Consider the following 71,937-nt stretch of genomic DNA (forward strand, 5'->3'; position numbering starts at 1 on the left):
TTATTTACATAAGTATTCAGACCCTTTGCTATGAGAATCGAACTTGAGCTCAGGTGCATCCTTTTTCCATTGATCATCCTAGAGATGTTTTTACAACTTGATTGGATTACACCTGTGGTAAATTCAATTGATTGGACATTATTTGTAAAGGCACACACCTGTCTATATAAGGTCTCACAGTTGACAGTGCATGTTGGAGCAAAAACCAAGCCTTGAGGTCGAAGGAATTGTCTCTAGAGCTCCAAGACAGGATTGTGTCGAGGCACAGATCTGGGGAAGGGTACCAAAAAATGTCTGCAGCATTGAAGATCCCCAAGAACACAGGAGCCATCATTCTTAAATGGGAGAATGTTGGAACCACCAAGACTCTTCCTAGAGCTGGCCACCTACCCAAACTGAGCAATTGGGGAAGAAGGGCCTTGTTCAGGAAGGTGACCAAGAACCCGATGGTCCTTCTGACAGAGCTCTAGAGTTCCTCTGTGGAGATGGGAGAACCTTCCAGAAGGACAACCATCTCTGCGGCACTCCACCAATCCAATCAGGCCTTTACGGTAGAATGGCCAGATGGAAGCCACTCCTCAGTAAAAGAAACATGACAGCCAACTTTGAATTTGCCAAAAGGCAGCTAAAGACAACTAAGACCCTGAGAAACAAGATTCTCTGGTCTGATGAAACCAACATTGAAATCTTTGGCCTGAATTCCAACCGTTACGTCTGGAGGTAACCTGCCACCATCCCTATGGAACATTTCTGGGATCGTTTATTTCAGCTCATAAAACATGTTACGTTTATATGTTTGTTCAGTGTAGTTCAGCTGCAGAAACAATGATGTCAATCTTTCTTGTACACTTTTCAATTTGTGCAGTGCCATTTATCACCATTGCTATAAAAGCGACAAAGTCCACTTTCTTCAGCGTTGATTCTAACAGACTAGGCGGGTCTTGATACTCTCGTGCCACCCGAGGCCTAGAACCTCCTCCTTCCCGCTAATGACAGTAGTTTGCTAGCTAGTTTAAAACTGGGCACTCCCCCAAATTCATCCTGCTTGTGGCTACATAAGCTACTACTATGTGTGAGCTATGGTCATTCGACTAAATGGCCTGAAATGTAGGCACCACGGCTTGCCAGTGATCATCAATGAATACTGCAACCTCACATAAACACTAAAGTTACAGTCCAAGTTAAGAGAAATACCGTAGCAGGTTAGGATAATTGAGGTAGCAGGTTAGGAGAATAAAATTAAGGTTAGGAAACGGGTTAAGGTTAGGCTTAGCTAAAATTATACAGTTAAACAATAAACTGGTTTTGCATCCCAATCAGCCACGCAAAACGGTCTTGAGTGGCAAGAAATCTCCCCAATTAGATGATCCGCTTTCAATACACCCACTTCTGTTGACAAGCCCACTTTCATACACACTCCAAGAATGCAGATAGAATAATGAGCTAGATATTCCACCAGATGTATAACTTTGAAGCAACCGGTTGGCGGTTGGCCAAATATGGTGATGATAGGAATCCCAATGGCAGGCAGTTGGGGAAGATGAAGCTGACATTCTGCAAATGTTCTTATCGATTAAACAGGTTTCTGTTTCCAAAACTAGAAACGGAAACAAACAGAGTAGACTGTGTTTTGTAGACTTCACCCTTTGCCAACGTTTTATAAAATTGTGAGAAGGAGTGCAAGGGAATATTGCGTTATTGCATACGGGATAGGCGTTCCATAAAGGAAATATGCAAATAAATGCTAGAACGCGCCAATAGGAGCTCACTAGCTCGTGCTTGGCTCTGCCCACCTGCTTTCTTGTTCTGCCCACTATGACGCGACCGGATTTGGTCTATCTTGGGTTAGTTATAATAATCTTTGGCCAAATATTTGGTGCTGTCCCTGCCATACTATTAGACTACTGTCCTGTCCACTGCTGCTCCAGAAAAACACGAAGACCCGGTGTAAACCATTTGATGATGAAAAAGTAAGCAAGACCACCCCCTTCAGGTGAAAATTAAATGTAGGCAGAGTTTTAGAATGCATAATGTTCCGTAATCTATATATCATGACACGTTCGTGATAAAAGAAGAGAAAATCACACAAGACAACAATGACAAAACGGGACAAAACATACCAAGAATTTGAGTAAACATTCTACAGGGAAAGTTCAATCGCTTTTGGTTCAAGGAACAGTGGACTTGAGGCCTCACTTTTATCATAAGGGGGGCCTCTAGCCACTTCGTAGGTCGCAGGCCAGGCCAACTGTCTCTCTAGGCTACGCCTTGCCCACAAATTTGTAGTTTTTTTTTTCAATATGGCCCATGCGGTGATTGAGTTTGACACCCCTGCTTTAGAAAGTTGGGTTGCCTCCAATGATTTATATATACATTAGAACAGGGGTTCCCAAACTTTTTAATTTGGGGTCCCCCTTCCAGCATTGGGGAACATCCCGTACCCCGCCTGCGCGCTCCACGTCTATATCTACGGGCACAAGCACTGTTCATGACACAAACTGTAAACAGCCCTCGTTGGTGGAGAGAATTTTGAAGGTTTAATGTTTAATTCCTACAATACTACACATTTTGTCATGGTGTGCAAAGAAAATGTTGCAACTGTGAAGCACATTTTCTTGCAATTCTATACCATGTCTAATTTGTATTCATTTGATAGCGGAACAACCTAAATAAAAAACCGTTTGCTGACATGGGCTAGTTGATGACAAGTTATAAATAGCTCTCTAAGGTCTGCAATGACTAACATGACAAGAGGAACTGATGGTGCACTACCCAATTTAGAAATAGCACCTTGTGCGTTCTCAAGTATGTGTACTTAGTCCCCTCCTGTACTCCCTGTTCACTCATGACTGCGTGGCCAAGCACGACTCCAACACCATCATTAAGTTTGCTGACAACACAACAGTGATAAGCCTGATCACCAACAACAATGAGACAGCCTATAGGTAGGAGGTCAGAGACCTGGCTGTGTGGTGCCAGGACAACAACCTCTCCCTCAATGTGATCAAGACAAAGGAGCTGATCGTGGACTAGAGGAAAAGGAGGGCTGAGTACATCCCCATTCTCATCAAAAAGGCTATAGTGGATCAGGTTGAGAGCTTCAAGTTCCTTGGGGTCCACATCACCAACAAACTATCATAGTCCAAACACACCATGACAGTTGTGAAGAGGGCACCACAATGCCTGTTTCCCCTTAGGAGACTGAAATTATTTGTCATGGGTCCTCAGATCCTCAAAAAGTTTGACAGCTGCACCATTGACAGCATCCTGAGTGGTTGCATCCCTGCCTGGTATGGCAACTGCTCGGCATCCAACCGCAAGGAGCAACAGGCCATCATTGTAAATAAGAATTTGTTCTTAACTGACTTGCCTAGTTAAATAAAAGGTTCAATTAAAAATATATTAAAAAGTACAGAGGGTAGTGCGTGCGGCCCAGTACATCACTGGGGCCAAGCTTCCTGCCATCAGGACCTCTATACCAGATGGTGTCAGGCCTAAAAATGGCCAAAGTCTCCAGCCAACCTAGACTGTTCCCTCTGCTACCACATGGCAAGCAGTACCAGAAACGCCAAGTCTAGGTCCAAAAGGCATCTTAACAGCTTCTACCCCCAAGCCATAAGACTGCTGAACAGCTAATCAAATGGCTACCTGAACTATTTGCATTGACCCCGCCCCCATATTTTTTACTCTTCTGCTACTCACTGTTTATTAACTATGGATAGTCACTTTACCCCTACCTACATGTACTGTACCAGTCAAAAGCTTGGACACACCTACACATTCAATGGGTTTTCTTTATTTAAAAATATTTTCTACATTGTAGAATAATAGTGAAGACATCAACACTATGAAATACTACATAATTCAATATGTGTTAACCCAAAAAGTGTTAAACAAATAAAAAAATATTTTAAATTTGAGATTCTTCAAAGTAGCCACCCTTTGCCTTGATCACAGCTTTGCACGCTCTTGGTATTCTCTCAACCAGCATCACCTGGAATGCTTTCCCAACAGACTTAAAGGAGTTCCCCACATATGCTGAGCACTTGTTGACTGCTTTTCCTTCACTCTGTGGTCCAACTCATCCCAAACCATGTCAATTGGGTTGAGATCGGGTGATTGTGGATTCCAGGTCATCTGATGCATCACTCCACCACTCTCCTTCTTGGTCAAATAGCCCTTACACAGCCTGGAGGTGTGTTGGGTCATTGTCCTGTTGAAAAACAAATGATAGTCGCACTGAGCGCGAACCAGATGGGATGGAGTATCGCTGCAGAATGCTGTGGCAACCAAGCTGGTCAAGTGTGCCTTTAATTCTAAATAAATCACAGACCATCACACCCCCACACCATCACACCACGTCCTCCGTGCTTCACAGTGGGAATCACACATGTGGAGATCATCCGTTCACCTACTCTGCGTCTCACAGAGAGACCGCCGTTGGAACCAAAAATCTCAAATTTGGACTCATCAGACCAAAGGACAGATTTCCACCGGTCTAATATCCATTACTCGTGTTTCTTGGCCCAAGCAAGTCTCTTCTTATTATTGGTGTCCTTTAGTAATGGTTTCTTTGCCACAATTTGACTATGAAGGCCGATTCACGCAGTCTCCTCTGAACAGTTGATGTTGAGATGTGTCTGTTACTTGAACTCTGTGAAGCATTGATTTGGGCTGCAATTTCTTAGGCTGGTAACTGTAATGAACTGCAGCAGAGGTAACTCTGGGTCTTCCTTTTATGTTGCGGACCTCATGAGAGCCAGTTTCATCATAGTGCTTGATGGTTTTTTTGCTACTGCACTTGAAGAATTGTTCAAAGTTCTTGAAATTTTCTGTATTGACTGACCTTCATGTCTTAAAGTAATGATGGACTGTTGTTTCTCTTTGCTTATTTGAGCTGTTCTTGCCATTATATGGACTTGCACTTTTACCAAATAGGGCCACCTTGTCACAACACAATTGGCATGTTCAAACGAAGACCCAGAGTTACCTCTGCTGTAGAGGAACTCCTTCTTGATGTCATCAGACCAGAGACTCTTGTTTCTCATGGTCTTAGTCTTTAGGTGCCTTTTGGCAAATTCCAAGCGGGCTGTCATGTGCCTTATTACTGAGGAGTGGCTTCTGTCTGTCCACACTACCATAAAAGGCCTGATTGGTGGAGTGCTGCAGAGATGGTTGTTCTTCTGTTTCTCCCATCTCCACAGAGGAACTCTAGAGATCTGTCAGAGTGACCATCGGGTTCTTGGTCACCTGCCTGAACAAGGCCCTTTGTGGTTCCAAACATCTTCAATTTAAGAATGATGGAGGCCACTGTGTTTTGCTCTGACATGCACTGTTAACTGTGAGACCTTATATAGACAGGTGTGTGCCTTTCCAAATCATGTCCAATCAATTGAATTTACCACAGGTGTACTCCAATCAAGTTGTAAAAGCATCTTAAGGATGATCAATGGAAACAGGATGCACCTGTGCTCAATTTCGATTCTCAAAGCAAAGGGTCTGAATACTTACGTAAAAAAGGTATTTCAGTTTTTTATTTTTAAAACATTTGCAAAAGTAAAACATGTTTTTGCTTTGTCGTTATGGGGTATTGTGCATAGATTTCTAAGGATTTTTTATTTATTTAATCACCCTACCACTGAGGGGATTATAGATTAAGATGGCCCTGCTGCCCGTGTGGGCGGAGTTTGCACCGGGTGGACAAAAAAATAAACGCATCATGTAAAGTGTTGGTCCCATGTTTCATGAGCTGAAATAAAAGATCCCAGAAATGTTCTATATGTACGAAAAGCTTATTTCTCTCAAATTTTGTGCACACATTTGTTTAACTCCTTAATGAGCATTTTTCCTTTGCCAAGATAATACATTCACCTGACAGGTGTGGCATATCAAGAAGCTGATTAAATAGCATGATCATTACACAGGTGCACCTTGTGCTGGGGACAATAAAAGGCCACTCTAAAATGTGCAGTTTTGTCACACAACGCAATGCCACAGATGTCTCTGGTTTTGAGGGAGTGTGCAATTGGCATGCTGACTGTAGGAATGTCCACCAGAGCTGTTGCCAAATAATTTAATGTTAATTTATTTACCTTAAACCATATCCAACGTCATTTTATGGAATTTAGCAGTATGTCCAACCCGCCTCACAACCGCAAACCACATGTATGGTGTCATGTGGGCAAGCAGTTTGCTGATGTCAATGTTGTGAACAGAGTGCCCCATGGTGGCGATGGGGTTATGGTATGGGCAGGCATAAGCTACGGACAACAAACACAATTGCACAGATATACCGTGACGAGATCTTGAGGCCCAATGCAAGGCCCATTTTTAAGCTATCTGTGACCAACAGATGCATATCTGTATTCCCAGTCATGTGAAATCCATAGATTAAGGCCTAATGTATTAATTTCAATTGACTGATTTCCTCATATGAACTGTAACTCAGTAAAATTTTTGAAATTGTTTCATGTTACATTTATATTTTTGTTCAGAATATTTTATGGAAAATAGATATTAACAGTATTACCGTGCGGCTCAGATTACTGTTAGATTTAAACTGGGAAGGCCTCCCTCACCGGTTTTGTCCCCTTACGTTACGGGCCATAGCCCGGTACAACACAGGCTAGCTCAGCAGAATCCCCTCAGTGCCTCAGAATCAGTTGAGGCCACCCCCTCTATCTTACTGCCCTAACAAGCAGTTCATGAGGCGGACAGTCCATCTGCCTGTTTGCCACGCTGTACATGGGCCCCCCAACGTACAGCTGCAGGGTCCGCTCCATGCCCAGCCCCTCACACCACCTATCTAGGACCATGACCGAGAGATAGAGGGAGAGAGAGAAAGTAAAAATAAAAATAAAAAGTCTAATAAGATTTACCTAGCATAGGTCTAGACCTATCCAAGGAGAATGCCCACTGGCTTCATAACCAAACCGAGGAATTATGTCAGGTATCAAACATCTGACTCAATTTTCTTTTTAAGGAAATGAATTAATTTTTACCATCCTCTTGGTGATTGCAACCCTAAAATTGGTTCTCAAACACTTTAGGCCTATCTGGTGAAACAGTTCTAGGCTACACAAAATAACACACTTAGGTAAAAAGGCTAGTAAATTAATTGTAACGTAAACCGACTTTCTGTACATTATGGTATGTCGTCGGGAACACGCCTTTGGGATTAAAGCGTAGCGATGACAGCCGTGAACGCGCATCGCGGGCTTGACGTCACTGAAGCGCCCAGGCTCTCCAGAGCGAGAGCCGCTGGTTGTGTTGGCAAAAAATATGGGAAAATTAGATAGAGGTATGCTGAGGAAATAAGGGAAAATGTCCGTATATGTGCCGTATTCCATTTGACGCAGGATACAACAAACTGACTTGACTGACCCCCATCAGACAGAGCTACAGCACGGTAGGCTAGTTCACTCTATAAGTGATTTTCGTCATCATTGTGTTCATTTCTAAGGATTCTGCTTGACCATATCATATTTATGAATATGTATGCATCCGAATATTATGACATTTTTGGAAAGTAAATAACGGCATTATTGTTAGTCTTTTTAGGGGGGAGCAAATTTCTTTAAATGAAAGAAAACCCCGTAAATGATGTTCAGCCCTACAGCAATGGAGGAGGAAAAGAATGGATATTTGAGAGGGTGCGATTGGGTGGCTCCTGTATTTAACGATTATTTTTTTTAGATGTTGTCCATTACTAAAGATTTTAGACGTCTTGCCATCCAAGTTGACAATCGTATTACCTTCAGACCATTTATCAGTTTTGTTAGCAGTTTATCTTGCATCCATGAGGTTTTTATTCCCCAATGTTTAAATGGCCAGCCCTTTCAGTCATAGCTAACGTAGCGAACAAGAAACAATGTAGCACGCTACCGTGCGCCATATAGGCTAGTGCAAGATCCATCTACATTAATTTCGGAACAGTGTTACATTGCAATAAAAAAAATCGATATTGCAGAAAAACGTTACATTGTAACGCTTGATAAGTCACATTAGCGTCATTTTTGCTCTTAGCTAGGCTGCCATTTGAAACTCCTACTAGCTATGGATACGTTTATGAGGAGTCTACAATCGAAATGGTCCGTGGTGTAATGTATCACGGATAAAGATAGTATTTGGGTTTTCTTAGGAAATTATGTACTATCGGTCGCATTTTTGGGCCCACAACTCGCAGTCATTGGATACAATTGAAAAGGGGCGCTCCTCCCTACATTAGCCAGGTGACGTGACACATACTGTACCATAACGTACCAGCGTCCCTACTTGAAATTCTCTTTGACGCTGAACGTAAGGGGGGCCGGGGGGGGGGTCGAAATGATCTATTCAAAACGGTCTTTGCAGAGTCTTCTATTGAACTGTAGGTGTAGCGGATTTCACATATGTATTGATACAACTGTATCAGTTGCAGGTGGTTCTCAAAAAATCTGAGAATATTCAGAAAGATAGTCAAATTCATATTTTTCCACAAAGTAAGGAGTTCCCTCCTTTAATCTGCAGGACATCTTACATTTCCCAAAATATTTTCAGGAACAAATCAGCGAGAAGTCAGAGCAAAACAGGAAAAATAACATACTTGCTTTATGAAACATAATACACAACATCCGGGACTAGCATTAGCCACTGTAGCATGGTGGGGGAAAAGTGTTATGCAGGTGAATGAGGACCCAAAAGCGACTTGGCGAGAACAGAGTCTTTATTCCAGCAAAGGAAAAAGGCAATACTCCTAGACAAATCAGAGCAGAAAACAAAACATAAAACTAATTCCACTCGTAGTGACGAGGACAGACTGGAGACTCGACCATAAACTGTAGGTTGCCTCGGGAAGGCACCGACCGTGGCAGACTCTGATACCTGCTCACACGCAGCATCTGAGGGAAACAAGACACAGCACGGCGAACAATATACAAGGATCCGACAGGACAGAAACGGAAGACAAGGGGAGAAATAGGGACTCTAATCAGAGGGCAAGATACGGAACAGGTGTGAAAAGATTAGATGATTGATTAGGGGAATAGGAACAGCTGGGAGCAGGAACGGAACGATAGAGAGAGGAGAGAGAGGGAGGGGGAGAGAGAGGGATAGAAAAAAGGGAACGAACCTAATAAGACCAGCAGGGGGAAACAACAGAAGGGAAAGCATAATGACAAGACAATATAAGACAAAACATGACAGTACCCCCCCACTCACCGAGCGCCTCCTGGCGCTCTCGAGGAGGAACACTGGCGGCAACGGAGGAAATCATAGATCACAAACGGTCCAGCACGTCCCGAGAAAGAACCCAACTCCTCTCCTCAGGACCGTAACGGAAAACGATAAAAAGGGAAACTAGGGTACTACTCTAAAAAAAAAAAATGAGACACGGGTAGAGAACTGAAAGCTTTAGAGCAAACAGGACCAAACAGGCCAGGAGAGTAACAACTAGGGACAGACTGAGACACAGCAAGGGCAGGAACAAGAACAGGAGAGATGCGATGGCAGGGAACAGACTGAGACCCAGCAAGACCAGGAGCAGAAGCAGAAAAAAAATTACCAGACTTATTCTGCGCGCAGTCCGAACACGCAGCCACGAAACGGCGCGTGTCACGCTCCTGAGTAGGCCACCAAAACCGCTGGCGAATAGAAGCAAGCGTGGCCCCGAACGCCGGGGTGGCCAGCTAACTTGGCAGAGTGCGCCCACTGAAGAACAGCCAGACGAGTAGAGACAGGAACGAAAAGAAGGTTACTAGGACAAGCGCAGCGGCGCAGTGTGCGTGAGTGCTTGCTTAACCTGTCTCTCAATTCCCCAGACAGTCAACCCGACAACACGCCCAACAGGAAGGATCCCCTCGGGAACAGTAGAAGCCACAGAAGAACTAAAGAGACGGGATAAAGCATGAGGCTTGGTGTTCTTAGTACCCGGGCAATAAGAAATAACGAACTCGAAACGAGCGAAAAACAACGCCCAACGAGCATGACGCGCATTCAGTCGTTTGGCAGAACGGATGTACTCAAGGTTCCTTTGGTCAGTCCAAACGACAAAAGGAACGGTCGCCCCCTCCAACCACTGTCGCCATTTGCCTAGGGCTAAACGGATGGCGAGCAGTTCACGGTTAGCCACATCATAGTTACGTTCCGACGGTGACAGGCGATGAGAAAATACGCGCAAGGGTGGACCCCATCGTCAGTATCGGAGCGCTGGGACAGAATGGCTCCCACGCCCACCCCGACGCGTCAACCTCGACAATAAACTGTTTAGTGACGTCAGGTGCAACAAGGATAGGAGCGGATGCAAAACGCTTCTTGAGGAGATCAGAACAACAATCATACGACCGGTGAGGAGGAAGGGAGTTGGTTCTGGACCGACTGAAGACCGTGCGCAGACCATGATATTCCTCCGGCACTCCTGTCAAATCACCAGGTTCCTCCTGTGAAGAGGGAGCAGAACAAACAGGAGAAATAGCAGACATTAAACACTTCACATGACAAGAAATGTTCCAGGAAAGGATAGAATTACTAGACCAATCAAAAGAAGGATTATGACACACAAGCCAGGGATGACCCAAAACAACAGGTGTAAAAGGTGAACAAAAAATCAAAAAGAAATGGTCTCACTATGGTTACCAGATACAGTGAGGGTTAAAGGTAGTGTTTCACATAATATACTGGGGAGAGGACTACCATCCAAGGCAAACATGACCGTGGGCTCCCTAACTGTCTGAGAGGAATGTCATGTTCCCGAGCCCAGGCTTCGTCCATAAAACAGCCCTCCGCCCCAGAGTCTATTAATGCACTGCAGGAAGCTGCCGATCCGGTCCAGCGTAGATGGACCGGTAAGGTAGTACAGGTACTTGACGGAGAGGACCGTCTAGTAGCGCTTATCAGTCGCCCTCCGCTTACTGATGAGCTCTGGCCTTTAACTGGACATGAAATGACAAAATGACCACGGAACCGCAATAGAGACAGAGGCGGTTGGTGATTCTCCGTTCCCTCTCCTTAGTCGAAATGCGAATACCCCCAGCTGCATGGGCTCAACACCTGAGTCAGTGGGGAAAGAAGGTAGTGTCGGAGAGAGGGGAGACACAGTTAACGCGAGCTCTCTTCTATGAGCTCGGTGACGAAGATCTACCCGTCGTTCAATGCGAATAGCGAGTTCAATCAAAGAATCCACGCTGGATGGAACCTCCCGAGAGAGAATCTCATCCTTAACCTTAGCGTGGAGTCCCTCCAGAAAACGAGCGAGCAACGCCTGCTCGTTCCAGTTACTGGAGGCAGCAAGAGTGCGAAACTCTATAGAGTAATCCGTTATGGATCGATTACCTTGACATAGGGAAGACAGGGACCAGGAAGCTTCTTTCCCAAAAACTGAACGATCAAAAACCCTTATTATCTCCTCTTTAAAGTTCAGATAATTGTTAGTACACTCAGCGCTTGCCTCCCAGATAGCTGTGCCCCACTGCCGAGCCCGACCAGTAAGGAGTGATATGACGTAGGCAATCCGAGCTCTCTCTCTTGAGTATGTGTTGGGTTGGAGAGAGAACACTATATCACACTGGGTGAGAAAGGAGCGGCACTCAGTGGGCTGCCCAGAATAACATGGTGGGTTATTAACCCTAGGTTCCGGAGGCTCGGAAGACCCGGAAGTAGCTGGTGGCACGAGACGAAGACTCTGATACTGTCCTGAGAGGTCGGAGACCTGAGCGGCCAGGGTCTCAACGGCATGCCGAGCAGCAGACAATTCCTGCTCGTGTCTGCCGAGCATCGCTCCCTGGAACTCGAGAGTAGAGTAGAGAGAATCCATAGTCGCTGGGTCCATTCTTGGTCGGATCCTTCTGTTATGCTGGTGAATGAGGACCCAAAAGCGACTTGGCGAGAACAGAGTCTTTATTCCAGCAAAGGAAAAAGGCAATACTCCTAGACAAATCAGAGCAGAAAACAAAACATAAAACTAATTCCACTCGTAGTGACGAGGACAGACTGGAGACTCGACCATAAACTGTAGGTTGCCTCGGGAAGGCACCGACCGTAGCAGACTCTGATACCTGCTCACACGCAGCATCTGAGGGAAACAAGACACAGCACGGCGAACAATATACAAGGATCCGACAGGACAGAAACGGAAGACAAGGGGAGAAATAGGGACTCTAATCAGAGGGCAAGATACGGAACAGGTGTGAAAAGATTAGATGATTGATTAGGGGAATAGGAACAGCTGGGAGCAGGAACGGAACGATAGAGAGAGGAGAGAGAGGGAGGGGGAGAGAGAGGGATAGAAAAAAGGGAACGAACCTAATAAGACCAGCAGGGGGAAACGAACAGAAGGGAAAGCATAATGACAAGACAATATAAGACAAAACATGACAAAAAGGGTGTTTCATAAAGAAAGTATGAATATTTTCCCCGTTTCCTTTTGCCATCTCTCCATTAAGTCGAATGAAGGCGAAAACCGACACCTTTGCAGCCTGAATGGACAATGTTTTATGTACGAACCGGTCCACGGGGGATACGAGTGTATTAGCTGTCTGCATACATTCCCTTTGGATGGTAAGATGACATGACTCTATCGACATCGTTTCTATGTGACACAACCTGGGCCATGTGTAGAAGTAGATGACAGTGCAACCAAAACAAGAATCAACACAAATACAAGAGGGGCGCCATAAAGCTCAGGTGTGAGTGCTACGCCACTGCTTATTAATTAGTTCATTTATTTGCCACCTCTAAGATAGTTATGTCCAGTTCAGGGTTCCAGCTATATGTCTCCAGTTCAGGGTTCCAGCTATATGGTTTGCTAACTTTCCATCTAAGTGGCAAGCTTGCTAGATCAAGCGTCTTGGTTACAGCAAATACCTCTTGGATCAAGATCCCTGCTGCCTAAATTAGTTTTGTGTGCACTACTGGTAATATTGTATACCCTGGTATGGTAAAGGAATGGTATGAAAATCTGGATACTGCCCATCCCTATTTCTCACTCCATACAAAATGTGGATCTGACCATTTTTCATTATATTCTCTTGTTTTTGGAGAAACGCCTGCAACTGAGCACAGACAAGATGCATGCTTTGTTCTCAATTCGGTAGAAAAGTGTATCTGCTAAAACAGGTTCATTTGAAAAATTGCTTTAAAATCTTTTTACTAGCCACGGCTACTATGGAAGAATACCTATATCACTGTTTTAATGGATATCTACACCCAGTTGGTGGGCTGTCTATATGGGAATTTCTTACTGGACACGCTCAAAGCATCTGCCAAAATGCATTGGCCCTTTGAAAAACCTTAGGGCAGGTTTTATTGCAAGATTATGCCCATGGTAGGTAGTCTGGTTTCCACTCTGGTTTCTCCTTTAGTCAGCTTGGCTTTGTTGTATTTGGAAAGGCAACAATGTAGTGTTGCTGAATGCAGAAACATGAGTATGACCTCTTCTGGAGTGTACGGTACAGACTCATCTAGAGTCTGTTTCTTCCTAGTTCCTGCCTACTAAGTTCTATTTTATTGCCACTATAACCTCTGCTTGCTCTTTGGGGGTTACGGTCTGCATAGTTGTGACATTTGAGGCACTCATCCTACACTCCTACACGCTGGGTGTAGGGACCCTGGCTGTACTGTCGTGGCCAAAAGTTTTGAGAATGACACAAATATTAATTTTCATAGTCTGCTGCCTCAGTTTGTATGATGGCAATTTGCAAATACTCCAGAATGAAATGAAGAGTGATCAGATGAATTGCAATTAATTGCAAAGTCCCTCTTTGCCATGCAAATGAACTGAATCCCAAAATAACATTTCCACTCAATTTCAGCCATGCCACAAAAGGACCAGCTGACAACATGTCAGCGATTCTCTCGTTAACACAGGTGTGACTGTTGACGAAGACAAGGCTGGAGATCACTCTGTCATGCTGATTGAGTTCGAATAACAGACTGGAAGCTTCAAAAGGAGGGTGGTGCTTGGAATCATTGTTCTCCCTCTTGTCAAGCATGGTTACCTGCAAAGAAACACGTGCCGTCATCATTGCTTTGCACAAAAAGGGCTTCACAGGCAATGATATTGCTGCCAGTAATATTGCACCTAAACCAACCATTTATAGGATCATCAAGATCTTAAAGGAGAGCGGTTCAATTGTTGTGAAGAAAGGTTCAGGGCGACCAAGAAAGTCCAGCAAGCTCCAGGACCGTCTCCTAGAGTTGATTCAGCTGCGGGATCGGGGCACCATCAGAACAGAGCTTGCTCAGGAATGGCAGCAGGCAGGTGTGAGTGCATCTGCATGCACAGTGAGGTGAAGACTTTTGGAGGATGGCCTGGTGTCAAGAAGGGCTGCAAAGAAGCCACTTCTCTCCAGGAAAAACATCAGGGACAGACAGATATTGGGGCAGCAGGGTACCCTAGTGGTTAGAGCGTTGGACTAGTAACCGAAAGGCTGCACGTTCAAATCCCCAAGCTGACAAGGTACAAATCTGTCGTTCTGCCCCTGAACAGGCAGTTAACCCACTGTTCCTAGGCCGTCATTGAAAATAAGAATTTGTTCTTAACTGACTTGCCTAGTTAAATAAAGGAAAAATAAAAACAATTCTGCAAAAGGTACAGGGTTTGGACTGCTGAGGACTGGGGTAAAATCATTTTCTCTGATGAATACCCTTTCTGATTGTTTGGGGCATCTGGAAAAAAGCTTGTGCGGAGAAGTCAAGGTGAGCGCTACCATCAGTCCTGTGTCATGCCAAAAGTAAAGCATCCTGAGACCATTCATGTGTGGGGTTGCTTCTCAGCCAAGGGAGTGGGCTCCCTCAAAATGTTTCCTAAGAACACAGCCATGAGTAAAGAATGGTACCAACACATCCTCCGAGAGCAACTTCTCCCAACCATCCAGGAACAGTTTGGTGACGATCAATGCCTTTTCCAGCAAGATGGAGCACCTTGCCATAAGGCAAAAGTGATCACGAAGTGACTCGGGGAACAAAACAGACCTTAACCCCATTGAGAACTTGTGGTCAATCCTCAAGAGGCGGGTGGACAAACAAAAACCCACAAATTCTGACAAACTCCATGCATTGATTATGCAAGAATGGGCTGCCATCAGTCAGGATGTGGCCCAGAATTAATTGACAGCATGCCAAGGCAGATTGCAGAGGTCTTGAAAGAGAAGGGTCAACACTGCAAATATTGACTCTTTGTATCAACTTCATGTAATTGTCAATAAAAGCCTTTGACACTTATGAAATGCTTGTAATTATACTTCAGTATTCCATAGTAACATCTGACAAAAATGTCTAAATACACTGAAGCAACAAATGTGGAAATTAATATTTGTGTCATTCTCAAAACTTTTGGCCATGGCTGTACAGTACCAGTCAAAAGTTTGGACACCTACTCATTCAAGGGGTTTTCTTCATTTGTACTATTTTCTACACTGTAGAATAATCATAAAGACATCAAAACTATGAAATAATAAAAATGTATTTTATATTTGAGATTCTTCAAAGTAGCCAGCCTGTGCCTTGATGACAGCTTTGTACACTCTTGGCATTATCTCAACTAGCTTCATGAGGTCGTCACCTGGAATTAATTTCAATTAACAGGTATGCCTTGTTAAAAGTTAATTTGTGGAATTTATTTCCTTCTTACTTGCATTTGAGCCAATCAGTTGTGTTGTGACAAGTTATGGGGTTGTATACAGAAGATACCAATTCCATGTTATGGCAAGAACAGCTCAAATAAGCAAAGAGGCAAAAACAACAGTCCATCGTTACTTGAAAACATGAAGGTCAGTCAATACGGAAAATGTCAAGAACTTTGAAGTGCAGTCGCAAAAAAACATCAAGCACTATGATGAAACTGGCTCCCATGAGGACCGCCACAGGAAAGGAAGACCCAGAGTTTCCTCTGCTGCAGAGGACATGTTCATTACAGTTACCAGCCTCAGAAATTGCAGTCCAAATTGCAGTTCTTAGAGTTCAAGTACAGACACATCTCAACATCAACTGTTCAGAGGAGACTGCTTGACTCAGGCCTTCATGGTCGAATTGCTGCAAAGAAACCACTACTAAAGGACACCAATAATAAGAAGAGATTTGCTTGGGCCAAGAAACATGAGCAATGTACATTAGACCAGTGGAAATCTGTCCTTTGGTCTGAGTCCAACTTTGAGATTTTTGGTTCCAACCTCGGTGTCTTTGTGAGACGCAGAGTAGTTGAACGGATGATCTCCGAATGTGTGGTTCCCACCGTGAAGCATGGAGGTGGGGGTGCTTTGCTGGTGACACTGTCTGTAATTTATTTAGCATTTAAGGCACACTTAACCAGCTTGGCTACCACATCATTCTGCAGCGATACACCATCCCATCTGGTTTGCGCTTCCTCCAACTGTCATTTTTTTATCAACAGGACAATTGTGTGCCGTCCTATGGGACTCCCAATCACGGCCCGTTGTGATACAGCCTGGAATCTAACCAGGTTCTGTAGTGATGCCTCTAGCACTGAGTTGCAGTGCCTTAGATCGTTGCGCTACTAGGGAGTGGAGAAAAAGCAGCCAACAAGTCCTCCGCATATGTGGGAACTTCTTCAAGACTGTTGGAAAAGCATTCAAGGTGAAGTTGGTTGAGTGAATGCCAAGAGTGTGCAAAGCTGTCAAGGCGAAGGGTGGCTATTTTGAAGAATCTCAAACATAGAATTTGTTTTGCTTAACACTTTTTTGGGGTTACTACATGATTCCATATGTGTTATTTCATAGTTTTGATGTCTTCACTGTTATTCTACAATGTAGAAAATAAAGATAAACCCTTAGGTGTGTCCAAATGTGTAGGTGTGATATTCAACTTGTTCCTCATTTCATGCATCATGGCTAGATCGATATTACAGTAAAGCAGCGATGGTATGCTTTTGCCTTTCGGTGTACGGACTTTCTCATTTAGCCAACTCTGTTCCTTCCAGATCAGTCTCCTGTGTATCGACCCTCTGAATAGTCGTTATCTAACTCCAAGAGCAGCTGTCACTCAGTCCCTTCTGAGATTGAGAGAGCGCTCAGCTGTTTCGCATGAAACAAGCGCTCACTTACTTCAGTTGAGTCCGTCACACACTAGACAAGGCTACATCTCCACGTTTCGGACACCTCTTCCCACCATCCAGCCGTCCACTCCTCTGCTTCAGCGAACATGTACGGCAGCGCCCGTTCCGTTGGCCGAGCGGATGCCAACCACAGCGGAGGAGGGAGAGACGCTGGGAGGGATGGGGGGAGCAGCCAGGGTTCTGGGCGCTCCCCTCGTCTCCCCCGCTCACCACGGATGGGTCACCGTCGCACCAACAGCACGGGGGGCAGCGGAGGATGTCCAGGCGGGGCGGGGGGTAAGACCCTCTCCATGGAGAACATCCAGTCCCTCAATGCAGCCTACGCCACCTCAGGACCCATGTACCTGAGCGACAACGAGGTCGCAATGTCCGACCGCGTTAACAAAAGCGGTCGGGAGATGACCACAATGGGGCGACAGAGGGTGACATACGGGTCAAGGGCGAGCGCAGGTGGGGGTGGAGGCGTGGCAGCCAGCACACCAAACATCGCCACGTCGGCCCCAGCCAACGCTGTGCTCCCTGGGGGAATGATGGCAGGTGACTCCCTGGCTTTTGGGGATCACCACATGGCCTCTACGGTGCCCCACTCCCTGAGACAAGCCCGGGATAACACCATACTGGACCTGCAGGCCCAGCTCAAAGAGGTCAGTAGCCCCAGTTGCAGCTATCTAATTTACTGATTTGCATATTTTAGTGAGACTGGAAGCTGTGATGTCATAAGGACATTTTGCAATGACACGTTTGACATGTACCGTATTTTGAGCAGCGCATCCAGTTTGACTTTTGCATAGTGTCTGCCATTCCAAGGTTTGTGTGAGAACGTTTTTCCTCAGCAGAGTGTGTGTGAGTGAAAGTCAGACGGTATCTTTGACTGACTGAGTCTCCTTGTCCCTCAGGTTCTGCGTGAGAATGAGTTGCTGTGTCGTGAGGTGGAGGTGAAGGAGAGCAAGCTGAGTTCCTCCATGAACTCCATAAAGACCTTCTGGAGCCCTGAGCTGAAGAAGGAGAGAGCCCTAAGGAAGGACGAGGTGTCCAAGATCACTGTCTGGAAGGAACAATACCGTGTGGTGCAAGACGAGACACAGGTTAGTGTGGGTGATATTTTACATCCATGAAATTGTTAAAGAAAGAATTGGGGGCAATTTACTACCTCGAGCAAAGGGAAGGATAGAGCCTATTGGCTGTGTGTGTGACAGGGGAGAGACGTAGGCTCTAACCTATCCTATAGCTATCGGCAGTGTGTGTCTGAGGGAGGATGTGTAGCTTTAGCAACATCAGCTAATCCTCTTATATGCAGCTATGTGCTCATGCTACAAACTGTAGATGAAAGAGGGGTGTTAGTTTAATGGCTGCATAAGTCTGTACACAACATCCCCCTTTTGTTAAAGGAATGGGAGGGTGTAGTGAGCAGATATGAGAGGAAACCTGTGAAAAATGAGCTTCAGATTGAGCTAGGGGGATGTTTCAACGCTACTGTACCTGCCATAGAGAGAAAATAAATAATGGAAACCGCAGAACAGCCTCTTGGGGATAAGACGTAGAATAAATAGCAGGCTCTTGGGAAAAGCATATAAAAGCAAGCGTTTAGTCCCCCCCCCACCCCTCTTTGTGTGTGTGTGTGAGAGAGAGAGAGCAAGCTTTTAGTTTCCTCACATTGCTGTCTTATGTGGTGACAGCTCACAATTCGGCATACCGAAGACGAACTTGCTAATCAGAGACCAAGGGCTCTATTTTTGGCTGCTGCTACGGCGGTGCGAGTACCGAACACACGGTAGTTTGCATTTTCAGCGTGTAAAAACTGCCCCATGCGCCAGGTTCATGCCTAATATCAGCTCACTTGCGCTGAGGTGGGAGAGATGGCAATGTTTGAGGTGTGTCCTTGAAAACAAGCACAAAATTGAATTTAATGCGGTGCATATCGGGAGATTTAAGACCAATGAAAAGCAGGTAGGTCTTAGCAGTAACGCGGTTGGTAATGGCATGGATTTTGTGAGCGGAAGGGCAACCTAGCTGTGACGCACAGTGCCCTTATGCTCCTCAAACAAGAGAGGGGTTGTGTTTTTTTGTAGGTAGCCTTGTGGTTAGAGCGTTGAAAGGTTGCTGGATCAAATCCCTGAGCTGACAAGGTAAAAATCTGTCGTTCTGCCCCTGAACAAGGCAGTTTACCCACTTCCCCAGTAGGCTGTCATTGTAAATAAGAATTTGTTCTTTAACGGACTTGCCTATTTAAATAAAAATAAAAATAAACCAAGCATATAGCCTCCCCTCAATTAATGCTGCTTTCAAGCTTGAAAAGGTTTGACTCGTGAGAGTCACAACACATGATTTTTTTTTATTTTAAAATTTTACCTTTATTTAACCAGGCAAGTCAGTTAAGAACATATTCTTATTTTCAATGACGGCCTGGGAACAGTGGGTTAACTGCCTGTTCAGGGGCAGAACGACAGATTTGTACCTTGTCAGCTCGGGGGTTTGAACTGGCAACCTTCCGGTTACTAGTCCAACGCTCTAACCACTAGGCTACCCTCTAAAGAACATAGGCTACCCTCACCCTAGAACTATAGCCTGTAACAACACATGATTAAAGAACATAGGCTACCCTCACCCTAGACCTATAGGCTGTAACAACACATGATTAAAGAACATAGGCTACCCTCACCCTAGACCTATAGGCTGTAACAACACATGATTAAAGAACATAGGCTACCCTCACCCTAGACCTATAGGCTGTAACAACACATGATTAAAGAACATAGGCTACCCTCACCCTAGACCTATAGGCTGTAACAACACATGATTAAAGAACATAGGCTACCCTCACCCTAGACCTATAGGCTGTAACAACACATGATTAAAGAACATAGGCTACCCTCACCCTAGACCTATAGGCTGTAACAACACATGATTAAAGAACATAGGCTACCCTCACCCTAGACCTATAGGCTGTAACAACACATGATTAAAGAACATAGGCTACCCTCACCCTAGACCTATAGGCTGTAACAACACATGATTAAAGAACATAGGCTCCCCTCACCCTAGACCTATAGGCTGTAACAACGGCTGGTTCAACAGACGTCCGTCATGTCTCTTTTATCCTGTTGGTTTTATGATATCATGGTTCTGACCCCAAGCTATTTAGAAATATTGTTGTAAAAAAAAGACAGTGATTTTGTTTTAATTTGATTTTAAAAAACAACTTATTAGAATGATTCACCGTCCTAGCTTTGTGATGAGATCGTCCAGCTCGCATGCAATGGAATTTAGGAACCGTCTGTTATTTCTGGAGAAGTGTGAGCAGTATAACGGTTGATGTTCTCTTTATATTGGAGCTTTGTCCAACTTCTGTGAAAAGTTTGATGTGTGTAAAACCTTCCATTGTCTGCATTGCCTTATATTATGCTCATGGGAACAATTTATGGTGCCTGTAACTAGATTTATGTATAGCCTATTTTAAAACAAGTTTTGATTGAAATTTTATTTGAATTTTCACTCTTTTTAGGCCTTGTCAATAGTAAATTCAATCTTGCTTATTGACTACATTTGGCATGTTCTTGGCTCAGACATAATGCAATTTACAGTAGTCTTATCCCCTGATTCAGAGGGGTTGGGTTTATATTATGTATTTATTTATAGACAACCATTTTTGTCACCTCTTCCACACTGACTTTACGAATTCAAAAGTACAATCCTTGTCTTTCATAATTTGGTCCGTTATACTTGGGATGTGTAGTGTCAGCGTTTGTTGCTGGCATGTCATCCCTAAGTTTGCTTATCTTGCCAATGAAAAAGTAATTAAATAGTTTGCAATATCAGTTGGTTTTGTGATGAATGAGCCATCTGATTCAATGAATGAAGGAGCCGAGTTGCCTTTTTCCCAAAAAATTCATTTAAGGTGCCCCAAAGCTTTTACTAGCATTCTTTATATAATTTATCTTTGTTTCATAGTGTAGTTTATTTTTATTTAGTTTAGTCACATGATTTCTTAATTTGGAGTACGTTGGGCTGCCAGACTTAATTGCCATACCTTTTGCCTCATCCCTCTTAACCATACCATTTTTTTCTCATCAATCCAAGGGGATTTATCCGTTTTTACAGTAATGTTCTTAATGGGTGCGTGCTTATTAGTAACTGGAATAAGTAGTTTCATAAATGTGTCAAGTGCAGCGTCTGGTTGCTCCTCATTACACACCACAGACCAGGAAATATTCTTTACATCATATGAACATATGAATCACAACAAAACCTATTGTATGACCTCTTATACACTATATTAGGCCCAGCCTTTGGAACTTAGGTTTTCCTAGATATGGCTATTATATTGTGATCACTACATCCTATGGATTTGGATACTGCTTTAAAGCAAATATCTGCAGCATTAATAAAGATATGATCAATACATGTTGATGATTTAATGCCTGTGCTTTTTGTAACCACCCTGATAGGTTGACTGACAACCTGAGCCAGGTTGCAGGCAATGATTACAGTTTGAATTTTTTCCCTGAGTGGGCAGCTTGATGACAGCCAGTCAATATTTAAATCACCCAGAAAATATACATCTCTGTTGATATCACATACATTATCAAACATTTCACCCACATTATCCAGATGCTGACTGTTAGCACTTGGTGGTCTATAGCAGCTTTCCACCAGAATGGGCTTTAGGTGAGGCAGATGAACCTGTAGTCATATTACTTCAACAGTATTTAACATTATCCAGATACTGACTGTTAGCACTTGGTGGTCTATAGCAGCTTCCCACCAGAATGGGCTTTAGGTGAGGCAGATGAACCTGTAGTCATATTACTTCAACAGTATTTAACATTATCCAGATACTGACTGTTAGCACTTGGTGGTCTATAGCAGCTTCCCACCAGAATGGGCTTTAGGTGAGGCAGATGAACCTGTAGTCATATTACTTCAACAGTATTTACCATGAGATCGTCTCAAAGCGTTACAGGAATGTGGTTCTGAGTATAGACCACAACACCGCCTCCGTTGGCGTTTGTCTTTTGGGTAGATGTTATAACCATGTATTGCTACCACTGTATCATCAAAGGTATTATCTAAGTGAGTTTCAGATATAGTCAGAATATGAATGTCATCTGTTACAATCAAGTTATTGACTTCATGGACCTTGTTTCTTAGTCTACATATGATAAAACGGGCTATTTTTTGTGATTTTCTGGGTTGTTTGATTGTTTTTAATGATTTACTGGGAAGCTTATCAGAGGTAGACTTCCTCATGTTATTTACATTGGAGCTGATAGTGCAGGGTGAGCTGCATAAAGACGTCTTCCTACTATTGCACACCGCCTCAGTGCTAACATTGTAACTCTGGTTTATAGGCTCATGATTAAATGCGGAAGACACATTTCAGTTGGACAACTGACCAGGTATCCCACTTTCCTTTCCTTATATTAGTAGGAAGGCTATGTTTTAAAAATATATTTCAATATTGAAGCCATCAATTACTTAGAACAATGTGGACTGCAAACTTGTTCAACATATTATGCAAAGATGGGATAGGCCGACATTTTGTTTCTGTAGACTATTTAATAAACTAGGCTATAAAAGACTAACATTCAAATTGGAATTGATGACAACACGGTACAGAAGACTTCAAATACACAAGTTGAATCAACTGCATATTTAGCCAAGGAGCACATTCTGATTGGCTAGTGAGGGGTCATGCCTCCAACTTATTTATTTATCAAAACTCCTACTTTAGCAGTCAATGGCATTTGATTCTTACCCCCTCCTGTCTCCTTGGGTTTGTGCCAAGTTCAATTCCACATCAGGTGTTTTAAACACAGCTACCTGCCTCTCTGTTTCTCCTGCTCTTCAGAGTGAGTGAGAGGAGACGCTGTCTCTGCGTTTAGGATAATGCCCAGCTCAGCACCCATCACTGCGTGTGTATAATGTGTGGATGCTGGCAGGGGGATTTACTGCACTCCAACCTTCTGTCATCGTGTGTGTGTGTGTGTGTGTTTTGTTAACTAGCAATAGCAATCATGGTTTAACAGGAGATTAACTGTATGAGAAATGGGGATCAATTCTGTTTCAGAACTAGTGTATTTAGGAAATCATCTATAATCCAGATGTCTGGAAAACATGGATGATTTCTCACTTCATGTTTTGGACTTCACTAATCAAATGAATGTATTTCCCCTCTGAACACTGGCATCCTGACATAAGGCATGTCTTTAATGATTAATGGCCTGATCTGGATCATTTGGTGTTACTTTTCCTGCCCATTATGCCCTGCTGAGTCACACACACACACACACACACACACACACACACACACACACACACACACACACACACACACACACACACACACACACACACACACACACACACACACACACACACACACACACACACACACACACACACACACACACACACACACACACACACACACACACACACACACACACTATGGGAGAGTGGCTGTGTGAGGGGGCTGACGGTTAGACGGACAGGGTAATTACCCAGATGCCTGTGCAGTGGGGGGCTGACAGTCTGAAAACAGCCATCTATAAATTAGAGCATTAGAAACTAGTGAGGCTACTGTAGGGCTAATCAGCGGGTGCTCTAATTTAAAGATGGCTGTTTTCAGACTGTCAGGCCCCTCACACAGCCACTCTCCTGATGTGTGTGTGTGTGTGTGTGTGTGTGTGTGCGTGTGCGTGTGCATTGGATGCAGCTCTTGTCATCCCAGTAGAAAATAGAAGACATTGATCCCCTTCATCCCCAGTGATAAGTGACTGCTATTAGTCTCAGAATGTGTGGCGAGCGCTGTAAAATGGCTGTCATCTTCCATCTCCTACAATAGTACGACTGATACTCAGCTATTTTTTATATTGCCTGTTACTCACTAAACACCACTCGCCTCGCCACTTACACCATTTGTCATGTTAGAAATGTTAAAAATGCTTAATTGGCTCATATTAAAGTGAATGTATAAGAGATTTGTGGTAAGATGGGGAATGAATACAAATGGGAGGGAGGGATAAATATATAAAGAGAGAGGGAGTGTCAGTGTTGACATGTTAGTGTTTATCGTACGTTTGACCCATATATAGCATTGTACTGCAGTGTGTTGTGCTGCAGAGCTTTGCCTACTGTGTGTGTGTGTTCTGTTTAGATCAGCTTGCTGTATCCAATCTCTTAAACAACTCTCTGTTGTCTCTTCTCATGTGGGAGAGGAATGGAGCGAGGGATCAGTGAGTCAGACTTAGTCACTGGGTCTGGGAGGGGCGAGGAGATATATATATATATATTTTTTTTAACCTTTATTTAACTAGGCAAGTCAGTTAAGAACAAATTCTTATTTTCAATGACGGCCTAGGAACAGCGGGTTAACTGCCTGTTCAGGGGCAGAATGACAGATTTGTACCTTGTCAGCTCGGGGGTTTGAACTTGCAACCTTCCGGTTACTAGTCCAACGCTCTAACCACTAGGCTACCCTGCTGAGGGAACGTGTGACAGAAACGGGAGGGTGAGGAGGGGAGTGAAAGAGAGCGCGAGGGAGCGCGAGGGAGCGGGGGGTACAGACACGGACTTGTCTTTGTGCTGTTGTCTGAAACACCTCCCAGCTGATCCAAAGCAGAGAATAGAGCACAGCATTGTATTTCTGTCACATAGCTACTCTGTCAAAGAACTGTGGCAGTACAGGCTGCAAACAATGAATGCTGGTTAATTGTGCTTTTGCTCTCTGTATTTCACTACATGGGAATGGCAAAATGTCCTGATTGAGTAGGTGGTGTATTTGTTGCTGTACCCACCGATCCTTCTCTTCTCCTCCCTTTCCTCCCCTTTTTGATACATATAACTTCTCCCCCTGTCTCTTGCTCTCTCTCTAGCACCTCCACATGACGGTCCAGGCCTTGCAGGATGAATTGAGGATCCAGAGAGACCTGAACCAGCTGCTCCAGCAGGACCCTGCCAGCCAGGGTCGCGAACTGGCCCTGAACTCTGAACCCACGGAGGAGAACTACCGGCGGCTTCATGGGGACCACGAGCGTCAGGCCAAGGAGCTGTTCCTGCTCAGAAAGACCCTGGAGGAGATGGAGCTGAGGATAGACACCCAGAAACAGACCCTGGGTGCCAGGGATGAGTCCATCAAGAAACTGCTGGAGATGCTGCAGAGCAAAGGTGGGTTACTGGGACACAAACAGCGACCCATATTAGTCATTTTCCAATGTTAACGTATCTTCTAAATGACCATATTGTTGTATTCCAGGGCCGTCGGCTAAGGCCTCAGAGGAAGACCAGGAGAGAACCAGGAGACTGGCTGATGCTGAGATGCACAGACACCATCTAGAGTCCCTACTGGACCAGAGAGACAGGGAGACGACTGCTCTACGAGAGGTGAGGGACACTGGGAGAGATGAGGAGGAGAGAGGGGAGACGGAGGAAGGTAACACATAGAGGGGCTTTAGTTGGGTCACAATATAAACCATTTGTGATTGAGTGTTGTGTAGTAGACAATGTGTATGAGCTGTGACAACCTTGTTCTCTTTAGGAGCTGCATCGTCGATACGAGGGAACCCCAGAGTCCACCAAAACCAAGGCTCTACAGACAGTCATCGACATGAAGGTACCTGTCTCTGTGTGTGGCTGTGTCTGTCAGTGTGTTTGTCTGTGGCATAACCCCTTATCTCTCCGGTGTGTGTCAGGATGCTAAGATCAACTCTCTGGAGCGAGGTCTGAGGGACATGGAGGAGGAGGTGATGATGCTCAAATCCAACGGCCTGCTGAGCTGTGAGGAGAGACAGGAGGATATGAAACAGATGGAGGTCTACCGCAGCCACACCAAGTTCATGAAGAACAAGGTTAGACCAGTTCCCATTGGTCTGAATTCAGTTGCCCTTGGTTCTGATAGGTCAGAATTCAGCTCAATATCAATCTGTTCTATAGTTGTTTTTGTTCTCATTATGTTCTCTTCATAGCATGCACCCCTTCCTCTCCCTCTGCTCATCACCCACTACTTCTCTACATTCCTCTTCTCCCCTCTCCTGCTCTTGTTTTCCCTCCACCTCTCTCTCTCTCTCTCTCTCTCTCTCTCTCTCTCTCTCTCAGATGGACCAAGTAAAGCAGGACATGTCCAGGAAGGACACAGAGCTGCTAGGTTTACAGACCAAGCTGGAGACTCTGACCAACCAGTTCTCTGATAGCAAACAGCACATCGAGGTCCTCAAGGAGTCGCTGACTGCTAAAGAACAACGAGCTGCCATCCTACAGACAGAGGTACATGGCGCTTGTAAACGCCAGGGTAGTGGGTTCGATCCCCGGGACCACCCATACGTAGAATGTATGCACACATGACTGTAAGTCGCTTTGGATAAAAGCGTCTGCTAAATGGCATATATTATTATTATTAGGTACACACACACACACACGCACACACACACAGAGCCAGTATGCTGAGCGGTTCCCCTCTGCTGGCCAGGTGGATGCTTTGCGTCTGCGTCTGGAGGAGAAGGAGACCACGCTGAACAAGAAGAGTAAACAGATCCAGGAGATGTCTGAGGAGAAGGGCACGCTCAACGGAGAGATCCACGACCTCAAGGACATGCTGGAGGTCAAGGAGCGCAAGGTCAACGTCCTGCAGAAGAAGGTGGAGCTTGACTATATATCATGCTGTATAATGCAAAAGTCATACTACGTCCTGTTTAGTAAGCGTTTTGTGTATGTTTTTCGTATAGCTCACCTAATTTTGTGTGTGCGTGTCCAGATTGAGAACCTGCAGGAACAGCTGAGAGACAAGGAGAAGCAGATGAGCAGCCTGAAGGAGAGAGTGAAGTCTCTACAGACAGACACCTCTAACACAGACACAGCTCTTAACACACTGGAGGAGTCCCTCGCTGAGAAGGTACACACACACACTACATCCTACATTGGTCAGTTTTATGGAGCCGCGCCTACCACATCAATTCCGATAGCTACCTGACATCAGGACAGGTTGTTCTCCCAAAACCGAGTCACGTGCTTAGAATTGTTCCCGAGAGCCGGTCCATTGGCCAGCAAATTGCATCAATTTATTGTATTGTTTTCATGACTCCAGGCAGTAGGCTAATTCCTTTCCCCTGCTAGAATGAATTTGTCTCCATGTCTATTCAACAGTTGGATAAAAGAAACCATGCGGCACATTGATAACTCAAATAGCTTTGAATGAGAGCCTTCTTACCTGAAGAAAGCTATAGGCTTAGCCTACATAACAAAACATGACCTTTGCATTCAATATTGTTTTGATTTTCAAATAGTTTAATTGAAACTTCAATAAATAATTGCCCGAATTTAATATTGCCCACAAAAATACGTAAACCTTTTCCAGCGTCACCGGTCAAATGCAAATTGTATGGCCAGTGCATGGTGAATGAAAGTCTGAATTGCGAATGCCTCTGCACGTGGACAAATTCAAATTTTTCAGCCCCAATAACGGACAGTTCCCTACTCCACACTCTCACTGTGGCTGGGTCTGACACCGCTCACACAATGGGATTTACACCAATAAAACAGCTCCACACTCTCACTGTGGCTGGGTCTGACACCGCTCACACAATGGGATTTACACCAATAAAACAGCTCCACACTCTCACTGTGGCTGGGTCTGACACCGCTCACACAATGGGATTTACACCAATAAAACAGCTCCACACTCTCACTGTGGCTGGGTCTGACACCGCTCACACAATGGGATTTACACCAATAAAACAGCTCCACACTCTCACTGTGGCTGGGTCTGACACCGCTCACACAATGGGATTTACACCAATAAAACAGCTCCACACTCTCACTGTGGCTGGGTCTGACACCGCTCACACAATGGGATTTACACCAATAAAACAGCTCCACACTCTCACTGTGGCTGGGTCTGACACCGCTCACACAATGGGATTTACACCAATAAAACAGCTCCACACTCTCACTGTGGCTGGGTCTGACACCGCTCACACAATGGGATTTACACCAATAAAACAGCTCCACACTCTCACTGTGGCTGGGTCTGACACCGCTCACACAATGGGATTTACACCAATAAAACAGCTCCACACTCTCACTGTGGCTGGGTCTGACACCGCTCACACAATGGGATTTACACCAATAAAACAGCTCCACACTCTCACTGTGGCTGGGTCTGACACCGCTCACACAATGGGATTTACACCAATAAAACAGCTCCACACTCTCACTGTGGCTGGGTCTGACACCGCTCACACAATGGGATTTACACCAATAAAACAAGCTGCTGGGTTTGTACAAATTGTATAAGCATGATTTAAAACATTTCCGACCCGCAATATAATTGTTCTGAACTGCGAGCCAACCCACGGGTTCAAGGAGTGCTTTCATTCCACCCGCCAGCAGATTTTTTGTTGTTGTTGTGGGTCACCCGTGGGGAACCTTCGGTACCCGATGCAGTGCTCGAACACACACACACACACACACACACACACACACACACACACACACACACACACACACACACACACACACACACACACACACACACACACACACACACACACACACACACACACACACACACACACACACACACACACACACACACACACACACACACACACACACACACACACACACACACTGTCCAACTCCGGCAGAGACTCATGAGCAGTGCTGTTTCTGTCCGGGGTGTTTGTACTCTCATATGGACTCTGAAATGACGCCTCTGTAGGAGCGCATCATCGAGCGTCTGAAGGAGCAGAGAGACAGAGACGACAGGGAGAAGACTGAGGAGATCGACAGCAACAAGAAAGAACTGAAGGATCTGAAGGAGAAAGTCAGTCTGCTGCAGGGAGATCTGTCTGACAGAGAGGTACACACACCCAAAATGTAGTGACACTGTTGACACAGTTAAAAATATATATATATTATTATTTTTTCAAAACGCTATATCAACAAATGTTTCACATTTTGGTTTTCATAAAAAATGATTGCTTATGAGTACCTTCGTGTGTGTAAAATATTACCGATTTATTATTTTTTTAAATTAAAAGATTAATAATAATTTGTGTTGTTGTTGGGAAAAACACAATATATCCATTGTTTAGCTGGAACGGAATGTTCATATCCTGTATATTTGACTGTGATACGTGGTTGTCTCACCTAGCTATCTTAAGATGCATGCACTAACTGTAAGTCTCTCTGGATAAGGGCATCTCCTAAATGACTCATGTCAAATGTAAGTGTTTTACATAGAGGTCATATTACTGTATAGAATTATTATTTTTTAAATGTAAATATTGATATCACAAATGTATAAAAAAAAATGTAATGTAGTTATTTGTTACATTTTACTATGTAAAACCAAGCAGTATTCCCTGAGAGTGAGTCATTTACACTGAGTGTACAAAACATTTCCATGACAGACTGACCAGGTGAATCAAGGTGAAAGCTATGATCCCTTATTGATGTCACTTGTTAAATCCACTTCAATCAGTGTAGATGAAGGGGAGGACACAGGTTAAAGAAGGATTTTTAAGCCTTGAGACAATTGAGACATAGGTTGTGTGTATCAATCAGAGGGTGAATGGGCAAGACAAAAGATTGAAGTGCCTTTTGAACGGGTATGGTAGTAGGTGCCAGGTGCACCTGTTGTAGTGTGTCAGGAACTGCAACGCTGTGGGGGTTTTCACGCTCAACAGTTTCCCGTGTGTATCAAGAAGGGTCCAACACACCCAGCCAACTTGACACAACTGTGGAAAGCATTGGAGTCAACATCCCTGTGGAAAGCTTTTGACACCTTGTAGAGTCCATGCCCCGACAAATTGAGGGCAAAAGGCGGGGGTGCAACTCAATATTAGGAAGGTGTTCTTAATGTTTTGTACACTCAGTGTATGTAGCATTTAGCAACAAAAAAAACATGATTATTTGTCTCTGAAATGAAATCATCAAGTGATAGACATGTATTTGTTTCAAACCTGTCATTGAACAACCAACCCCATGCCATGATTAGTGAAAAAACACATCCATTTCATAATTTCTTTAAACAATAAAAGCTCATTTACCAACATTTCTGAAATGGATTTATAGCATTTTGGAATGAAACTCTTTAATTTAGGAACCCCCTCTCCCTCTCCAGACCAATCTGTTGGACCTAAAGGAGCATGCATCATCCCTGGCCTCCTCGGGGCTGAAGAAGGACTCCAAGCTGAAGAGTATGGAGATCTCTCTGGACCATAAGAAGGAGGAGTGTCTCAAACTGGAGAACCATCTTAAGAGGGTGAGATGTTGCTTCTAGACAATGATCTAAGGCTATGTTTACTTACTTGTCTGATCATAGAAAAAAAATGTGCCTGACTGTGTGTGTTTTCAGGCCCAGAATGCGACTTTGGAGGCCAAGGCGAACACGGAGCTGTCGGAACGCATCACCTCCCTGGAGCAGGAAGTGACCCGACACAGAGAAGATTCTGGCAAGGCTCAGGCGGAGGTGGACCGGCTGCTGGAGATCCTGAGAGAGATGGAGAATGAGAAGAACGACAAGGACCGCAAGATCAACGAGCTGGAGAAGTATGTGTATCTTTCTCTGACCCTGACTCTACTTGTTTGTGACTAACTCAGTCTCTGTAAACAGCACTTTTTCTATATACATGTGTACCTGGTCTAATGTAGGTGTTTTCCTCTGAAATATCACACGGTCCTCCTCTTCTCCTTCCTGTCATCTTGTCTTCTTGCTCTCTGAATCTGTTTCTCTTGCCTTGTCTTTATGCTGGAACTCTCTTGTCTCCTCTCCAGTCAGTCCTCCAGGTTAGTAACATGTTCTCTGCTCTGTCTACTGGCTGGACTTCCTACCTTTCCCCCACCACCCCCACTCTCTTTTAATCTCAATTGCTTTTGCTCTCCCTGCCCTCTCACTTTCACCACTCTCTTCACTTTATCCCACTTCACCCTCTCGAACACCCTCTCCCTCTGTGATGCTTTATTGTTATGAGTGTAACCTTATGGGAATGTCTGTAAACCAGTCCTCTTGTGTCCCATGGTGCCTTGCAGGCAGACCAAGGACCAGAGTAAGAAGGTAGCATCCCTGAAACATAAGGAGCAGGTGGAGAAAAGTAGGAACGCCCGACTGGTGGACGAAGCTAAAAAGAGAGAGGACAACATCTCAGAGAGCTCTCAACAGGTCAAGGTAAGGTGTGTGTGTGCGTGTGTGTGTGTGTGTGGGGGGGGAGTCTATGGATGTGTGACTAATAACACTGATAGTTTGGACACCTACTAAGTTTGGACACCTACTAATTCAAGGGTTTTTATTTATTTGTTACAATTTTCTAAGTTGTAGAATAGTAGTAAAGACATCAAGACTATGAAGTAACACATATGGAATGACGTAGTAACCAAATAAGTGCTTAACAAATTAAAATATATTTTAGATTTGAGATTCTTCAATGTAGCCACCCTTTGCCTTGATGACAACTTTGCACACTCTTGGCATTCTCTCAACCAGCTTCATGAGGTAGTCACCTGAAAAGAATTTCAATTAACAGGTGTGCCTTGTTAAAAGTTAATTTGTGGAATTTATTTTCTTCTTAATGTATTTGAGCCAATCAGTTGTGTTGTGACAAGGTATGGGTGGTATACAGAAGATAGCCCTTTTTGGTAAAAGACCAAGTCCATATTATGGCAAGAACAACTCAAATAAGCAAAAAGAAACGACAGTCCATCATTACTTTAAGACATGAAGGTCAGTCAATCTGGAAAATTTCAAGAATTGTAAAAGTTTCTTCAAGTGCAGTTGCAAAAACATCAAGTGATATGATGAAACTGGATCGCATGAGGACTGCCACAGGAAAGGAAGACCCAGAGTTACCTCTGCTGCATGACCTCCAGGCGGTGTAAGGGTTATTTGACCAAGAAGGAGAGTGATGGAGTGCTGCATCAGATGACCTGGCCTTGACAATCACCTGACCTCTACCCTATTGAGATGGTTTGGGATGAGTTGGACTGCAGAGTGAAGGAAAAGCAGCCAACAAGTGCTCAGCATATGTGGGAACTCCATCAAGACTGTTGGAAAAGCATTCCAGGTGATGCTGGTTAAGAGATTGCCAAGAGTGTGCAAAGCTGCCATCAAGGCAAAGGGTGGCTACTTTGAAGAATCTCAAATCTCAAATATATTTTGATTTGTTTAACACTTTTTTGGTTACTACATGATTCCATATGTGTTATTTCATAGTTTTGATGCCCTCACTATTATTCTACAATGTTGAAAATAGTACAAATAAAAAACCCTTAAATGAGTATGTGTGTCCAAGCTTTTGACTGTTACTGTAAATATCCTTTATGTAAAATGTCTTTATCTACCTCAGTCTTCTCTCCCCTCCCATCTAGGACTCTCTGCGGTTGAAGACTGAGCGTATCGAGGAGTTAGAGGAGGCTCTGAGGGAGAGTGTTCAGATTACATCAGAGAGAGAGATGGTGCTGGCACAGGAGGAAGCTGCCAGGAACCACCAGGAGAAACAGGTACACATGCACAAACACCTGGAGGAGGTGTTGGAGATGAAGTGAAACGCGCAACACAAGGGTACACACGCACACATGTGTAACACAAATACAGCTTCGATATCCTTTCTCCTCTCATCCTATCTGCTGGCCACATTTCACTCTGTCCCTCCCTTCCTACCTGCTGTCCCACCTTTTCTCAGTTTTCTTGTCTCTCATTTTCTCCTGTCTTCTCTGTTACTTACTGCCTCTCAGAAGCACTCACACAAACCAATGCATGAGTCCAACCACGTCCACTTTAAGTGGTCTAAGGTATGACGTAATGAACCTCCTCTGTTGTATTTCACCCTTTTGGATCAGTAGCTCTTTAGACCATGTTATCATGTACCATTTACCTACTATTCACTTTGAAATGACATGGTGTAAACTAAACCAGAACCATCTGATACTTTTTCTCGTGACGCCAATCTGTAACTTGTTGGTAACCATTGATGCAAACATTGCACCTCAGAGAAAGTCAATAGTTATTATTTAGCGATGTTGGGTTGTACTATTAACCATGTGACTTCTAAGTAAATGTCAGTTAAATGAAAGTACTACAGTGAAGTCATACCTTTTATTGCTGTTTAGATCTGTCATTGGAGCCCCTTGTTGTACGTTCAACACCTCAGTGGGTTTGGATCCAGAAACAACCCCTAGCCCTGTTCACCATATTGCTGGTCTATTACCCATCAATCCGTTCAGATTTACACTAGTACCTAGGTGCTATAGGGTGTAAGAGCTAGTGCCAAGGGGATAGGGTGTACGAGCTAGTGCCAAGGGGATAGGGTGTACGAGCTAGTGCCAAGGGGATAGGGTGTACGAGCTAGTGCCAAGGGGATAGGGTGTACGAGCTAGTGCCAAGGGGATAGGGTGTACGAGCTAGTGCCAAGGGGATAGGGTGCACGAGCTAGTGCCAAGGGGATAGGGTGTACGAGCTAGTGCCAAGGGGATAGGGTGTACGAGCTAGTGCCAAGGGGATAGGGTGTACGAGCTAGTGCCAAGGGGATAGGGTGTACGAGCTAGTGCCAAGGGGATAGGGTGTAAGAGCTAGTGCCAAGGGGATAGGGTGTATAGGGTAGCGAGCTAGTGCCAAGGGGATAGGGTGTACGAGCTAGTGCCAAGGGGATAGGGTGTACGAGCTAGTGCCAAGGGGATAGGGTGTACGAGCTAGTGCCAAGGGGATAGGGTGTACGAGCTAGTGCCAAGGGGAGGGTGTAGGCTAGTGCCAAGGGGATAGGGTGTAAGAGCTAGTGCCAAGGGGATAGGGTGTACGAGCTAGTGCCAAGGGGATAGGGTGTACGAGCTAGTGCCAAGGGGATAGGGTGTAAGAGCTAGTGCCAAGGGGATAGGGTGTACGAGCTATAGGGTGTAAGAGCTAGCGAGCTAGTGCCAAGGGGATAGGGTGTACGAGCTAGTGCCAAGGGGATAGGGTGTACGAGCTAGTGCCAAGGGGATAGGGTGTACGAGCTAGTGCCAAGGGGATAGGGTGTACGAGCTAGTGCCAAGGGGATAGGGTGTACGAGCTAGTGCCAAGGGGATAGGGTGTACGAGCTAGTGCCAAGGGGATAGGGTGTACGAGCTAGTGCCAAGGGGATAGGGTGTACGAGCTAGTGCCAAGGGGATAGGGTGTAAGTCAGGAATCATCAACTAGAGCAGCCGCGGGACCATTTTGTTTCTTTCACGGATGTTCAGGGGGCCGGAATCTAATTATAAATCATTTCTAGACTGCAAATTCACCACAAGAAGCCCAAACCTTGCTTATATTTGTATATGATCATGTGTGTCTCTCTATTTTGCATGGGAATACTTGGGAACAGATTTACAAAATGATATAACTTGGAGCTGATTTCCTGACTTTTTTCCAGTCTTTTATGTCCAACAATGAACATTAGAAAACTTATCGGTGGCAAATATTTGGCCTGCAGTCTGCCAGATGGGTAACCCTGGTGTAAGGGCTAGTGCCACGGGTGTAGGGGCTAGGGGTTCTTTCTTGTGTAAGTCGCTCTGGATAAGAGCGTCTGCTAAATGACTTAAATGTAAATGTACATGTTGTGTGCCTTTGATTGACAGCTCATCAAAATGGGTCTGTACTTGAGGAAGGTTATGTCTTTGAATGATAAACATAATCTAATACATTTTCACTCGCTCTGCTTGTCTTTGTATTGTCTTATTTTTATTATGTGTGCGTGTGTACAGATTGAGGAGCTGCTGGGGGCCATGGAGAAGGTCAAACAGGAGCTGGAGTCTATGAGGGCCAAGCTATCATCTACCCAACAGTCCCTGTGTGAGAAGGAGACTCACCTCACCACTTTGAGGGCCGAACGCAGGAAACACCTGGAGGAGGTGCTGGAAATGAAGTAAGACACGCACGAAGACACACGCATCATACACTGTATATACACCCATTCCCTCCACTTTCACATTTTGCAACATGTCTGCTGACTTGGTAGTCAGGTAATAGAATATCCTGTAAATGACTCATTCTAAAATGCCACCCTGTAATACCTCCTTGGTGCAGACAGGAGGCGCTGCTGGCAGCCATCAGTGAGAAGGACGCCAACATTGCCCTGCTGGAGCTGTCCTCGTCCAAGAAGAAGAAGACGCAGGACGAGGTGGCTCTGCTAAAGAGAGAGAAGGACCGTCTGGTACAACAGCTCAAACAGCAGGTAGGGAACAATCCCTCGTCATGTTACCTAGGTCCAGCAACATAGGCCTCTGTAAAGTCACTTCCTCTACTCATCTCCTTCACCTGAAATGGGGGGAGACTAAACAGACCTCAGACAGTTTATAGGTATAGCTTTTAACTTTGCAGCAAGTGCCACAATCAAAAAGTAGGCATCCATAAACTTCTCTGAGCTGTCTGCTCAATGCACCATGATTAGGGTGGCAGGTAGCGTGGCGGTTAAGAGCGTTGGGCCAGTCACCAAAATTTTGCTGGTTCAAATCCTCAAGAAGACTAGGTGCGAAATCTGTCTGTGCCCTTGAGCAAAGCATTTAACCCTAATTGCACCTGTAAGTCACTTTGGATAAGAGCTCTCTCTCTCACTCAGACTCAGAACCGTATGAAGCTAATGGCAGACAACTATGAGGATGACCACTTGAAGACCGCTCCCGACCAGACCAATCACAAACCTTCTCCAGATCAGGTGGGTACACAGTCAACCAAACAGAATCATATTTTTTGCAGTTGAAGGCTATCTAGATGCTATTATTGTGAGAACACGCGTGTAGCTTAACCAGAATATACCATCTTTCTCCAGTATATAAAGTTATCACGGCCGGCCAGCTCATTAGGCTGGATTACACCTGCATTGCTTGTTGTTTGGGGTTTTCGGCTGGGTTTCTGTACAGCACTTTGTGACATCAGCTGATGACAGAAGGGCTTTATAAATACATTTGATTGAAATTGGATTTGGCAGCCACCTATTGCGGCAGATTGATGAGGGCGGCATCTTCTGAACTAAACTGACCTAGACACACCTCCAACAACAAATAAAACCTCACATTATTCTGCTCAAATACAATGACAATTTCTCTCAACCAGTGGCATATGGGCTTTTTAGGAGATCGCTGATGCTGCTCTGTGATAAACAGTGGCCACTTTGTCAAAGGTAGGGGCCCAAAATATTTTGCTTCTCCAGCGTGCCTCTCCAGGGTGCTGTTGGAGAGACTCATCGCTGCGGCGCTCCACCAACGTTCCGTCAAAAAAACAATCTAACATAAATCAGGTAGCAGATATAGAGTAAGGTTTCCCAAACTGGGTGAACTTTTTGTTTTCTGCCCCAGGACCGAGTTGGGGAAACTCTGATATAGGATATGGTATAAAGAGTATGTGGCCTTTTCTGTAGCTTGCAGGCTGGAGATAAAATATATGACAATGTAATGAGATGGACACTTTTTACATCATGCAGGTTTCTCCGATCAAATTGCCTAACTAACCTAAATGGTGCTAAATCAAATAAAATATGTGCTGTCTTTTAACAAACAACATATCCTAAAAACAGGACAGGTCAAACAAAGTAAAATGGACAAAATGGAATGGACAATCACAGCTATTGTCCAGGAGTTTCACCCCTTTGTCATGATCAATGGTTTAAAGTTTGTATCTGTACAAGCTGATCATAGTGAAAAAGAAAATCATCCTGCTTTCCCCGCCGTGTAAACACATTGCAAACAGGCTCACGATAACTCCTGATAAAGTTGAGTAGCTGATATACATAATTTAAATAGCCAAATTGATTATTCACAGGAATCAGGACTAATAAAGCCAATACAACAGCCTGTTTTACCAAATGGTGGTCCTACCACATGAATGGGCATTCATAACATGCAGACATGGTAGGCTACACCTCAGTAAGCACGGACTGACGCAGATGCCTTGTGGACATCTGTTGTTGGCATGGTCCAGACCGGCCTTGATTTCAACGTCCACAGACATTGATTTTTGGTCAGTTTTCTGTCTCGCACTCCTATGTTTCTCTGTCACACTCTCTCTCTCACACACACATACACACACTAACCAAGTGTTTTTTTCTAATGCTGCAATTGGCTAAACCATCTGTCCAATAGGATGATGAGGAGGGTATTTGGGCATAGCCAACCCCGCGCCCCCCTCCCCTCTCTCTCAGCCATTTTGTTCAGAAGGGTGAGAGCACAAATGAATGTCCGAGTCATCTGTCAATTTTTTTCACCACCTTCCTGGCATGTATGACCGTCTCTCACTCCATCGTCAGTGTGTCCCGTTTTTCTCCTCCATTTTGTTTTGTCATCCGTTTCTCCTCTCACCATTTTATGTTGGTGCAGTGAGTTGGCCCGTGCAGTGAGTTGGTCCGTGCAGTGAGTTGGTCCGTGCAGTGAGTTGGTCCGTGCAGTGTTTGGTACATGTCATCTGTTCTCATATTTGTATTTTTTGCGGGAATGATATTTCTGTTGTTACTGTGTTACCTTGGATGGTGTTTCAGTGTTTGTCATGTACTGTAGCTTGGACACTGTTTGTGAACAACTGAGTCAATCAAATAGGCAGACACACACACACACACACACACACACACACACACACACACACACACACACACACACACACACACACACACACACACACACACACACACACACACACACACACACACACACACACACACACACACACACACACACACACACACACACACACACACACACGTCTGTCCCACATACCAGACTCCAGTCTTTTCTCCTTGTGATCTAATGCATGTGAGATGCAGCCTTTTTCCTCCTCCCACTGCATGCTCCATGATTTTGGTTTAGCATGGTTTAGTCTCTTGTAACACACAGGGACCGAATGTCATTTTTCTTATCTCTCTCTTATCCAATTGGCTCTTCCATTTCTTTCTCCCTTTCCTCTCCCCCCTTGCATCTCTCCCCTCCAGATGATCCCCCCTCTCCTGTCCCTGAGTGAGAATCGCAATAAGCTTAAGCTCTACATTGCCCACCTGACTGACCTCTGCCATGACCGAGACCCCAGCATCCTCAGCGTCCTGACCCCACCCCCCCACTATCACCACGCCAACCCACCAGCCTGGGAGGAGGAGCTACACAAGATGACTTTGGAGCAGGTAACAGAGGAGTCCCTCCCTCTGGTGTTTTCTCTCTCTCTCTCTTGTTCCCCGTCTCTTTCTCACCCTCTATCTTTCTTTCTGTGCTCTGTCATATCTTAGTCTTAACAGGAATGAGTGAAGTTTTTAAAGCCTCAAGGGAGATGGTGGGGGAGGAGAAGTATGCTAACTCATTATCTCTCCCTCTGTCCCTTTTTCTCCCCCCTCCCTTCCTCCTTAGTTGGAACTGGAGTTGGAGTTGTGTGAGAAGGAGAGCGGGGAGCTGCAGGAGTATGCCAACTCAGTGCTGCAGCAGATCGCTGACTACTGCCCTGACATCCTGGAGCAGGTGGTCAACGCGCTGGAGGAGTCCTGCTGAACTCTCACCTTTATAGACCACCCCCTGATGACCCCAGGACCCTGCATGAGCTTCAGACAACCTTCCTCCCATCTATCCACACGTGATCTTGGCGGAGGGAGGACTGAGCGATCATACTACACCCCCACATGCTCAATTCTCATTCCTGGGGAGATTCACCAGCCTGAGGAGATGATGATGATGATTAACTGATGAAGAACAGTCACACAGTGGGCTAATGGTGGAAGGATGTAGATGCATGCTGGTCATGGGTTGTGTTCAGTAGTGCACATCGCACAAAAACGTTTTGAAAGAGAAAACAAAGTTAAGGTAGCACCTCCCTGTTTCATTTTTAGCATATATTTTGTGTTATTTCCTATGTTTCCCATTTCCCCTCAACCACCCAATATGAGAGAGAGAGAGAGAGCGAGAGAGAGCGAGAGAGAAATCCTAACTTGAACTTCCACACACATCTCCCATTGACATCAGTGTCTGATTTACATCAAGTAAGGATTTTGACCAGGGGGGGGGGGAGACAGGCAGGCAGTGGTTGGTTTTAGATGGTTTTGCACACAGCACCCTCTTCAATATGTGGTATGCAACGTTAGTTTATTTTAGCCACGTACACTTCTAGTAGTGGACCACAGGGGGTTGGTCGCACCTTAATGGGTGAGGACAGGCTCGTGGTAATGGCTGTAGGGGAATGGTATCAAAAACATGGTTTCCATGTGTTTGAATCCATTCCATTTACTCCGTTCCAGGCCTTATTATGAGCCGTCCTCCCCTCAGCACCCTCCACTGTAGTGCACTATATGGAATATGGTGTCATTTGGGGACGGTACGATAGAGTGGCCTTTGAGTGTGCAATGGGATCAATACTGGACCTACATGAGGGACCTTTTTATTCCTCAGTTCTATTGGTGCTACAGCTTGACATAAGACATGAAGAGATTACCAGTCATAGGATATCATCCAAAGTTTCTATAGATATGACTTTGTAAAACATTATCATTGTTTAATTTATGATTTAATTATGTTCCCTGAGATTGACGTTGCCTCTTTTGTGCATTTTTCCAAAGCTTCCGAGTGTACGGTTCTTGTAATGAAATGATAGTGAATCCTACTGAAAAGGATATGAAAGTCCCTTCCCAGTGGGTTTGAACCTTTTTTAAATCAATTAGTAAATGACTCATTAAATACATAGTGACTAGGGTTGAATATTTTCCCGGTGTTTTAGAAATGTTCCATCCCGAAATGAAATCCCTTTTCTCCTGGGTAACCTGGTGTTTCCCACCAAAACCGGAGGTTTCATTCAAAAGAATTATAAAGCATATATGTTTGGATTTGATTAGAGCTTTGATCAGCATGAAAAGTCTAACCTGAATCTACCTGAGCCTGATGAGCCATATATTTTAAAAACATTTATGAGCCCTACATGAGCCTAAGCCCAAAAATGCCCAAATGATTATGCCACTATCCAATACATGTATGATAAAGGCTACTGCACATTATGCGTGACAGAAAAACATAGAAGCCCCTAGATGTAGCCAGCTATAGCCTATGCTCTCTTGGGTAAATAAATTAAACTAGCTCCAGTAGGCTAATCTTTTTGACTGTGGACTGTATTGTATTATATGGACTGGAATTAGGCACATCATTGAAACCATGAAGCAGAAGAGAACATGCTATTCTGGTGCAGCACATGCGGCCTACAAAGTTCAAACTATTGGCTAGCAAATTTGATTTTAATTTTGAAATATAATTGGGCCTATTGGTATAATTAGTAGGCTGACATATTTCTATACCTACCTGTTTATATACCCTGAATGTTATCCTCTTTCTCTCATTCTTTCCGTGCTTTCAACAATTAAATTAAATGCATTTCGTTGTCCTTATCTTCATCATTCTAATGTCATCCTTGAATAATATAGGACTAGAATTAGATGCAACAGGCTTTCACTTCGCTTCACAAAGATTGAATGGTTATGGGTCTAAATAAATAACTGCTATAGCCTACCGCCATCGCGAGTTCACTCATCTTTCAAATTACCCATGAGTTCTATTGGCTTCTGTGTATAACATTCAGCTAAAAAGAGAAGGCATCCCTCTTCAAATAGTCTATTGGTATAAAAAATGCTATAAAAAAAAAATGATGTCCAGCAAGCTATTCTGGTCTAGCTTTTCCTGCATGGGACTCCAAGAGCTAAGGAGTGTTTTTTTTAAAGGATAGAGGTCAGCGGAGCACATGTGCTTGCGTATTGGATAAGAGACAGAGGCTATAAGTTAGAAGCTTATTATGCATAACCCATCATTAATTAGCTAAATATAAGGCTAATACTGCATTGAACGTATTACCCGTAGAAGGTAGGCTAGAACATCTCTATATATAGGGCTATATATCAATCTAGGACAGGATTATCTATTTTGGATGGAGTTGATGGAGAGCGACAGAGAAAAAACAAGAACCCCGTAATCCAGAAGGAGATGGGTAAATTAGACATGCATTCGATCTTTATATTACTGTAAGATAGGCCAAGCTGCAGCAAATGTAGTCCCACCTGTCACAAGAACAAAAAGTTGAGATGATAGGTCTACATGCATTATGAACTGTGCTCCATACTGAGATGGGCTGCTGTCTGTCCCCACCCTGAGCGGTGATTCATGCAGAGGCCGTAGAGAAGCCAGATTTAGATATAGCATATAATATAACAGTTCCATTTCACACCATGCTGTTCATATAAATAATTTATGATAATTTACCAGTTTCTCGCAGTTATTTATCCCAGGGAAAAGCGAGTGATTTTTAGAGGTAAATCCCGGTAACCGGGTTCCCACCATTCAACCCTAGTAGTGACTACATAAATGTAACCCAGTGGAAGATGTTGTGAATTCTGTAAAAAAAACAAAGTGAGAAGCTAAAAGCAGTGCAGTTAGTTGTCTATTTTGTGTGTGTGTGTCTCAATTTGTCTGAAGACAAAAGATATGACCGTACTGCCATAAATTGCAGAAAGTCATGTTCTATAAATATATATACATATAAAAGTATGATGTTGACCATATGGATATATATGCATTGAATGTTTGCACCGAATCGTGAGGAGCAAGGCTCTCTGAACAAAATGGCAGACCGTTCTAGTGTCTTCAGCTAAAACTGGAGAAATATTTCTAAAAAATAAAAACTTTTATAAATGTCAAATTACATGTAAACTTAAAATGTTTTCAAACTGTGACTGTGTAGAGGGAGAGTACTTTTTATTTTCTTTCATTTATGTATATTTCTTGAATTTTTTATGTATACTTTTTCCACATGATGTAAACGTATTACCCTGAGATTCCAGTGTTTAGTTATTTCATATATCCGAGATGTTTGTGGGAATGACACCCCTTAGACTGTGTTCCCCTGTTCTCCACATGTCTCACACAGTAGTCTGACCGTTTAGGACAGAACGGTCTCCAACCATGGTTCTCCTGATTTACAGAGCACGCTGCCAGTCTCTGGCATTTAGAACTGCTCTGTACAGTACATTTCTATTTCAATCTGTCCATTCTGTCTATTTCAATCTGTCCATGGTTGAACAAAGTTTCAAATCAGCTTGGTCTCCAGGACCAGAGTTGGAGACTAGGCTACTGTTTAGGTTCTCTTATCCTGCCCCTTGTCCATAAACCAGGATGTGATTTTAAAGTACTCTCTATGGCCATCTCCCTTTCCAGAAGTCATTACTGACCTGATAAAATCGTAGAGGTAAAAGCAAAGGGTTTCACTGGTCAGCTTTCACCTATCCAGGTCATGAGAACAGTTTTATTTCAGGAAGGAGGAAAAAACATGTGTCTTTCAAAAAAGTTGCAACGGGGCCCTAGCCTGTGTATCCCTGCCCTTGCCTTAATGTCTGTGGACTCACCAGTCTGTGATAACTTTGTTTTCAACTCTTCATTCAGGAACACAGTGCTGTTAAAGGGGCTACTTCTATAAAGTCATGGTTCTCGTTTTATTTTTTAAAACTTTCTTTTTCATTAGTTAAAGAAATGTACTGCCTTCCGTCTGTGTTAATGATGAAAAATGTTACGTAAAATTAAAGCAAAACAGACACGTTTGAGTATTTGCATTTTGTATGTATGTAAATAAACATATCCTATCAGTCTTTCACTCTCTGTGGGGATTTTTGTTTACAGTACTGCCATTGTGCATATTATCAGCATAATTAAGTGTAACATAAAAAATGATTCGTCACACACCAGATAGATGGCACAGTGATGCTGAAATGTTTTTTCCCCCATAAATTACTGGAAGGTTATACATATGAAGTGTGCGACCCCAAATGGTTGTTTCTGGACCAGCAGAACTTGTATTAGAGCAAGATAATGGAATGGCCCCTAATGTTCTGAACACCCTGCACCTTCTGCCATATTTAGTACCTGCTTTTTCATAGTAAGGCCCTCCTATAAACGTCAAATGGGCGACAGAACTCAAAATAAACCTTTTTGCAAAAAAGAAATTCAACATTTTTATTAATAAATATCACTGTTGTATGAATATAAAACCATTTTAAATGACCCTTTTTAAAAAACACACCAATGATCTTTCCATGAAGGCGTTACAGGAGAAAATATGTAGGCTATTGATATGTTGCATACAGACTTCAAATACATGCTCTTGATAACCAAGGGCAAGATAAAGTCTATTTTGTCACTCTCCATTCTAAAGTCCCCAGGGGGGAGAAGGCAGATAGTTTACCCCTGTCATATCCACACTGTTCATGTTTACCAGAAGGAATTAGGAAAGGCAGATTACAATGTTAGATACAGTACAACTCCTCAGGCATTGAAACTACCAATTCAAAAAGGTGTACTTCAAAAACAAACTATTCACTTCAATTTGAAGTACAATGTTCTGGCTTACAGCCATTCATTATAAAAACATATATTTATTAACATAAGAAAAATACTTCTTAGTCAAAGCTTCAATCCAAGGCATTAAGGCCTTCATGTGCAGTGTTAAGAGGGACTGTGTTAGAACATAGTTGTTTTGCATGAGTCTATTATCAATACTGGTAAACAGTTAAAGGGAAAGTTGAAAAATGTGGCAGATATCCCATATTATTTTTGTTTGCATGGAAAGACGGTGGGGTTGTGTCCCAGGCACTCCAGTTTCTTCAATGAATGAGGTAGCTAGTAAAAACCTTATAAAATGTGATACAATGACAGGATAGTTAACATGGAAATAAGGGAGAAAGCAATTATACCAAAATAAGGGGTGGAATAATGCTATGACAGTGAATGTTTAAAAAGGGTTGATCCCTTCTACTAAAATTAAGGTCACAGTATTATAGTTATTAAAAGGTAATGTAAAAGCATACAAACTGACCCGCTCTGGTATTCTATGAAGATGGAAAATAATACACCTTCCACGGTGAAAACCCCCACTTCTTCCTCCCAGCTTGGCTTTCACCTCACTTTCTCACTCTCCGTCATTTGCCAGAGTCCCAGGTTTAACACTTTAAGGCACGGGAGCTGCGTTATCCTCTCCAGCCCCCGCTTGGTGATTTTGGTACACCCGTACAGGTCGATACCGGTGAGCTGCGTCAGGTGGTCGGCGATTAGCTCCAGCCCCTTGTCAGTGATGCGTACGCACTGCCCGATGTTCAGGGTCTTGAGCTCGTGCATCTGGCGCACCATCCGGTTGATCCCGTCGTCACTGATGTGGCAGGAGCACAGGGACAGAGACTTGAGCTGGTACAGCCCCTGGGCAATGTAGGCCAGGCTCTGGTCACCTATCTTGTCGCAGAAGGATACGTCGAGGCCAGAAAGCTGTAGAGAACCCATTGCCAGGTGCATGATGCCTGTGTCACTTATGTTGTCACACGACCGCAGGTTGAGGCTCCACAGGTGAGTCATATTCGACAGGTGGATCATACCAGCGTCCGATATTCCTCCGCAAAAGCTGAGGTTGAGCACCTTGAGATTGGCCAGTCCCTTGGAGACGTGTTTGAGGGACAGGTCCGTCAGCTTTTGGCAGTCTTGCAGGGTCAGCTGCTCCAGGGAGAGGCAGCCTTCGGCAGCGCTTCGGGTCATCCCAGCCAGGTGACCGATGCCCACGTCTGACACATGCCTGCAGCTCCGCAAATTAAGGCTCTTGAGTTTGTGCAAGCCCCAGGCAATGAGCAAAAGGCCTGTGTTGGTGATGTTACTGAGGCCACCGAGTTCCAGCACCTCCAGATTTTTCAGATACTGGGCAATCCTGCCCAGGCTTGAGTCTGTGATTGGTTTGCAGAGGCTGAGGTTGAGGATCAGCAAGGAAGGGATGTCCTGAACAAAAGCATGTCCGAGGCCATTGTCCGTGAGGTTAAAACAGCCACATAGGTTAAGGCTTTCAATGTTTGGCATCCCCTGGATCACGTAGCTCAGGCTGCGCCGCAGGCTGAGGATCTGGACCTTCTTGATGCCCCGGGTATGGAGGCTGGGGAACAGGGACGGATTGGCCCTCCGCAGATGAAGCTTCGCTTCCACCCCCCTCCACACAGACTTGTGGTACGAAGCATCCCTCCAGGCCGCACACACTTGGGCCACCCTACCTTTGTCCCTTACGTCCAAGTAACTGAAAATCATAGCTAAAATTTCCGGGAAAAGGCCAGATATTTGTGTCTCCATTTCAAACATGTTTGGAAGGGGAGAGGTTAGCCAAAACTAACCAGGTATCCTATTATTCGAGTAGGCTAGCTAACGTTAACTGTTCGCGAAGTTAGCTAATGTAACTCAGAAAAAGAACATGTTCAAAGTCCAGGAATCCCAAGCCAGCTTTACATAATACATATCTGAAAATCCAACGCGAAGTTTTCAGGTTGTGTTATATTATTCCAAATCAACTGAGATAGTTAGCTAACTGCTTCCCATGAAAACGTAGACAACTAGCTGACGTTAGCTTGCCTGGCTAGTAGCCTAGGCTAGCTAGCGAACCATAAGGCGGAAAACAGAGACGGTCAGGCGACTCTACCCATGTTCAAGTCAGATGACGGTTGTCGTTCTTCAAGTGGATCCAGTCGGTCGTTCATTTTCAAAATAAAAACTGAAAATGTATCTCTTAAACCCGCAGTATTCTTTTCTTCTGTGTAATGGGTAAAAGGGCACCGTTTATATTAGCATTTCAGTTCTGTTGATGGATTCATGGCGCTTCTTCCCGTGGCTACGCTGTGCTGCCTTTGTCTGGCCAACCATTTCAAACTGACGACGTAGGAAAAGCAGTGCTTGGTGGGGGGGTACAAAAACAATTAACATTAATATGAGAAGACGTAATAAATGTAATTGGCCGTATTTAATAACATAAATATTAAAAAGTTTGAGATTTTATACATAATCACTTTCTTCAGAAATTATTTTAAAGATAATAACCTTTTTTAGGACCACCACATTTTTTACATTTTTGGTTTCGCCCAATTCGCTACAAATTAGTGGTCCTCTGGAAAATCAATGAAATTATTTTAATTTTAATCTATTGTGAATGATAATATATTCTCAAAGTGTGAAATAGTATAATGTAAGTCTCTGAGGATCCCATATATCCAGTGGAAATTTCATAAAATGCCTGAAATTTTCCCCACAGATAGAAAGGGTAACTCAGACACGTCACGTGGGCTATTAACCGTTTAGAACGTTTTCTCACTACCAAATATGGTAGTGAGAGGAAGTTCGGTCGGTAGCGGAAAAAGATGCAACTAGGTGAAACTGGTCCGATCTTCTGCACATTGTCTCATTGATTAAACATCTGATCTCAATACATTTTCTGTTCCCAAAACTACAAATCTGTTACGAACACAGTGCCCTAAAATTTCTAGACTTGACGCTATGCCAAAGATTTTTTAGCAGGAGTACACGCGCACTTCACAGAGGAGGGGTTCCCTAACGGAAATATGCAAATAGGTGCTACAACGCGCCATTAAACTCGTGCTTGGTTTTGAACCTCCTTGCTTGTTCTGCTCACGATGTAAACGACAGAGATTAATTATCTTGGGTTAGTTATACATTTATTTGATTTCCCTTTTCAAAAAGGTCTGTGTCTGTCCAGAGATCACTGACGCGGGGAACTTTGAGGGCCTGGAATAGGCACATTAATATCCCGTTATTATTCGGGATACTAAAGTATTCTGTTTTTGAGATAATCAAAAAACCTTGTATCCAGGTTATGTTAAACCAGGACAAAATGCCAGGGGTATGCTGATTTTAACGGGATGCTGTGGCATATACACATTTGATCCCGTTTACTGTTATTTTTCGCGGTCTGCGCAGGCTCAGTGGCGCATATCCTGGGTGTTGTGCAGTCTATGGTGTTGTGTTATGATGTTTTCATCTGATTGTCAAACAAATCACTTTAAAAAGTTGTCTACCTGCACAGTTCGATCCACCATAATATACCACACTCGCTACTTTTACCCCTAATTTACAAACGTTCTTGCTTATAATTTCCGACATTTGGTAGGCCATATTACAATTTTGGACATTTGGTAGTCCATTTGTTTGTCAACTACAACAGTTAGAAATAAATCATTTTTCTCCACTTCTGTTCCTGAGACAAAATGTAACCTACATTTGTTGTTTCATTTTACTGCAAGAAATGCATAATTCTGCTGGAGTTAATATTATATTATATTACGCTACATATATATAGGCCTAAAGTCAGTGTTCATTCAGTTACTATTCCATTTAACCCATATGAACTTAAATGAGGAATATTTTGTTTATTCAAGGTACAGGGACACTACAGTTAGATACATGCAGCTTATTTTATGTCATAACTCCAAAATAGTGGAAAGATTGGTCCTGTGCTAAATGTCCAATGTCATCCGTTTGACCAATTTTAAGGAAATTAAAAGCTGAGAAAAATGATTAAACACGTTTCTGATAAGACTTCAGTTCGTCTTGGGTGCATATTTTATGTGGTTGAAATACTGTCTGCTTGCATAACAGTCAAAGATTACCCATTAGGCTACATGCACCTTTGCATTTTCTCAAGAGATGCTGACGCTGAAAGAAATAAATCATATTTCTCCACTCCTGTTCCAGAGATAAAATTAACATTTATTAAATCCTTTTACTGCAAGAAACGCATAATTCCGGCCTCATGAGTGGCACAGCGATCTAAGGCAATGCCGTGCTTGAGGTGTCACTACAGACTCGGGTTCGATCCCAGGCTGTGTCACAACCTGCAGTGACCCGGGGTCCCATGGGGCTGCGTACAATTGGCCCAACGTCGTCCGGATAGAGGAGGGTTTGGCAGGGAGGGATTTACTTGGCTCATTGCGACTCCTTGTGGCGGTTGAGCACCTGCAGGCTGACTTCAGTCTTCAGTTGAACATCTTTTCACCAGCACTAATAATCGGGCTGGTGTAAAGAAGCATGGTTTGGAAGGTCATATTTTGGAGGAGGCATGACTTGACCTTCACCTCTCCCAGGCCGTTGGGGAGTTGCAGCATGAGACAAGATTAAGATTGGGGAGGGAAAATGGGGGTAAAATACAAATATATATATATATATATATATTTTGCATAATTCCATATGAACTTAAATAAGGAATATTCAGTTTATTCACAGGTATAGGGATACTCATGACAGCTTATCCCAAATAAGACCTTAAGCAGGATATGAGCTACTATGAGCTACTATCTGGAATACTATGCGCATGTAAACGTGGTACCTGTTGCAAGTTCGCTAGCCACAGCTTTGGGCTGGACCTTCACAGTTATTGGGCTGGACCCAGTTGATTTGATAGACTACAGTGATGCACTTCACTAGTGATAGCTCAAGTTAAGACAGATCCACTCTTAGAAAAAGTGGTTCTTTGGCTGTCCCCACAGGATAACCCTTTTTGGTTTCTGGTAGAACCCTTTTTGGTTCCAGGTAGAACCATTTTGGGTTACATGTAGAACCCTCTATACAAAAGGTTCAACCTGCAACAAAAAATGGTTCTTCAAAGGGTTATCTTATGAGGACAGCCAAAGAACACTTTAAGGTTAAAGATAGCACATTTTTTCTAAGAGTGTAGAAAGGGAAGCAGACGGGCAAAGTAGAAAGATTCATGTGATTGAAAGAACCTGCATTTTCATCAGGATATTTCAGTTTGTATGTGTCGTTTTTGTAGGCTATATTTGTCATGTTTTGTCTTATATTGTCTTGTCATTATGCTTTCCCTTCTGTTCGTTTCCCCCTGCTGGTCTTATTAGGTTCGTTCCTTTTTTCTCTGTCCCTCCCTCTCTCTCCTCTCTATCGTTCCGTTCCTGCTCCCAGCTGTTCCTCATTCTCCTACTCAATCATTTAGTCTTGTCACACCTGTTCCCTATCTTATCCTCTGATTAGAGTCCCTATTTCTCCCCTTGTTTTCCGTTTCTGTCCTGTCGGATCCTTGTATATTGTTCGCCGTGCTGTGTCTTTGTCTTGCCCTGTCGTGTCTTGTTTCCCTCAGATGCTGCGTGTGAGCAGGTGTCTGAGTCTGCTACGGTCGGTGCCTTCCTGAGGCAACCTACAGTTTATGGTCGAGTCTCCAGTCTGTCCTCGTCACTACGAGTGGAATTTAGTTTTTTATGTTTTGTTTTCTGCTCTGATTGTCCAGGAGTATTGCCTATTTCCTTTACTGGAATAAAGACTCTGTTTTCGCCAAGTCGCTTTTGGGTCCTCATTCACCTGCATAACAATTTTTAATTAGTTGACTATTATAGGCCTACTACTACATTGGCCTAGGCTATCTCTTAGTTCCATGCACTCATGGTGCATCATTGTGTCCATATGGCAAAGGCTGGTGCTCACCCATTAGTGGAATTTTAACTTTAACTTTATGATTTTAATTCAATTTGTATTATTAAGCAAGTGACAATGATCTTGAGAAACGAAAAGTTATTATTGAAATGAAACTGTTCCAAGAAAATGCACACGTGAAAATCATGACTGGCACGCAGATTGGTAGAAATGATAGAAGAAATTAAATTGTAAGCTTCCCCAAACTTGAAACTCATAAACTTGAAACTCAGGTGCAGCCTAGGATTAGACAATTCTGAAAAGAGCACACATTTCATTGTGCTGCATAATTACAGGTGTACAGTTGAAGTCGGAAGTTTTCATACACCTTAGCCAAATACATTTCAACTCAGTTTTTCACAATTCCTGACATTTAATCCTAGTAAAAAATTCCCTGTCTTAGGTCAGTTAGGATCACCACTTTATTTTAAGAATGTGAAATGTCAGAATAATAGTAGAGAGAATGATTTACTTCAGCTTTTATTTCTTTCATCACATTCCCAGTGGGTCAAAAGTTAACATACACTCAATTAGTATTTGGTAGCATTGCCCTTAAATTGTTTAACTTGGGTCAAACGTTTCGGGTAGCCTTCCACAAGCTTCCCACAATAAATTGGGTGAATTTTGGCCAATTCCTCCTGACAGAGCTGTCAGGTTTGTAGGCCTCCTTGCTCACACACGCTTTTTCAGTTCTGCCCACACATTTTCTATAGACTTGAGGTCAGGGCTTTGTGATGGCCCTCCAATACCTTGACTTTGTTGTCCTTAGTTTGCCACAACTTTGGAAGTATTTTCTATAGACTTGAGGTCAGGGCTTTGTGATGGCCCTCCAATACCTTGACTTTGTTGTCCTTAAGCCATTTTGCCACAACTTTGGAAGTATGCTTGGGGTAATTGTCCATTTGGATGACCCATTTGCGACCAAGCATTAACTTCATGACTGATGTCTTGGGATGTTGCTTCAATATATCCACATAATTTTCCGTCCTCATGATGCCATCTATTTTGTGAAGTGCACAAGTCCCCACAGCAAAGCACCCCCACAACATGATGCTGCCACCCCCGTGCTTCACGGTTAGGATGGTGTTCTTCGACTTGCAAGACTCCCCCTGGTCATTATGGCCAAACAGTTCTATTTTTGTTTCATCAGACCAGAGGACATTTCTCCAAAAAGTACGATCTTTGTCCCCATGTGCAGTTGCAAACCGTAATCTGGCTTTTTTATGGCGGTTTTGTAGCAGTGGCTTCTCCCTTGCTGAGCGGCCTTTCAGGTTCTGTTGATATAGGACTTGTTTTACTGTGGATATAGATACTTTTGTACCTGTTTCCTTCAGCATCTTCACATGGTCCTTTGCTGTTGTTCTGGGATTGATTTGCAGTTTTCACACCAAAGTGCGTTCATCTCTAGGAGACAGAACGCATCTCCTTCCTGAGCAGTATGACGGCTGCGTGGTCCCATGGTGTTTATACTTGCATACTATTGTTTGTACAGATGAACGTGGTACCTTCAGGCGTTTGGAAATTGCTCCCAAGGATGAACTAGACTTGTGGAGGTCTACAATTTTTTTTCTGAGGTCTTGCCTGATTTATTTAGATTTTCCCATGATGTCAAGCAAAGTGGCACTGAGTTAGAAGATAGGCCTTGAAATACATCCACAGGTATACCTCCAATTGACTCAAATGATGTCAATTAGCCTATCAGAAGTTTCTAAAGCCATGACATAATTTTCTGGAATTTTCCAAGCTGTTTAAATGCACAGTCAATTTAGTGTATGTGAACCTCTGACCCACTGGAATTGTGATACAGTGAATTATAAGTGAAATAATCTCTGTTAAACAATTGTTTGAAAAATGTGTTTTGTCATCCACAAAGTAGATGTCCTAACCAACTTGCCAAAACTATAGTTTGTTAACAAGAAATTTGTGCAGTGGTCGAAAAACAAGTTTTAATGACTCCAACCTAAGTGTATGTAAACTGAATAGATAAGAGCATATCATGAGTGCACTACTTACAAAACAGAGCTGAGAGCTCCCTAAGGCAGAATGGGGCCCATATATAAATAGCCCATGTTGTATTTCTCTTCCCTACTCCAATACCATTATCATGTATATCAATAATGTATCAGAAAAACAGTTTAATCATTTTTTATTGTAACAACACAAATTCTTGCAGTTTTACCATCTCACTAACAGGGGGTGCTGCAGCACCTTCAGCACCAGTATTTCATTCTGCTATGTCAATTGATGTTTACTGATCATGAAACACATGCAGTTACTTGCTTTATAATGATAGGCCTAGAGCTAGATGTGCGCAATTGTTTTTCATGAAATAATCAGAAATGTGTATTTCTGACTATGCTTTTCAAGAGGTGATGATATTAAAACCAAATAGTTAAGTTATTTACCAATCCCTGGAAAACGGCACACGGTTGTCAATGATTTTAATGGAACTTGGGGTCTCCTTGCCCTCCAGCAGGCAAATCGACTGCTCTGCACCTTATTGTGACGTTTGATAACGACCTATTGTCTCCTGACTAATCAGAAATGTTGAAAAACCATGAAAAATGGTGAAGCCCCAAAATTGCCCTCCCTGAAAGCCTGTTTTTTAGACATAAGGAAGTGGATGGCGGCAAATGTTCTACTTTTAAACTCTGACAAAACAGTGATGCTAGTTCTAGGTTCCAAGAAACAAAGAGATCTGTTGAATCTGACAATCAATCTTGATGGTTGAACAGTCGTCTCAAATAAAACTGTGAAGGACCTCGGCGTTACTCTGGACCCTGATGTCTCTTTTGACAAACATATCAAGACTGTTTCAAGGGCAGCTTTTTTCCATCTTCGTAGCAATGCAAAAATCTGAAAGTTTATGTCGAAAAATCATGCAGAAAAAATTAATCCATGCTTTTGTCATTTCTAGGTTTGTCAAATGGTGGGTGTAGCTGGTGCATGGACGTCACTGCCACAAAGCACGGGTACAAAACAAAACCCGGCGTACACCAGCCGTAAGCATCCCAACCTGACAATAAACAATTTCACACACAGACATGGGGAGAACAGAGGGTTGTATACACAACACGTAATGAGGGAATGTAAACCAGGTGTGTGGGAAAACAAGACAAAACAAATGGAAAATGAAAGGTGGATCGGCGATGGCTAGAAGACCGGTGACGTCGACCGCAGAACGTCGCCCGAAGAAGGAGATGAACTGACTTCGGTAGAAGTCGTGACAAGGTTAGACTACTGCAATGCTCTACCTTCCGACTACCCGGATAAAGCACTAAATAAACTTCAGTTAGTGCTAAACAAAGCTGCTAGAATCATGACTAGAACCAAAAAATGTGATCATATTACCCCAGTGCTAGCCTCTCTACACTGGCTTCCTGTTAAGGCTAGGGCTGATTTCAAGGTTTATCTGCTAACCTACAAAGCATTACATGGTCTTGCTCCTACATATCTTTCCGATTTGGTCCTGCCATACATACCTACACGTACGCTACGGTCACAAGACGCAGGCCTCCTTACTGTCCCTAGAATTTCTAAGCAAACAGCTGGAGGCAGGGCTTTCTCCTATAGAGTTCCATTTTATGGAATAGTCTGCCTATCCATGTGAGAGACGCAGACTCGGTCTCGACCTTTAAGTCTTTATTGAAGACTCATCTCTTCAGTACGTCCTATGATTGAGTGTAGTCTGGCCCAGGAGTGTGAAGGTAAACGGAAAGGCACTGGAGCAACGAACCATCCTTGCTGTCTGCCCCGCTGGTTCCCCTCTCTCCACTGGGATTCTCTGCCTCTAACCCTATTACGGGGGCTGAGTCACTGGCTTACTGGTGCTCTTCCATGCCATTCCTTGGAGGGGTGTGTCACTTCAGTGGGTTGAGTCACTGATGTGATCTTCCTGTCAGGGTTGGCGCCCCCCTTTTAGTTCGTGCCATGGGAGAGATCTTTGTGGGCTATACTCGGCCTTGTCTCAGGATAGTAAGTTGGTGGTTGAACATATCCCTCTAGTGGTGTGTGGGCTGTACTTTGGCAAAGTGGGTGGGGTTATATCCTTCCTATTTGGCCCTGTACGGGGGTATCGGCCACAATGTCTCCCGACCCTTCCTGTCTCAGCCTCCAGTATTTATGCTGCAGTAGTTTATGTGTCGGGGTGCTTGGGTCAGTCTGATATATCTGGAGTATTTCTCCTGTCTTATCCGGTGTCCTGTGTGAATTTTAGTATGCTCTAATTCTCTCTCTTTTTCTTTCTTGCTCTCTCTTGGAGGCCCTAAGCCCTAGGACCATGCCTCAGGACTACCTGGCCTGATGACTCCTTGCTGTCCCCAGTCCACCTGGTCGTGCTGCTGCTCCAGTTTCAACTGTTCTGCCTGAGGCTATGGAACCCTGACCTGTTCACCGGATGTGCTACCTGTCCCAGACCTGCTGTTTTCAACTCTCTAGAGACAGCAAGAGTGGTAGAGATACTCTGAATGATCAGCTATGAAAAGCCAACTGACATTTACTCCTGAGGTGCTGACCTATTGCACCCTCTACATCCCTGTTGTATGCTGTAGCACTAAGATTTTCCATCATTGGAGCATGAAAAACAGCCCCAGACTTTTATTCCTCCTCCACCAACTTTACAGTTGGCACTATGCATTTGGGCACGTAGCATTCTCCTAAAATCCACCAAACCCAGATTCGTCCATCCGAAATGCCAGATGGTGAAGCATGATTCATCACCAGACAATAGGTTTCAACTGCTCCAGAGTCCAATAGTGTTGAACTTTACATCACTCTAGCCGACGTGGTGGAGTGGTGTCAACATACAGTGCCTTCAGAAAGTTTTCCCACCCCTTTACCTTTTCCACATTTTGTTGTGTTACAGCCTGAATAAAACATTTATTAAATTGAGATTTTGTCTCAATCTCCTTGGCCCTCTCCACTCCCTCTCTCTTCCACAATTGTTCTCTCCCTGTCATTTGCCCCCTCTCCCTCCTTGTCCATCTCCATTTCTCTGTCTTCCTGTCTCTCTACCTTCCTCTTCCCCTCTTTCTTCTTTCTCCCTCACTCTGTCCCCCAGCCTCTCTCTCTTCCTCTCCATCTTGCTCATCCTGCACTCCATGCAAGGCTCTCTTCAGCTGCTCCACGGTCTCCTTTAGCCTCTGCACCTCCTTCATCGTCCTCTCCAGTGGTTCTTCCTTTAAAATTTGCATCACACTGCAGGTACTGGATGCCACAGAATTCTATGGCATGTTATTTAAGTGTCAGCAATTGTTAACATTAATGCTTGTTAATGCTAGTTTGACCACCAGAGGGCATCTTTGAGAAGTTAAGTTAATGAAATGACATGGAGCTGTGGACCGAAGTCCTGTTTACTGTACAGTAGCTGTTTTAGTGTAACTTACTTATTGGCATACAGACCTACTTCAATATACAGTATATCAATCAATTATTCATGTCATCACACAGTGTAGAAGTCATCCATGTCTTTAAATACATGCAAGCATTTTTGTTATAAAAAGAAATAACAAAGGTAGCCTTGACTATTTAAACAATGAATAAACCTCAATATGTCGTCTAAAGTGATTGAGTTCAGGAATACATTTGACTGTTGCCTATGCCTTTGCCAAGGTGGTGGCAAAGGCATAGGATGGGAGGCAGGCTTAAGGTCAAGGGTAGGCAGAGTGGTCAGGCAGGCAGGCTCAGATTCAGGACAGGCAAAGGTCAAAACCAAGAGAGCGAGAAAAAGAGAGACTGGGGAAAAGCAGGAGCTGAGACAAAATGCTGGTTGACTTGGCAAACAAGACGAACTGATAACGGACAAACAGAGAACACAGGTGTAAGTACCTAGGGGATAATGGGGAAGATGGGTGACACCTGGAGGAGGATGGAGACAAGCACAAGGACAGGTGAAACAGATCAGGGCATGACAATTAGGGCTTTCAGGAGGAACAAAAATCTACTGGAGACATTTAAAAAATACTGTTAGATTTAGGGTTTATGTAGCTGAGATGTACAGTAGTTGAAATAAACATCTGCATTTCCAAAGAGTATTTTTATCAATATTTTATTAACGAAAAAATAAAGATGTTGATGAAAAAATACTGTACATTAAATGCTTTGTCCTACATTTTGCGGTTGTATGAGGTTTGGAGATAGAAATGTAAAACTTTAGAGTACTTAATACACTACTGTAAATAAAAACACAGCATCTACAGTGGTACAAATCTATTATTGAACTCATTAAGAGGCAGCTTCTAAATGAAAATACCTGCAGATCAATAAACTGTAGGTCTAATTAAAGGATTGGATGAGTCTAAATTAATATCTAAGAGGCATTTTTCGTTAGGACAAATCTGGTCTGTGAGAATATCTAAGGGGCTTTTATATAATTATAATAGAGGGTTACTACTAATAATAATAATAATAATAATAATAATAATAATAATTGTTGGATAACAGATCAGCTCTCGGAAGTCATTAAGAGGCTTCAATATGCTTTAAATGCTCCAAGACCACTGACAGGTTTTTTTGCCTGATGCAGGACTCTAGTGCCAGAGAAGAGAGACTCTCAGACTGAAAACACCTCCATTAACACCTCCACCGATAGATCAGCGTTCTAACTCCACCTTGATGGCGTGGTTTAATGACAGAATGCCACTATCTACCACTAACTTTTAACGAAAGCTCCACTGTACACACAATACCCCATAATGTCAAAGTGGGATTTTGTTTTCAAAATTTGTACAAATGAATTAAAAAAAATGAAAAGCTGAAATGTTTTGAGTCAATAAGTATTCGATCCCTTTGTAAGTTCTGGAGTAAAGATTCTGCTTAATAAATTGCACGGACTCACTCTTGGTGCAATAATAGTGGTCAACATGACTTTCGAATGACAACATTCACATTTCAGCAGACACTCTTATCCAAAGCAACTAGGACTAAGTGCCTTGCTCAAGAGCACATCAACATATATTTCACCTAGTCAACTTGGGGATTTGAACTAGCAACATTTCAGTTGCTGGCCCGACACATTTTACCACTAGGCTACCTCTTCTCTGTACCTCACACATACAGATAATTGTAAGGTCCCCCAGTCGAGCATTGCATTTCAAACAGATTCAACCACAAAGACTAGGGAGGTTTTCCAATTCCTCACAAAGGATAGATGGGTAAAAAAACATTTTTAAACAGACACTGAATATCCCTTTCAGCATGGTGAAGTTATTAATTACACTTTGGATAGTGTACAACGTTACAGGCGTCCTTCCTATATCAGTTGCCGGAGAGGAAGGAAACTGCTCAGGGATTTCACCATGAGGCCAATGGTGACTTTAAAACAGTTGCAGAGTTTAATGGCTCTGATAGGAGAAAACTGAGCATTTATCAACAACATTGTAGTTACTCCCAAATATTAACCTTATTGACAGAGCAAAAAGAAGGAAGCCTGTAAAGAATACAACATTTTCCAAAACATGCATCATGTTTGCTAAAAGGCACTAATGTCATATTGCAAAAGAAATGTGGCAAAGTAATTAACTTTTTGTCCTGAATACAAAGTTTGGGGCAAATCTAATACAACACATTACTGACTACCACTCTCCATATTTTCAAGCATAGTGGTGGCTGTATCATGTTATGGGTATGCTTGTAATCGTTAAGGACTGGGGAGTTTTTCAGGATAAAAAGTAAACTATATTGAGCTAAGCACAGGCAAAATCCTAGAGGCAATCCTGGTTCAGTCTGCTTTCCTGAAAATAAAAGAGAACCGCACACTCTAAGAGCTCAGATGCAAAAATGTAATACCAACGCTTTCCACCAGACACACCAGAGATATCTACTGCAGCCCTCATCCACCACATGCAACACCCGTTCTGCCAGTCACATTCTGTTAAAGGTCCCCAAAGCACACACATCCCTGGGTTGCTCGTCTTTTCAGTTCGCTGCAGCTAGCAACTGGAACGAGCTGCAACAAACACTCAAACTGGACAGTTTTATCTCAATCTCTTCATTCAAAGACTCAATCATGGACACTCTTACTGACAGCTGTGGCTGCTTTGCGTGATGTATTGTTGTCTCTACCTTCTAGCCCTTTGTGCTGTTGTCTGTGCCCAATAATGTTTGTACCATGTTCTGTACTGCTACCATTTTGTGTTGCTACCATGTTCTTCTCATGTTGTGTTGCTACCATGCTGTGTTGTCATGTGTTGCTGCCTTGCTATGTTGTTGTCTTAGGTATCTCTATATGTAGTGTTGTCTCTCTTGTTGTGATATGTGTTTTGTCCTATATTTATACGTTATTTTATTTGTATTTTTTTAAACCCAGCCCCAGTCCCCGCAGGAGTTCTTTTGCCTTTTGGTAGGTCGTCATTGTAAATAAGAATATGTTCTTAACTGACTTGCCTAGTTAAATAAAGGTTAAATTAAAAAAAAAAAAAAAAAAACACTGAAAGATGAATTCACCTTTCCGCAGGACAATAACCTAAAACACAAGGCTAAATCTACACTGGAGTTACTTACTAAGAAGACAGTGATTGTTCCTGAATGGACGAGTTACAATTGTGGCTTAAAATCTACTTGAAAACCTATGGTAAGTCCTGAAAAAGTTTATTTTGCAAGGATCAACAATCGAGCTTGAAGAGTTTTCAAAATAATAATAGGCAAATGTGGCACCTGGAAAGCTCTTAGAGACTTTAAAAAAGACCTTTATTTAACTAGGCAAGTCAGTTAAGAACAAATTCTTATTTTCAATGACAGCCTGGGAACAGTGGGTTAACTGACTTGTTCAGATGCAGAACAACAGATTTTTACCTTGTCAGCTCGGGGATTCAATCTTGCAACCTTTCGGTTACAAGTCCAACACTCTAACTGCTAGGCTACCTGCCACCCCTTACCCAGAAAGATTCTCAACTGTAATCACTGCCAAAGGTTCTTGTACAAAGTATTGACTCAGGTGTGTGAATACTTATTTAAATGAGATATTTCTATTTTTAATTTTCAATTAATTTGCATAAATGTCTAAAAACATGTTTTCAATTTGTCACTATGGGGTGTTGTGTGTAGATGGATTCAGGCTGTAACACAACAAAATGTGGAATAAGTCTTATATTTATGAAGGCACTGTACATTTCACAATGCCATAGACTCTCAATATCCCAAGCATTCATACATTTAAAAGGAATAACGTGCCAGAAAATAATGCTTTCAGTCATTTCTAGGGCTGTCAGAGTTAATCAGTTAACTGTTTGTAATTTTTGTGCACAAATGATTTTTAATTGTGATTAATCGTATTGTCTGAAATTGTTCATAATACACTGAAAACATCCAAAATACACAATATATTCAACTAAAAACAACACTGTAATGTCAAAACAGGTTGATATTGCGGTTAAAGAAAGTGTTCTTCATCTGTTTACCAGTGATGAACTCAATTGTATTTTTGTATCATTTGACAGCCATAGTAATTTCATTCTCTGTTGTAGTTATACCCCGACTGTTTTATTTGGACCATTTTCCATTTTTGTCTGGTGATCTCTGGACCCAGCTGAATCAAATTATTTCCTTTTCTTTAGTTTTTCTTGTCTCTTTGTTGCCTGTTTGGCCTGGTAAGCATGCAGCACAGTCACAGCTTCATCCACCTTGGAGCGGAGACACTCTGGAGACTCCAGCATGTAGAGCAGTTCAGAGTTGTCAATCTCCAGCAACATGCCAGTGATCTTTCCTGCCAGACTCGGGTGCATGTTCTGGATGAGCGGGTAGAGGCGTTGACCCAGCATTTCTTTCTGTTCCTGAGGAGGAGCAGCAGCCAGCTTGGAGGCAGTCAGAGGCTCCTGCACAAGGACAGCAGGCTGCTTGGATGCAGTCAGAGGTTCCTGCACATGGACAGCAGGCTGCTTGGATGCAGTCAGAGGTTCCTGCACATGGACAGCAGGCTGCTTGGAGGCAGTCAGAGGCTCATGGACAGCAGGCTGCTGCTTAACTACCTGGGGAAGTGTATGAATGTATGAAGGGTTACGCACTCCTGCAGCATACTTGTACTGAGGCATGTACACTGGGGTTACAGCAGGTGCAACCTGGGCGGCCATGCGATGAGGGGTCACCATGTGAGACACATTGGGCCTCACAGTGCTGAAGGAAGCTTCCATGTTCTGAAAATATTGTTGTTGGGTTATCTTGCGAGGGCTGGGTCTCCGCCCTGCCAATTGGTTGGCATTGTAATAAGAAGTATGTGGAATGGCATCCATGAAGTAGTCAGAGGGAGGTGCTAAGGGAGAGATGCACTGATTGATTTAAGTCAGCTTGATAATTGGTGTTTTGACAGTTATTTAAATCACAGGTTTATGTATCCATTCCTCAGTAACCCAGAAGATTGAAATGAAAGTCCCCATAATAAAATGTGGGTGCAGTTTATAATCTGTTATTATTTGGGCAATTACACACCAGACCACCAGGGGTAGACAGAGGGTGGTGGTAAACACACGTCAGGTGTTCTATAAAGACAGATGTTTGAACCTATGGTGATGAACCTATGGTGATGAACCTATGGTGATGAACCTATGGTGATGAACCTATGGTGATGAACCTATGGTGATGAACCTATGGTGATGAACCTATGGTGATGAACCTATGGTGAGTGTGGATGGTGGGAGAGCTCACTGTTCTTACCACAATCAAAACAACACAAATGAATGCAAGAAAACGCAAGAAACCCCAAACAAGATACAAAGGATTACTACAGTCAACTCTATGGTTCAACATTCATTCAAGGTAACCACTGTTGCTCATTTTGAGGCATGTAAAAAACAAGTCTATTTGATACTTCTCACCTACCTTCCCATGATAGTTTGGCAATTTCCTTCTTGCAGATATCCTCTAGTTGTTCTGTCACCTCAGATACAAAATTCTTCACAAAATGAAAAGGAATGTGTGGATTGACAGATATGCTGGGTAAGGCATCAGATCCAGGAGGGACACAGAGAGACTGAAAACTCTGCAGGGAGAAACAGGTTGAAAAACACAAATGTGGAGATGTTTTATCTAAAGTTTACAAGTTATTTTAGATTTGTTTGCTGATATAGACAGACTGACGTCACCTGGAAGAAATGGATGTGATCCTCTGTGTGTGAAAGCTGCTCCAGCTCAGCATCTCTCCTCCTCAGCTCAGCTATCTCCTGCTCCAGCTGCTCCAGCTGCCTTTTAGCCCGACTCACTTCAGCATTTTCCTGGGCTGTTATCTGCTGCTTCACCTCAGAGTTCCTTCTTTCAATGGAACAGATCAGCTCAGTAAAAATCCTCTCACTGTCCTCCACCGCTACCTGTGCAGAGAGCTGTTAGAACACACAGAGAGAATGAGGGTCCATTTCATTCAGCCCAGGATAGACTATAAGGACTTTTCTTACCAGCATTCCATTGACAGCCAACATCTAAAACTGATCCTTACCTTAACCCTAACCTTACACCAAACCCTTTACCCTGACACTAACATAATTTTAACCAATTCTGAAATGAAATATTGGTTTGCTGGTCATGTTAATATATATTTAATTTAAATATAGATGGCCCTAAAACTCACCTTCAGAGAGACCACAGCCTGTCTCAGCTCCTGCATCTCCTTCTCTTTCTGATGGATTCTCTGCTGGGATTTCTGCTGATTCTCTACCAACTGTTTCTGCAGAGAATGGTGACAAGACTTTGTAAAGGCTCCTTCCATGATGTTGATGTGAAATAGGATAGTCCTTCAAACCACTGAGATGCAGAGATGCAGCCAACAGAAGGAGATATGTTTAAATATAATACCATAATGATTGCATTTTGTGACGTGTCAAAGTATTATTGTTATTATTATTACTTATGAGAGTCACCAAATTGCTGCAACAACATAATCAGGCAATTTTGTTCGAGTACTTTGATATCTCCGGGCGTTGTTTTTCTTACTCTTCCAGTTATATCACCTTTGACATAAACCACTTCCATTTGATATGAGGTACATCAACAGTATGTTGTAAAGAGATTAACAAATGTCTAAATGCAGATCTATGATGTTTAACAGTGGAGTTGTCGTCCATACCTGTTTCTCAATCCTTTCTGCTGCCGCTGTATCATGGCCTTTATGTTCATTCATTGTACACAGATAACAGATACACTGCTGATCGGTACGACAGTAAACCTCCAGTAGTTTGTCATGATGAGGGCAGATTTTCTCCTGTAGTTGTGTGGAGGCGTTGACCAGCTTGTGCTTCTGAAAGGCAGGGGATTCAAAGTGAGGCTGGAGGTGAGTCTCACAGTAAGATGCCAGACACACCAGGCAGGACTTGACAGCTTTGAGTTTCCTCCTAGTGCAGAAATCACACTCCACATCTCTAGTTCCAGCATAAAAGAGAGTTGCAGGAGCAGATATTAATCCTGTCTTCTTCTGTTTCTCCATTAATTCAACCAATAAGATGTTTTTCCTCAAAACAGGTCTTGGAATGAAGCTTTCCATGCACAGTGGGCAGCTGTAGACACCTTTCAGATCTTCCTGATCCCAGCAGCCCTTAATACAGCCCATACAGTAACTGTGTCCACAGGCAGTAGTCACTGGATCCTTCAGTACATCCAGACAGATTGAACAGCAGAAGGGATCCTGACCCAAAGTTGCCTCTGCCATGTTGATACACACACTGAGTGACTGAACAGTTGTGGACAAGCATTGGGGTGTTGTCTGTCTGCTTACTTTCATTTCTCTGAAAATGTTTGTGACTTCCTGGTTCTGCCTGTCTAACCACATTGAGGGTTTGTTTGGCTAATGGCCAAAATATTGTCATAGATTGTAATTTATTTTTGATTTAACCTTTATTTAACCAGGCGAGTCAGTTAAGAACCAATTCTCATTTACAATGACGGCCTACCAAAAGGCAATAGGCCTCCTGGGGGACTGGAGCTGGGACAAAAAAAAAATATATAGAACAAAACACACATCATGACAAGAGAGACAACACAACACTACATAAAGAGAGACCTAAGACAACAACATAGCATGGCATCAACACATGACAACACAGCATGGTAGCAACACAACATGACAAAAACATGGTAGCAACACAACATGGCAGTAGCACAGGGTACAAAGATCATTGGGCACAGACAACAGCACAAAGGGCAAGAAGGTAGAGACAACAATGGTAGGCCTACTGAATGGAAGGAGACCATTAAAACATGTTATTTATGAAATTATATTATTCCATATACAGAAATATGTAATTAGAAAATCAACATTCTCTCTGGGGTACTTGGGGATAAGTAACAGACTAGATTGAAATCACTGACCAACAAATCTAAGTTTTAGATTTATTATTTTCATCCAGTAGGTGGCAGAAAAGTTTAAAGTAGTGAATGTCTTTTCTCTCCAAGAAAAGGAGTACTCAACAGCCCGATAGACGGAGGAAATGAAAGGAAAAGGCAGAAAGAACAGTGTTCTCTGTGCTATGGTTTTACTTTTACAGTCATTCTCTCACCTCAAGGACGAAAGGATCATGTGAGAGAAATATAGGCTAAGAAATAAAGTAACCTTTAAAGATTTAAATGAATAAAAAGTACTAATAAAATCGATGGAACAGTGTATGGTAACGATTGACACAACGCCTTGATTTGATAATTAATTAATTAATTATATTATTATCAATGTTATTATGATGGGTTTAGTTTAAATAGCGTTTACTTAGTTTAAGCAAAAATAAATAAAAGCAGCCTCTAAGAATAGTCTAAATCAAGATGTATCTCATTTTGCTTTTCGATGTTCGAGTTTAATCATTAAAATGCTTAATTCGTTAAATTGTTTAGTAGGCCTATTTATGAGTCGGTGAATGGACAGGGACAGGCTATGTTGTGCAACATGAAACCAAAAGTCACAATTTTGAAATAAATCGATTTAAAATACATATAATTAAAATAGTCTTATTTTTGAACGATAACTGGTAAACTCCGGGATTGTCATCAAATTGCATAGGCCCACTGTATTCAGAGGACAATACTCCACCTTCACATCATTATTAATGCACATGGCCCGCCTGCACATCTACCAGCAGCCGTAGAGCACGAGGGGTGACCAGCCGGCTGCGTCTGTTCTATAACGTATGGTTTGGACAATGGGTGCGCGTGGACAGATTTCAACGCAACTTTAGAGGTTGAAAAGGTTTGAAATCCAAACCGCTCCTCTCTGACGAACTCAGCCCGGATCACCTGAAAGGGTGAGCTCTCTTTTTCAAAGTAGGCCTCTATGTCTGTCTGTGTAATTATCAACAGCAGGTGAATGGGAGAAAATTGGAGTATGGGGGATGTTCACCGGCTGTAGGTCTATATATTGAGGGGATGTGAGCCCCGATCTACAGTTCGAGCGGGACCTTTCAGTGACAGCGCCCCATTTCGAGCAACGGGAGGGAACATGGTTATGGAGGAAGATTCATGCCACACCCGATGGACAGCACAGGTTGTATAACATGTGTCTCTGAGCTGAAATGGCTTGGATAAAAAGGAAAGCATGAAGCTCTTTGCTTGGGCTAAATAAAAGGTTTTGTGTTGTTTATAAATAGATTGTTTTAAGTATAGACTATAGGCCTATCCTAAAACTGGAAAGGCAAAGACCTTGTGAGTGGAAAACTAGATTAACACAAACGAATTATTTACCTACATCACATTTTTTCTAAAGCCTCCACGTCAATATGGGGATGAAGGTGAACGGCCGTGGAGGGTAACGCTTACTGCATGGCATGGAGTGGGCCTAGGCTAGAGAATAGATATCCTCATCCTCGAGAAAGAACTGTTGCACTGGTTCACTATACGCCATATGAGGAGCGTCATTCGATGCTGCCTCAGTGTGAGCGCAGGAGCTGCACGCGCACTCAACAAGCCCTAAAAAACGGAGAAATCTGTGCGCTTTAGAGGCTAAGGACATTAATAGTATAATGAACATTTAATGCTCGTAACAGTAGGCCTATAGCCAATACACTTAAACAACGCTAATACAATCAAATATAATCTAAAATTATTAGTATTGTCAACATCAGCAATCTTAATAGGCTATGTTCGCAATATCCGTCAAGTGACACACGGCACGGGACTACTGTACGCGCCGCACGCGCTAAAGAGTTCCGTGACACTGACGAACTGTTCACCAGCAGCAGGAGGAGAGGGATGAGGGCAGCATGGATTACTCCCTCTCCACTGGGTTAAGATGCTTACCAACTAATTACCTTTCCATCTGAAAATCCCCGACCACGCAGCTCCAACAGACCGAGTGCTAGGAGAGATGAAAAGATAGAGGGACGGGGAGGCCGGTGGTGGAAAGAGGAGAGGATGGGTGTTTGTGTTTCTTTTTTCATTTCAGGATGAGGATGCTGTCCTTTGGGTGATGTGGCCTTCGTTCAGGTATGGAGCTATTCCTCGAAGAGGGGGAGGTAGGGAGAGAGGGGTGAGTAAAGGGAAGAAAACAGTCCTTGACTAGACAAAGTTGTATAGACAAAGTTGTATAAGCTTTATACACGGTATTATCTTTACGTAGGTAAAATGCGGTTTAATAATTTCGTTTCATGATTATGTAGAGTTATTGCGCAGTGCGCTTTATGGAATGTAATTTCAGTCACTGCATTTTAAAAGAGAAAACGATAGGCCTATTTTTCATTACAAAAATAATACAACTTGGCATTTGGTTCGAAATGAATGTTTTCTATGCGGTGTTGATTCAAGTGCATACATGTTTTATAGGCTATTGCATGTTAACTGTGTCATTGCAGCCTGAGGCCTAATACAATTAGCAAATAAAAACTAGTAGCTTCGCCTTCTGAAAAATGTGTTTTATTCAAATTGTAATTGTATTTAACCTTAAAAGATATAATTTCCTCCTACAATGCAGTTTAATCAAATACAATTACTTAGCACTCTAAGTAGCCTAATTACAATTCGTTCAGGTTTGCTACTTATGCGTTATAGATCATTTAATTTGTAGGCCTACAAAAAACCATGTAATCACTTTTAGTCCACATGAAAGTTAAAGCAGTGACCTCGCGGGTTAAACTGTAACAAAATATATCAAGGTCATACCTGGACAGCTATGGGCCTTAACTACCCTCTTGGTGAACCCTCTCGTGCACTTCTTCAAGGGTTTGTATTTCTAAACGTTCCTAAAATAACAGGAGGTGGAGGAGCGTAGACTGCATAATCATCACAGACAAATGCGATTATCCACCAGCATCGAGGGCATTCTAAAGAAAGGAGAACGTCACTCCCGCACGCAACAAGGCCTGTGGCTAACCTACTCTCCAAATCGTATTCTTGCCTATGGGATTAGGCGACTGAATAATAAAAAAGTAACAGACTGTTGTCTGAAGAAATTTCAACGAAGCCTATAACCTAATATGTATTATTGCTGCTATATCCTATTTATTCGTTTAATTGAGGCTTTTTGATTTGCATAATATAGGCAACCGGAATTTAACGGTTAGGCAGATAGGGTTGTAACGTTTTTATAACATAAATTAGCATTTGCTTTTCTAATATAAAAGGCCTATAATACCACTGAAACGTCTGTTGCTAACCATTTTCAGGGGCATTCCTCTCACCATTGCAAAGGGCCCACTCAACTTGCTTAATGACAGAGGTCTCTCTCTTTCTCTCTCTCTCTCAACCAACTTTGCTCTTTAGGTCTATTGACGATTTCTTCCAGAAGCGGGAAGAGGAGCTCTGGGACCCATTTGGAGCATCTCAAAAATCACTTAGTGCATCATTCCACACGGCTGTAATCAATCTTCGAGCTGGGTAGTGGGTCTGCATGGCACAGAGATGAATGTCTGCCCCTTTCTCCATGTCCCGATAAGGGATGTTTGTTGTAACCTGTTTGTTTTAACCCGATGGACAGAAGGCATGTGCAACGCAGCCCATGAGGACATGGATATAAGAAACTTGTTGCAGATTTTAAGATTTTAAGTGGTAGTATTGAATACATGGCTAATGCTGTGTTGAACGACATGTTGGAACACATTCTTTTCGAACACATAGAGAATAATTATTCTCTGTGTAGTGTGGAGTAAGGTCTGGTGTTTTAGTCATGCATTTCATTCAAGCTCTGCCTTTCTGCCCCATCCATTCCCCTTTTGTGGATCAGAAACAAGGTAGAAGATGTAAGCAATAATTTGACTTGTGTTTCTATCATATTTCTCTGACCTATCCAAGTTCACAGGGGCGGGCGGCCTGTTCCATCTGGTATTTTGGGTAATGCCAGATGGGCTGGTCAATTTTTAGCCCAGTTGGACTGTCTAACTTGTGCCCCTCAAGGAACGAAATGGGCTGGTGTGGGGGCCTCAAAGAAAAACAGAGTGGCTGTGGTTCTGGATCTTCTGTAACCCGACTTTCTGTTTCTAAAAATAAGACGTAGATTTCTGCATATGCGGGATCCACTAGCCTACCTCCTTTCAGCTGTTGTTCAGTAATAATGGGAAGTTCTTACCGACTCAGATCTTTTTGATTCAGTCAAAAGAATGAATCATTCCATTCCTTTGATTCAGTAATGCCCAGAGCATGCAGGACCCCTACCGGCGAATGAGGAACTAAAAGCTCGAAGGAATCATTCCATTCCTTTGATTCAGTAATGCCCAGAGCATGCAGGACCCCTACCGGCGAATGATGAACTAAAAGCTCGAAGGAATCATTCCATTCCTTTGATTCAGTAATGCCCAGAGCATGCAGGACCCCTACCGGCGAATTATGAACTAAAAGCTTGAAGGAATCATGATTGCACAAGTCTCTCATTCACCATAGGAGGCTTATTGGAGCTGCCATTTGTGACTGAAACGTATAAAACTGTGCTTCATACAATGTACATTTGTGATTGCTCAGCATACAAATACGATTATTCATCGATACATTTGAAACAAGGTCTTGTTGCAGCCGCAGCCGGACTAGATTGTGTGAACGACTCTTGGCGGAATGCTTGACTGCCGCGAGGGAGATCAGCAAGATATTGTTTACGAACTGCAGCAGCCCACCAAAAGGATTTTTATGGAGTGTTGGGCAGAGTCAGGCTGTGTATGATTTGATTCTACAAAGCTGTGTCCTTCGAAAAACATTCAATAATCAAATCATTGCATTCATTCTGTCAGCATGCGATCACCTATCAGTTCTAAACATGGTATTTCCTTTTCTGCTGCCTGTATTTTTCTGTGCTCACATGATAGACAGTTGGTAGACACGTATTAGTCCTACTTTAGAATTTCTTTGTGGCCAACAGGTCAAAAGAACGACTAAAACGAACGAGTCACTCGGAAAAACGAATCGTGACTCTCGAGTCAGTTAAAAGAGTAGTTCAAAAAGGACAAATGGTTCACAAACTGCACATCACTACTGCTCAGTGCTCAGTCACTCCGTGACGCCACTGCCGCTTGCACACAAGACAGGTAGTCAATAGCAATTTAATGGTTTAAAAAATAAATAATTATGATCATTGCAAACATAGGCTAAACAGGAGGGAGACTGCAGTGCTGGTAAAATGGCAGCATAGCTATAAAGATTACATCTCCATTCAAAATGCTAATTGTTTTGCCCCAATGCAATGTGTAGACTGCGTCTTACTTGTGCCATGGCAATATCAGTTACAGAGAAGGTTGTAGCCGTCATATATATTTTTGGAACGCTCATTCAAATTGCAGTTGTTCAAAAACATGAGGCAGAGACATAAGGCTGGTTTACAGTTGGTCGATCGACATGTCTGTAAACAGTTATCGCAGTGACATCATGAACATTCTATTGTCATCCGACATCAAACTTGTTGTCGTCGTTATGAGGATAAAAGTATAAACACAACACGACAACCTGTGCATAACATCAGCATTCTGGTGTTCCAAATAGAGTACTTGGTCTATTTGAACACCAATAAACCCAAAATTTAAAAAATGAATTTAATAAATGTCAACCTAGCAAGCCAGGCAACAATGTTTTGGTTCATTGTCGGCTAGCTGGCTAGCCAATTAAAATTTGGGCCAGAGTACAGCTGACAACATCTTAACTTTAGCTGCTTTTTATTAATTATTACAGGAAAATGAACCAACGACCACAACACACCACATTATTCACAAGGTAAAATTGCTTACGGTTGTGAGTTTAACAAAGGGTGTGTTGGTAAATTCACTCTGGAGTGCCAGAGTGTGCTCATAGTGCGCTCTGGGCATTCGTAAACTCAGTATTGTCAGATTGTCCATTTGTAAATTCACTCTCGGAGAGTTCAGAGCGCACACTGGACGCTCTCTGGTTGAGGAGTAGGGTTGATCCGAGAATTTCTGACCACACAATGGCATTCAAGCACCCAATCTAACTGGCTAACGTTGGCTAGCTTGCTAGCTACTTCCAGACACAAATGAGAGAACACCTCACTCTGGCCATTTAACTTGCCCTAGCACAGCTGGTTAGACTGTTTTCATGTTATCCAGAGTGTTGGTGACTGCAACAGTGCTGCTGGCAACAATTTAAATATGTTTTTTTTCCTGACGTTTAGCGACACCGGCCATAGTCAACGGGTGTTGAGCATTCGTAAATTAATCAGTTATTCTGCGCTCTGGCACACTCAGATTAGAGTGCTCTGAAATTGGAGTAGATAGCCAGAGTGAAATTACGAACACGGCCAAAATAAAAGTAGGTAATTTTTTCTGAGAGTTTTAGAACTCCTGTTGTCCTGCACCTTCTTGCCACAGAGGGATTTAGTCTTGTTGCTGTAGCAGCCCAGTAACCACAACAACGGACATTGCGACAGTCACAGAGACATTCATTTTTTTCATGTCTGTGCAACGATGAAACCGAGTTGCAGCGACAGTCTACAGACATTCCACCGGACTATAAATTAAATGTAGTTTTGACCAGCGATACTTGTCGCGTTCAATTTGTCTACAGACATGTCGTTAGACCAAGTATAAACTGCTCTATAGGCTACATCATCATATTGATCAAATTTGTTTGAGGGTTCAGAAGAGGGCGAGTAAAGAGAGAAACGTGAATGTTTATGTAAAATAGCACATGCACAGAACGTGGTTCGGATCCTTAGTTTCGAGATGTTTCCAGAGGGGTGCGGCAGGGGAGAAAACTCAGTATGTGTTGCCTCGGCCAAGAAAAAAAAGGTCCGGAGTATTTCAACTGACAAGACCGATTTCTGATCCCAGTCCGCCCCTGTGGATCTGTGATGGGAATAAACAAAGACAGAAGGTAGGCAACAACTTCCTGGATTGAAACACAGCTCTGCCATGTTCTGTGTTTTGTCCTGCCCTGCACGGATGTAGTAGGCTACCCATGCAGCATGCCCTGGTGCTGGGCTGATGACTCCTCCTGTTCTGTGTATGGCACTGGTAGAATTCACTGTGAAGGCACACTATCAGTGAATTACCATAGGGCCATAAACAGAGTAGAGAAATAACCAAATTACCCAACATGCATCGCTGACACTGTCCCTTACCCTCTGCCCTCTTTACATTCTATACACCAACTGTGTAAAATTCAGTGTTGATGAAAGTCTATGACCGTGATTGTGTTCTAACAGCTGTGGTGAGACAAACAACTTGCTATTCATCCAACTATTTTAGTTTTCTTCAGGCTGGTGCTGTTGTTTAAGACATGGCCTCCACTCGTCTTCTTTTCCCATTTTGGCACTAGCACATTTTTGCTTCTGTATATATCGGTTTGAGCAATCATGTGTAGTGCCAATATAGGAGGAGACAGACACTCAACACTTGTCTTTTTGGTTTGTTTGAACGGAGGTTGTATAGAACGTGGAATAGTGATACGTAGGTGATAGGTCCTGTAATCGATGTGCAGTGTCAGTGATTTGACAGAAGCTGAGGGTGGTACCAATGACTTTGTTTCTTTAGATTCATGAGTACTTGATCACAATTTTTCTTTATCTTTCCTACGGACAGTGAGAGAGACAGACAAAGAGATAGGTAACTCCAGAGGGAATGAAAAAGAGAGCGAGAGACTGCAGAGAATGATCTATAGATCAATGGTCTTGGTCCTCTCCTATATCTCTGGTTGCTATGGAGGTCTATACTCTGTTCCAGAGGCCCTGAACGCTGTAACCTGAGCTGTAGTCTCAGACACAGGCCCCATGACTCACACAGAGCCTTATGATGCTCTCAGACTTAATGCATTCAAACCATTCAAGTTCCAGGGGCTTCCTAGGATGATCATTATTAATAACTCCTTTGTGACTTCTGGGCAATTCTACTGACCAATAATAATCAACAGAATGTGCTCCACCGGTGTATTCATGGTCGCCCCGCTCACCCCGGTTTTTGGCAATGGTAGAACTCACACTGGTGGGATAGATGGATCCGGTGGTTCTAGACTTGCCAACAACTGACTAAGAGCTTACCAGCCAGCCAGATCCATCCGGCAACCACCCCCTTAAGCCAAGATGTTGATGGAGTTAAACGACAAGAATGACATTGCAGCCTTTGATGGCCAGAGTTCTTTTAAACCTGAAACACGACAGGAGTGTCAGGTGAGCGTGACTAATTGAGTATTGATTGGATGAGGCAGAGAGAGGAGGGGTGTGTGTGACAGGTGTGTAAGTGACTGTGGGTGGAGCAGAGAGTGGGTTAAACAGACTGTCCCCTCCTGCACCCGTACAGTCTCAGAACACTCATCACCATGGAGGCTGGGAAGAACACAGCCATAACTGAGGTTTTGTGGCCCACCTAAGGCCTTCTGGGGTTTAGACACACAGACAGACTTCTTCAGTGTGGTGACCAAATTATGGGCAGAAGAACAAGCATCACTCATCCTCTTGTTTTGACTCTTCTCTCCCATAGGTCCCAGGGTTCTCAGTAGCTGTGTGCCATCCCCCCGGGGCATCTGCGCTATGATTAGCTGATTATAACATACACTCCCAGAGTAAACTTACACTTGACAGAGGAGTGTATGTGAGTACGTCTCAGCAATAGGGGCTGTAACAGAGATCCATACACACCTCCATGAACCATTTACCTCACTGGAATGAGAAGTGCATCCTACCGAGATTTGCCTCAGTCAATGAATCAGTCAATCAATTTGATTGATTCATGTACTTTTCCAGTCGTAGGGTTGGTTTTGGCTGTTGCTCGAGATGGAGCTGGAGTATAGGGCTGGGGCTCGGTAGTGCGTGTAGTGGAGTATGTAGCAGTGTAGCAGAGATGTGCGGTGGATTAGAGCCTACGTTGTCCCTACAACAGCAGAAGGGCCTGCTGTAAATCCTGGGCTTTAACGGTAGCCACAGCCACCGCAGCTTATGATGCAACCAGCTCCCCTTCTACGGCACCACGAAAGGGGAGTGAGAGGGGAGGAGAGCAGGGGGTGGGATGAGAAAGGAGAGGAGAAGAGAATAGTAGGGTATAAAGTGGTCTTGATGATGTCATTTTGACACAAATCAGCTTTCAAACACTGCAGTTCATCGGGTTCAACACAGAATGGGGATGTTCACACACACACATGCACGGATGCACACACATATCCATAGCACATGGTTAAACTGGTGGCTATAGTGAGAGGGCAGTGTGCTGCTGACACACTGACAGCTGCTGGTGGTGATTAGACCATGTAGCCATGATGGAGGGGATCAAAGACACACACACACAAAACCACCTCCACTTCATCCTGTGACGGCTCTGTCTACTGGGTTTTGCTGTGCTTACTTCCTGCAGGAGATTGGT

The 71,937-nt window shown here is 43.3% G+C and overlaps 3 protein-coding genes and 1 long non-coding RNA gene across 10 annotated transcripts in view; 2 read left to right on the top strand and 2 right to left on the bottom strand.

The window, feature by feature from the left end:
• The first annotated feature begins 7,212 nt into the window (after window positions 1-7,212).
• Window positions 7,213-42,627, top strand: LOC124001971 (ELKS/Rab6-interacting/CAST family member 1-like). Of its 6 annotated transcripts, none has more exons than XM_046309165.1 (22): window positions 7,213-7,408; window positions 16,910-17,688; window positions 17,941-18,129; window positions 24,919-25,210; window positions 25,299-25,426; window positions 25,581-25,655; window positions 25,735-25,890; window positions 26,138-26,305; window positions 26,508-26,675; window positions 26,793-26,930; window positions 28,758-28,898; window positions 30,165-30,305; window positions 30,399-30,592; window positions 30,818-30,829; window positions 31,073-31,208; window positions 32,405-32,536; window positions 32,771-32,827; window positions 34,754-34,914; window positions 35,076-35,223; window positions 35,608-35,703; window positions 37,966-38,151; window positions 38,372-42,627. In XM_046309165.1, the coding sequence occupies exons 2-22, from the start codon at window positions 17,131-17,133 to the stop codon at window positions 38,507-38,509; spliced, it is 3,414 nt and encodes a 1,137-aa protein (XP_046165121.1). In that variant the 5' UTR covers window positions 7,213-7,408; window positions 16,910-17,130; the 3' UTR covers window positions 38,510-42,627. The 6 variants fall into 6 exon arrangements, with proteins under 6 accessions (XP_046165121.1, XP_046165151.1, XP_046165135.1 ...); XM_046309195.1 differs by lacking the exon at window positions 38,372-42,627 and adding an exon at window positions 37,127-37,202 and having other exon boundaries at window positions 37,966-38,102; XM_046309179.1 differs by lacking the exon at window positions 32,771-32,827.
• LOC124002008 (F-box/LRR-repeat protein 14-like) lies at window positions 42,578-45,719 on the bottom strand. Its single transcript, XM_046309222.1, has one exon. The coding sequence runs from the start codon at window positions 45,140-45,142 to the stop codon at window positions 43,931-43,933; it is 1,212 nt and encodes a 403-aa protein (XP_046165178.1). The 5' UTR covers window positions 45,143-45,719; the 3' UTR covers window positions 42,578-43,930.
• Window positions 45,720-58,255: 12,536 nt separating this feature from the next.
• On the bottom strand, window positions 58,256-61,956 carry LOC124002002 (E3 ubiquitin-protein ligase TRIM47-like). The gene is made up of 5 exons (XM_046309212.1): window positions 61,311-61,956; window positions 60,816-60,911; window positions 60,337-60,570; window positions 60,074-60,233; window positions 58,256-59,507 (listed from the first exon to the last, which is right to left on the bottom strand). The coding sequence occupies exons 1-5, from the start codon at window positions 61,887-61,889 to the stop codon at window positions 58,798-58,800; spliced, it is 1,779 nt and encodes a 592-aa protein (XP_046165168.1). The 5' UTR covers window positions 61,890-61,956; the 3' UTR covers window positions 58,256-58,797.
• A 2,134-nt stretch (window positions 61,957-64,090) lies between these two features.
• Window positions 64,091-71,937, top strand: part of LOC124002017 — an 8,329-nt gene continuing 482 nt past the window's right edge. Inside the window, exons 1-3 of one of the 2 annotated variants that reach the window (XR_006832899.1) lie at window positions 64,091-64,688; window positions 65,918-67,400; window positions 71,062-71,937. The exon at window positions 71,062-71,937 is cut by the window's right edge and continues 482 nt beyond it. This is a non-coding gene — a long non-coding RNA (uncharacterized LOC124002017). The remainder of the gene's footprint in view (window positions 64,689-65,917; window positions 67,401-71,061) is intronic. The other variant, XR_006832898.1, reaches the window with a different exon arrangement.

Source organism: Oncorhynchus gorbuscha, linkage group LG02, assembly GCF_021184085.1.
Source record: "Oncorhynchus gorbuscha isolate QuinsamMale2020 ecotype Even-year linkage group LG02, OgorEven_v1.0, whole genome shotgun sequence".
Lineage (NCBI taxonomy): Eukaryota > Metazoa > Chordata > Actinopteri > Salmoniformes > Salmonidae > Oncorhynchus > Oncorhynchus gorbuscha.

Coding starts and splice junctions, on each gene's coding strand:
- LOC124001971 (XM_046309165.1), top strand. CDS start 17,131: ATGTACGGCAGCGCCCGTTCCGTTGGCCGAGCGGATGCCAACCACAGC. Junction 25,211..25,298: donor GGAGATGCTGCAGAGCAAAG/GTGGGTTACTGG, acceptor GTTGTATTCCAG/GGCCGTCGGCTAAGGCCTCA. Junction 32,828..34,753: donor TCCACTTTAAGTGGTCTAAG/GTATGACGTAAT, acceptor GCGTGTGTACAG/ATTGAGGAGCTGCTGGGGGC.
- LOC124002008 (XM_046309222.1), bottom strand. CDS start 45,142: ATGTTTGAAATGGAGACACAAATATCTGGCCTTTTCCCGGAAATTTTA.
- LOC124002002 (XM_046309212.1), bottom strand. CDS start 61,889: ATGGCAGAGGCAACTTTGGGTCAGGATCCCTTCTGCTGTTCAATCTGT. Junction 60,234..60,336: donor ATCACATCCATTTCTTCCAG/GTGACGTCAGTC, acceptor TTCTCCCTGCAG/AGTTTTCAGTCTCTCTGTGT. Junction 59,508..60,073: donor TGCCAAACTATCATGGGAAG/GTAGGTGAGAAG, acceptor TCTCTCCCTTAG/CACCTCCCTCTGACTACTTC.